The sequence below is a fragment of the Zingiber officinale genome, chromosome 8B, assembly GCF_018446385.1.
Source record: "Zingiber officinale cultivar Zhangliang chromosome 8B, Zo_v1.1, whole genome shotgun sequence".
NCBI classification, from domain to species: Eukaryota; Viridiplantae; Streptophyta; class Magnoliopsida; order Zingiberales; family Zingiberaceae; genus Zingiber; species Zingiber officinale.
In genome coordinates this window covers 113,105,484-113,177,572 of record NC_056001.1, presented here as the reverse complement: position 1 = coordinate 113,177,572, position 72,089 = coordinate 113,105,484, and the positions used below count along the sequence as shown (strand labels likewise).

Here is a 72,089-nt window from a genome sequence, read left to right as displayed (position 1 = left end):
AAGGGGTGTGTACAACAAAGCGGGATTAGGGTTTAAATCACAACATAAGGAAATCAAATTTATGTCTCTAATTAGTAGAAATCATGCTTCAAGGGTTAAGGTTGTTCAAGCTTTGTACCAAGCAATTTATTGTTAATGCTATCGGACCCAAAGTTTATGTACCAAAATATTTGGTTTATCGTGTTTAAACAGGCATGCGCCAAGGGGGAGCATCCAACCACATGGTTCGTAGATAGTGGATGCTCTAGGCACATGACGGGAGACTCTTCAAAATTCTCATCATTAAGACACAAAAGTAAAGGTACTGTTTCTTTTGGTAATAGTGGTGAATTAAAAGTTATGGGAATAGGAGATATTAGAATTTATGATAAAAAAATATGTTATTAGTGAAAGGCATGGTCTTTAATCTTTTAAGTGTTAGTCAACTATGTGATTCGGGTTATGGAGTTGAGTTTAACTCATCTCAATGTCTAATTAAGCATAGTGAACTAAACACCATTATCCTCTTAGGCCATAGAAGAGAAAATATTTATCAAATTGAGTTATTTGGTACTACTAGTATATTTGCTAAGTGCCTCATGTCTAAAGAAGAGGAGACTTGGCTTTGGCACCGGAGACTTACTCACACCAACATGAGGAATATCAAAAGACTTTCGAAGAAAGAGTTGGTGCAAGGATTTCCAAAGTTGAAGTTTCAAAAAGACAAAATGTGTGATGCATGTCAAATGGATAAGCAAACCAAAGCTACCTATAAAGGTAAAAACGTTGTAAGTACCTCAAATGCTTTGGATCTCATTCACATGGATTTGTTTGATAGTAGTAGACATATATTCTTTAAATGGTAGTAGGTATTGTTTTGTGATTGTGGATGATTACACTAGATACATGGGTATTCTTCTTGAAACATAAGGATCAAATTCTAGATACCTTTATTGCTTTTTGTAAAAGGGTAGAAAATGAAAAGAATTATAAGATAAACAAAATAAGAAGTGATCATGGAGATGAATTTGAAAATGATAGATTAACAAGTTTTTGTATGGAAAAAGGTTATAAACATGAATTTTCCACCCCTAGGTAGCGTTCATTTTTGTATGGAAAATGATAGATTAACAAGTTTTTGTATGGAATGATAGATTATAAATATCAGTTTCTGTACAACCTACCCATTCAAGGTCTCCATACTCTATCTCTAATAAACGTATTTGTTGACAAGTTGGTACATTGGCCTCTGAAACTGTTTTGTTAATGCTTTTTTAGTTGCCGAAACACTACAATGTGAGCGTAGCAAATGCACCTTTGATGGAGTCGAGAGTGGATTATTATGGGCTTCTATGAAGTTACAAACAATCCAATCCAGTCCCGTCTGTTTCTTGACAAATGCAATATTTGTCTTACAACCCGTTCTAACTATGTCACGTGTTCTTTCCCTTGTTTGTTGATCAGGGTTTGGATGTTTATTGTATCACATTAGATCTGTATGTCATTCTTTAAAGCATACAATTTGTTTCCATGTCACTTCATTTGTCATTTTATTTTTTCTGCTCGTGCTATTCCTTGAACTAAATCCGGCTTCTTGTGCATATTGGTTATAGAATAAATATGCATCCTCTAGAGATGAGAATTTCATTCCAATTTTTGGCTTTCAATCATTTGCAACTTGGGGAATGAATTCTTGATCATCAACTCTATTTTCTTCCATTTCTAGGCACCCTCGCATTATATTTGACAATAGATAAATAAATAAAAGCTATTCCAATTAACAGAATAAAATAGAAGTGATTCTAATATAGATACAGCATCAAGTCATAGACATGATATAGATACATTAGTATATACCAATTACCATTTTTGGATGTTGGGCACACATATATCTTGTCCTAACAGAACATTAGCTAAGTTAAACATGGACTTGAATGTAAAGAATACAACTATAAGCTAAATGTAGCACTATTCAGGTTTCTATTACTTGAATCTCAAGTTATACACCTTGCATTGTTTCTATAGGACTTTTAACTTAAAATTTTCTTATTATTTCATTTTCCAGAGCGCATTCTCATATAAACAAGGATATATCAATATTGGAACAGAAAAAATGTAGCACTGTTCAGGAAAAAAAGCTAGCCATAAAGTTCGACAATTTAGTAAGAGAAACCATGAATTAATGTATAGCTTAATTTTCATATCGATGAACATAGAATCAGAGCAAACAAAGTACCGGCACAGAAACTTTTACAGGAGAAGGATTTTCCAAGCGTGAGAAAATCTAGCAGTGCAGTTTGGTGTGGGCGGCTAATCGTGGCGTAGGGAAGATTTGTCGTGGCTTGCATCGAGAAGGTAGCTGGTCGCCGCAGAGAGAGCTCGCGTCTGAGCTTCGGTGAGAGAGGCAATTCGGTTCCCGGGTTCGGAGAGGGAGGCGCCAGCGCTTCTGTTAGGGAGTTAGCACAAGTCGGCACTTCTGCTAAGGTTCGCGGAGAGGAAGGATCGCGAAGAGAGGGAGAGCTTGCGGCTGGAGACGGTTGAGCGGCGCCGCTTCTGCTAGGGTTCATGGAGAGGAAGGTGTGCAAAGCCTGTCGAGAGCTCTCCAACGCCGCTTCTGCTAGGGTTCGCGGAGAGGAATGTGTGCGAAGAGTGGGTGAGCTCGCCGCCGCTTGTGATAGGGTTCGCAGAGAGGAGAAACTACACGTTAGGAGATGGCTCGTGGCAGTAGATGACTCGCGATGGCTCGCGCGGATCATTTTTTTATCCTCGCCCTTTACTCATCTTCTCACGCGAATGACATAGACGAAATCGCATAAAACCGCAACATAAGCACCGCAACCTACAGTTTCTGTATATATATATATATATATATATATATATATATTTTTATTTTTATTAAATTGTTATAATTTTAATTTATTTATTTAATATTAAATCTATTTATTTTATTTAATATATTACTCCTTTTTTAATATTATAAAAATATATTTTATAGATATATTTCATTTCATTATATTGATTTTTTTAAATCTATATAATCTACTTTTTTCTATTTTGTTTTTCTTTAATTTTATTTGTAATATATATATATATATATATATATATATATATATATATATATATATATATTAATTTTTAAAATTTTTACTTTATTTATTTTCTATTTTATCTATTTATTTTATTCTATATATTACCTTTTTTTTAGAGTATTTGGATTTCTTCAAATTCACATTCCCTAAGAAGGTTTAAGAGAGAAGAAAATAGATATGATGTCAAAACTTAGTTTTAACTATCAATATGAAGTTCTTATGTCGTACCAGTTGGCACAGAATAGTACACCTGATTAATATTCAATAAACAGCAACTGCTGTCCTATTTTATTTTTCAAGCACAACAACACTCACTTTGTTTAAGACATAACTTCATTTTAGTTCAAATCAAATTACAAGACTATTTAATATTTTCAAACGCACCCTATAGACTTGAATTCAATGGTTGGTGCTAGCCTATTTGAATTTTTGAAAAATATCTTAACTGCTAGCAAGTTTTTTTTACAGACATGAGATATGGTGTGAAATTTTAGATATCAAGATCAAAATATTGGTTGTGATCAATGAACAAAGTGACCAAGAACAAATCATATAAGGCCCACACTGGGCCTGATATTATCCCATATCAGGCCCAACGTGGGCCTGATATTATTAATATCAGGTCTAAATCAGACCTAATATAAGATCATATCAAGTCCACGTTGGGCCTGATATTAAGGGTGTCAATTCGGGTGGATCGGGTCGAGTTGAGTTTTTTTAAAAAAAACAAACCCGAACCCGACCCCAACTGAGTTCAACCCAAAATCCCTAAACCTGAACCCAAACCTGACCAACCCGACCAATCCGAACCCGACCCGGATAACCCAAAAATCCAACTCAAAACGACTTTTTTTTTTATTATTTTCTCTATAATTCTTCGCTTTTATCTCAATACTCCATCATTATCATACAAACATGATATTAATATACATAAAAACATCTTAATTTTCAAAATAAAATTTGATTTAACCCCAAAAAAACCCCACTAAACACTATATTTAGGTCAATCCGGGTCAATCCAAACCCGACCTGACCCAACCCAAACTCGGTATTCTCCATTTAATGGCCCACCTTTGGTGGATCCTAGTTAATACTGAACTATTCTTGGGAGCTTGATTTATCTCACCATGACTCATCTAGATATTGTGTATGTTGTTCATGTGGTTAGTCAATTTGTCATTACATCAACTACAGTTCATTGGACTATTGTTCTTTGTATTCTCAGGTATCTTCAGGGCACTCAATTTTAAAACTTTTTATTTCCTTCTAGTTCATCTCTGGAGCTGTGTGCATACTAATGCTGATTAGACTGGTGATCTTATGGATCACAAATCTACCACTGGTTTCTGTATTTTCTTTGGTGATTACCTCATTTCTTGGAAGAATAACAAAAAAGATGGTATTTCTAGATCTTCCACAGAAGTCGAGTATCGTACCATAGCCTCAACTACTTGTAAGATAGTTTGATTATGTAGGTTGCTTGCAAATATAGGTATGTCTTTTCATCAACCTACTCTGTTATATTATGATAATCAGAGTACTATTCAAATTGCATGCAATTCAGTTTTTCATGAGCGAACAAAATATGTTGAAATTAATTGTCATATTACTCGTCATCATCTTCAGATTGGCACCATCATATTGTCATTCGTTCCTTCTAATCACTACTAGAATTTCCTTGATTTACTTCGCATATTCACTGAAATCGTATATAAATAATTACCGAAGTAGATGCACATGAAGTAAAAGGATATTATTTTACTTCGTCTTATCTGAAGTTGTATCCAAGAAAAAGTGAAGTCTTTGATCGGTTCAAGGAGGCAAAACTGATTTAGAGTTGGACCAATGCTGAAGTAAAAAAATATCTTTTACTTCATTGATTTTGTAAAGTGTCGAAGTAATCGATAATATGTAACTTTACAGTTTACATTAATTACTGAAGTAAAAAAAAATATCTTTTACTTTCTTTATTTTATAATATCAAAGTAATAAATAATATGTAACTTCACAGTTTATATTAATTACCAAAGTAAATATATTTTATAACTTCGTCATAATTTGTACTTGACAAAGTATTTGATATTATGTTACTTCACAATTTATATTTATTAACAAAATAATTGATTTAAAAGATTTCATTATTTTGTATTATATTAAAGCAATTAATAAGAAACGACTTCGTTATCATTAAATTATGGTGAAATAAATGTTTTCTTTAACTTTGACTCAATTTTAATGTGTTAAGGTATTTTGTTTTTTATTACTTCACCATCTAATTTTAGTATTGAAGTAATATTGAAGTAAATAACCATAATGTATTGCAACACAATTTTAATTTGATGAAGTAATTGCTTATTACTACTAAGTGATAACATGTGATAATATGATCGGTTGAAACGGGATGATAAGATACTACAATATCTTAAACAACAAGGTCCCACAGCTAACAAGCTACATACCAAGCTTAATCGAAAACATCACTTCAAGTACCATAACTTTACATTTTAACAATAAATACAGAACCCAATATGTGCGTCATTTAATCAATCATAAAAAACTAATCAAAATAAACAATTGAATAACCCTCTTATACAGCAAAATCTTACTATCTTGTCAAAAAATACTAGAAACCATAGTCCAATAAATCTCATGCTAAATTAGTAAGCTCTTTGACTTTTTACTTCAAATCACATAAATTTTATCCTAAATAATCTCATGCTAAATTAGCAATTGAACTTCCAGCAAATATAATGGTGGTACAGAAATGGAGACCTCTGTAAGAAATCATATAGTGATACATCTGACCAAGTCTCAATAATCCACAATATCATAGGCAATGTTTCCTTGCACATCAATTTGTTCTTTCTCGATTGGTCCCTAAAATTAATAAACCAGAAGTTAGTATTTAGACAACGCAAAAGCATTTCCTCCATCAACTAAACAATGCTAGGCAGTAGGCTCACCTTGACAACATAAGCTCCTCTAGCAAACTTTTTACCCAGCCTCTTTGATGCATCACTCAGTTTTACACCAAAAAATCTCATAAATTATAAACAATAGAGCAAATAGTTATATCTGTCATGTGTTCAGATTTTTCATTTCTCAAATTTAGTTGTAAATAATATTGTTTGGCTATCACTCACCAAATAATTCAAGGCCTTTCACAATAGTAACACTTTTGCACTTATTGCAAACACTATTTTGCATAATAAGTTCATGTTTCTCCTAGATCAAAATAAGCTAATCCTAATTAGCATATTATTACTAAAATCATTAAGAATACAACATTAACTAAAACATGTGAAGATTTAGAATTAGGAAACCTAATTACATTGATTATCCTTCTGATCTAAGGTTTCACATCGCTTAAGCTTCAAATTTTACCATACCACAATTTAAATCTTCTATAAAATCATGATCACAACGAACCTGACCCCACGGGTCATCCGACTTGGTAAGTAGTGGATCGTTTGCCACTTGAGAACGCGGAGTCGAACCGTGAGGCTGTTGGGGCATAAATCCCCGGACCCCTGTGCATCTCACCCAACCACTACTTACCCGCTCGACTACCGTGATTTACCTTTCTCATGATGGCCTGGAGTCGGGTGCGACCGGGGTGCTGGGGCAAGCGATTTACCACATGATCACAGCGAACCTATCAATTTTAATCATTAGAACATAGAAATGTTGCACAAATTGAAGTTTGTCCTAACTCTACTTGATAAACCATTTTGAATAAAACTACGGGGATCGCATGAATTCGATACCATGAAAAGAAATCAGGTCAATAACTTAGTGGATAATACGATGGAAGTAAAATATAAATTTTTAGCCAATTCAAGCTTATTACTACATTATTTAAAAATATAAATTTTATTTTGAAATTTATTACTTCATTGAATAGAGATTAAGAAGTAAATTGTCACTTAAAATTAGAAGTGAAGCCCGCTTTTTTTAATCGATGAAGTTTTAAATGATATTTACTATGTCAATTTTATTGCCGAAGTTTATTATGACATATTACTAGGTAATTGATAATCGCAAAGTAACTATTAGCGAAGTTTATCATCAAAATTCTACTAATGAATCTATAGATTGCTAATATGTTTACTAAGGCGCATTTAATTTTACATTTTTATTCTTGTCTGACAAACTCTCAATACTTCTAATTGTAGCATTATAAGTTTGAATGGACATGTTAGATTATTATTATTATTATTATTATTAAGTTTTTCTATTTATTAGCTATTCAGAATATATTAGTTTCTTTCTTGGTATTTAATCTTAAAAACATTTTATTACGTAAATTTTCATTAAGTTCGACGATAATAATAAAGCAACCTCTAGTTTTCTCTATTTCCACCATTACTATCAGTAGTATTTTATTAGCTTATTACAAATTGTCAATTAAGTTCATTTAAAAGCATGAATTATAAAAAAACAATCCCTTCAAAGATGTCAACCATATACAAAGAAGACCTTGGGAATGCAATGTATCCTCAACTTGATTGTTCTGTATAAGTACCCATGACAAACTTGATAAATCTGTATCCTCAAAGGTCAATAGGTTGGGAACTGGATCGATTATAGAAGTCCAGTTTTTAAACAAAAGTAGGTATAGAATTACAAATTAAAACCCATCAACTGCTCTCCCAGTTGCCATTAATTAATACATAATCAGGATTACATTGTTTGACTAGATCCATTATTTTTTTCTCCACTTTTGGAAGAAATTACCCGCTATAAGACCTTTAAAACTATTTTTCTCATCTACAGTACTACTTTAAAAGGAAATTATATTTCAAAGAATGCAGAAAAAACATTCATTAAGATTACTTCAAAAAATTCATTAAGTCCTTTTCCTATTTTTTTTTTTTTTTACATAGCAATCTTGCTAGAATTATGAACGGTGTTCTTCTACATTTCCAAATTCATCTAATATTGAGTAAACCGTGTTTGGCTAAATGTCCAAAACAATCCTCAACAAAACTCCGAAAATAGATCTTCTGTCTCAAAATTCTCGTGTCCTCTCACCGATCGAACGGTCATGATATCTTCATGATGTACACTGCATCATTGAGATATGATGTAATCCGTTCTTAAAATATAATAACCTTTGCTATAATTTAAATTATCAATGTTTTATAATATAGTCGGACACTCATTAATATAATTAATTTCAAATCAAAATATTAATAGGCCGTCTGTCTGACACTCAATATTAGCTTTCGACAGTATTATTTTTTATAAAAAAAATATGGGATGATTTAAAAAAAAATAGTTTAATTTTTTTTTCATTCAACTAAAAGAAAACTTCTAGTTCAATAGTATTTTTTAACATTTTATAATGAATGGTTCATTTTGTTTATCTCATTTAGCTCACTTAAAAATTGGTCTTATTTTATTCTTTTTATCCATCAAACATATAACTATTTAACTCTATAATATATTCAATAATAATTTATCAAAAAATATAATTTATTTAATAATAAAATTATATATGTGATAAAGATTATCATGGAACATATAAATTTGATCAAAACAATTATAATTTATGTGATATATATAATTTATCATATTAAAATATAACAATGTTAATATTAAATAAAAAATCATTAATAACAAGTTTAATAAAAAAGTGACTTTGATACATCGTTATAAGTAAGAATTGTTAAAGTCATTCAAAACAAATATAACCGATATTAAAAAAGATAAAATGGTAACATCATTAATATATGTAGTATATAATTTGCTACTTTTAAGGAACCGGTGGATCAAATCGATGGCCAAAATTCACCCCTACCCACCTTTCACCAAATCCATGGTAAGATAAAAATTGAGTGAAAAAATCACAGTTTAGGATTTAGGTTTCACAATTAAGTGTGACAAGGCAAGGACAGGTGGTAGTAAGCAATTGGCTATCTTGATCGATGAAGTCCGACCGTCACATTGGACGCATTGGGCGCTATCTTAAGCAAGGCCACTACGCCAAGTGAATTGCTACCCTTCTCGAGTACCTTCATACATTGGAGATTGTTTTCTCTATCTTCATGTGAGTTAGTTATACGGTCATCTTGTTGTTAAGATTGTTGAATTGTTCCCCTCAAAACGAAGGAAGGATGAGAGTAAGTGTCACGATCCGCAATTGGGGTCAGACATCGTCGTTACTTTCAAATGAAAAATTCGAAAACAACCAACCTCGGTAGTATAGTAATTGCAAAACAAACCAGTTTTTTCATTCCAAAATAAATGGTAAATTGTTATACTATTTGAATTAATTAAATTACATCTACTTAAATTTGAAAATCTCATATCGCAGTGGAATTCTAGTCTTCCCGTCAGAAATTGTAGTGAATTTATCTCCAGAACTCGATTTTCTCCCTATCCTCGATTTCATTTTCAGTTCCAATTTTGTCTCTAACTGAAATGGATTGTATAGGATGAGTGACTTGGAGTCACCCAGTAAGCGGGGAATAAAATACAAACACAACAATTTTTGAAAATAGTAATTTTTTAGTAGTAAAAATGATAGTCAACTTAAAATAGAAATATACATAGACACTGAAATTAGATCATGTTCCTCATGGATTAAGCTAATATCGGCCCTCTAAAATTATTCCTCCTAGAGGGGAGGTCGGAAATCAAAAATAGTTCAGAAATTAAAAGTATTCAGAATACGTATCCCTACCATTTAGTTCATAAACAATTCAGTATCCCAAAATACATTAATAACAGTAATAAGTAATCTCCAGTAATGGATAATAACAGTGGTGAAACAAAATAATTTTTAGAAAATAAAAATATCACTTTTGGAACTCAGAATTTGCATAATAAGCCCACTTACAGAAATCATTGGAAATTGATACAACGATGGGGAAGATGGGATTCTTGAAGTACACTTCTCCTTCCTTGCCAAAACGAAGCCCAATTACATAAATCCTTGGAAGTTATACAACGATGGGGAAGATGGGATTCTTGAAGTACACTTCTCCTTCCTTGACAAAATGATTATGCCGAGGATATGTCTTCTCTTCCTATCAAGTTTTTCCGTAACTTTCTCATGATTATTTATAGGGGTCAAGTTTTGATTTTCACCAACCTCACTATCTCCACTAATCCCACTATCTCCACTATCTTATTTGAATCGTGGTCTTTATAGAATTATAGTAAGAATAGGGGTGGTATACCAAAATATCTATTTTTTATATACTATATACCATACCGAAATATTCAGTATATACAAAAATCATTCCGATATTGTACCAAATTTTTAGTATGATTAAATTTCATATCGTTTAGTGTAAAATTTCAACATCAGTATGGTATATTAAAAATTTTGATATAAATATTATACCGATACTGATACCGAAAACATAATTCGATATATTTTAATACAATATATACAATATATTAAAATTTTAATATTTTTCTCTATCCCTAAGTAAGAAGATTTGATGATCACTTCATATGAATTAATCTCCAATATTCAAATTGATTTGATTACTCAATCCTATTATTTTTCTTTAAATATTATATAATATTTCTTTAATTATATAGACACTTAAGAATATCTTTTTATAGAAAATTACTAATAAATCTAACCAGTATTATAACAATAATAATTTATTTTAAAATAAAAATTAAATATAAATTTATTCTTTAAAAAAAAGAGAAGAAATAAATATAACTTATTTGAATATATTTATCGAGAACGACACCGGACTATCACACTTCTTTTTGCCACTGTAAATATAAACGGTGCGAGCTTAAAATCAAGTGAATTAACAACCTATCATGAGATAGCCACTTTGTATTTGGGATTATAAAGATCCTCTTTTAATTTGTTACGTGAATTGTGTTTTTTTATAATCCAAGTGTTCGAATTCAAGTGGAATTTTTTTTGAAGTTATTTACACTTAAATATTAATTTTGTTAACTAAACATCAAAATTCAAATTGTTTCAGATAATTCATAATCATAATGTTTTATTCATCAAATGATGGTTAAATATTTTTTACATTAATAATATAAAATATATGAAAGATTTATTCACACAATCCCCTGTTGTTTGATGCCCGCTCGCCAATTTTTGTCCCGGCAATGTATCCACCACTCCAGGCATTCTGCAGAAATTAATAAAATAAAAATAAAATATTTATACTAAAAAAACTGGATTTAATTTATACCAATCAAACAAACAATATTTTTACCGAAAATTTATGTGCAAAAGAACTTTTGTATCAAAGGTTACTCAGAACAAGATTTCGCCTAAACCAATTCGGTCCAGTTAGAGTAGTAGCACTTCAATTGGACGATTTCGATTGGTTCAGCTCTCAGACGATTGTTCATCATCAAGGTAACATTTTTAATTATCTTTCTTTTTTGTCGATCAGTCAAAGTAAACATAAGGTTACATACGCAATTAGCAACGCCATCATGTTGCTAGCTAAATCGATATGTTCTTCAATAGAATACTTCCATGTACATAAAAATTACCTGAAAATTGAATCCGCCAGTAATCCCATCTACATTTAGTACCTGCAAAAACAGATGATTTCTAATTATGTTATCCAACCAATAAACTACAAAGTAATAGGAAAACAACAGGTTACCTCGCCCGCAAAAAATAGATTCCGTGTTACTTTGCTTTCCATAGTGTTTAGTGATATCTACATTGCAATATAAGAAGAGAAAGTGACGAGTTAAAGATAAAGAGAATTTACTCTCCTTTTGATTGTCCGTGGAGCAGAGCACAAACCTCAGAGAGTGGGATGCCTCCGGCCGTGACAAATTCGTCTTTGAATTGACCCTTAAGGTGCAAGAGACAGAATAAACAAGGTAAATTTAACCGAATTTTAGACAAGTTCAAGAAACGATACTCAAACTGGGAACCCAAAGTTGCATACTTTTCCTGCTATTTTAAACGGGCATTGCTTTAAAAGTAGAGCTAAGGAAGTCAAATGGTTGTTTGAAATTGAAGCCCATAATATGTCTGCTTCCAAACCCTGAAAAGAGATAACTAAATTGGTTCAGAAGTCTTAGAGCTGCAAAATTTAAGTGAAACAAACAAAGTAAATGTAACCTCGCGTTCCAATAAATATCTCCAAAATCGTTTTACCAAATTGAACTGTGAAGGAAATGAGTTGGACGCCTTAGTTTTCTGTGATAAACAAGCATGATCAGAAGCTCAACAAGGGAAACATTGATAATGTATTCACATGTTGAAGAACAAAATCACACTTTCAATCCTAATTCAGACAGTTTAGAAGTAAACAAAGATATCATTGTAGATTCAAAATGTTGACAGAAGTTTAGAAATTCCAAATACTTAAGCTCAAGAACACTCATAACACAATTTTCTAACATTCTTTTCATTCCAACCCATCATTGCAACTCTTCATTGTTAACCAAGTTTCAGCAATCATAAACACTCACCAAAAACGCAATATGTAAGGTTCTTCAAAAACACTCAAATTTGCAATTTGCTAAACACAAAAAAAGAATTTTTTCCTAGAGACAGATAATAGTAAGAAAACAAGCAATTACTAGCCAAATAATAGCGGATTTAGAACCGAAATACAAGAGTTGAGGAAAGAAACTAAACTGCAAGCTGGTCTTTATGCTGGAGAAGGATGTGTTTCACATCTTCTAAATGGATGTCAGGTATAAAGTCTACCATAAGCATTCCTGTGCATAATCAACAAAAGAAATTGCTCAGTATAAGGTCAGTTTATCCATTGAGATAATGTATACTGCAGTTAGTCAGTGCATCCATTGTCTGATAATGTACCAAAGAAATGCAGTATAAGGTCTGCGGAAGGTATTTGTCCATTGATACTGCAAAAATAAAAAAATAAAAAAAATACAACATATGTGGATTACTTTGTAAATGTACTAGAAATTACTCAGTATATCCATTATCTATGATACATGCACAAAATCTTAGTACATCGTATGCACTCCACATTCATTCATTCATTATTTCAGTAGTTACTATCATTTGTACTTTGCTGGTTATTATAAATTGTCAAGTCAATTTAAAAGCATGAATTATAAAAAATAAAAAAATAAAAATCCCTTTAAAGCTGTCAAACATATACAAAGAAGACACTGAATTTTCCAGGAATTGTTGCCCAAGAATAAATTAAGCATTATTCATTATGAGATTTAAGATAATTGTTACCTGAATATTCAGAGAGAAAAAGTTCATGAGCTCCCCAGGCAGATAAGCGAAGAATCGCAGGCCCACTAAGGCCCCAATGGGTAACTAGCATAGGTCCAACCTACATAAGTCATATATTATTTCAGAATATAGTAAAAAAATTAATATGTAAAATAACCATACAACATGCCTGTGTATATTCCGGCAAGTTCTTTTGGATATTTTTCAGTTTCAACTTTGCTTTAACTTTAGGAAATGTGACCTAGTAACAGAATATAAAAAATGTGAAGTCCTTGAAGAGCTAATAAAAATAACCACCATGTCACACAATGCATAAGTTTTGAACACAATGGTTTTGTATTGTAAATGAATATTATTATAGGATATTTGTAAAATTTTGAACTGTGCATGATGAAATCATCGTGCAACCATGAGACAGGATGGATAGAATGGATGATTTCTTAGTCAAGGATATTTTGTAGATGTTTGAATAGTTCATGATGAAATCTGGCATGAGACAATGAGATAGGATGGATAGGATGGAGGATTCCTATCTTCCGTCTCCTGTTAAACCAAAGAGAATAGAGGATTATTTGATTGCTTTTCTGACAGTCGACAAAAAGGACCATGAAACTAGATCAACAACCTCATTGGTACACTATTAAAGAAATAATACTCACTGAAAGAAAAAATCATAAAATTTACAGAATGGGCAATGAACTAAAGCTCAGAAACTTGCAACAACATGGAAGATTTTTACTGAAGTATTTGAGATATGTTTTGAGAAAAACAATGGAAATATGAGATGTCTCATCATCTGAGTCCTTCAAACTATGTGTATAGACTAATGATCAATATAAAAATTGTCAAATATTTTGAAATTCAAGTCCATTGTGTAGTCAATACTTCATATTATCAGAATAACTAAGACAATGATGAAATAATGGTATATTAAATTGAAAATAAATAGAACTACCTTTGCCTACAAAATAAACTTCCTATCCTTTACAAAAAAAAAAAAAAAAATACCACTAAAAGGCTCCATGTATAAGTACCCCTGACAAACTTGATAGTTCTGTATCCTCAACTTTAAAGGTGAATAGACTGGGAACTGGGTCGATTATAGAATGACCAAGTTGGACGGCAATTTTGTAGCCCTGTTAAAGAACTACTAATATCATGTATCATAGTGATTTAATTTTTACATACAAAGGAAAAAAAAAGTATGTATAGAATTACAAATTACAAACCTGTCGACTGCTCCCAGTGGCCATTAATACATAATCAGCCTTAAAGTGTTCGACTAGATCCATTGTTCTTTTCTCCACCTTTAGAAGAAATTGGCCATTATCACTTAAAGACACCTCCGAAACTGTTTTTCCCATCTGCATTACAACTTCAAAAAGAAAAAATCTATTTTAAAGAATGCAGAAAAAAATTCATTAAGATGCATTCACAAAAAGTGAGAAACGCAATTATGTGCAAGTTAAATTAATAAATAATGGTTTGGCAAATTTGACTTGTAAGATTAGTGAAGGATTAAAGCAAATAATTTGTCAAAATCCATTGAACAATTTTATTTGTTTACATATGTGCAAATAATTCTGGCCTTGAACATGATTTTCAAAATATTACAAATATCCAATTAATAATTAGATTAAAAAAGGATTGTTTCTTTGTAGGGATAGAAAAGTCTCCAGCATGTTAGGACATTCTCATACATGTTTCCCATTGCCTTAAACCCCCTCCCCTCTATACAAGATCTATTCATTTCCAAATGAGAAGAGCAAAACAACGGGCAACCAAAAAGATACAGCAAGGTGTGATACAAGGAGCCACAGCATGAGAAGGATTAGGTTGTCTGAGAAGATGAGGAGAAGAGAATAATGAGGAAAATCTTAATCTAGTTTCTTCAAAATAACAGAACAGAAAGAGAAAGAGAAGATAATAAGAGGTAGGGAGAAAGAATGACAAAACATAAATGATAAATAGTCTACCATGTGAGGTGCTTATCCATTTGTCCTACTTCTAAACTCTAATATGAACTACTACTCACACAAGAGATACCTATCAACCTTCACTACGACAAAATTTAGATGATGGCATTTAAAATTTCCACTTAAAATCTTTTTTAGAAAGAAAAAAAAAATTGCATTATGTATCACATGTTGGCATAGCCTATTTTAGAGTTGAAAATAGTGATTAGAATAAATTGGCAGCATTTGAAATTGTTGTTAATATTAGCACTTAAACCTAATTTGTTGTATTGCTAGCCATGGGCCCATGGGTCTCCCTAATTCCCAAGTTAGTGCTGGAATTCTCAGAAGCTAGCTTGAATAGCATTAGACGACAACCAAAGAAGCATATCATATGTATCCCAATCTACGACAAGTTTAGGTTATTAACCTCGATATTTATCAACTCATGAAGAATGATGAGCAACATCTTTCAATTTTTTATGTAATGACAAAGATGCTCATACTAAGAGATTGAGTAAATCAGCACGAACACCAATGTTTTTGTTTTCCTGGATTTACATTTTGCAAACTCATTAGTTAATATCAACTAAAAAATACATAGCTATGCACATCCTTCAACATTTAATTTAATATTTTGAATCTCAGTTGACTATTATTTCCTTCAACGTCTTGAAGATCTCATCAATTTGTTGCATACGTAAAAGCAAGGAATGACTAAAATGATCCGAGTTAGTTGAGTATGAAAACATATTACCCAGAAAAAAGTAACTGTATAAGTGCATGCAATCATTTTAGAAAAGGTATCAGACGCCACATCTTCATTGGTAAAGAAAAGAATACCTCCATGCCTCTTTGCTTCATTGAGAAGACAATCTACAATAGATGATGAGTTGTTGCTAACGGGGAAAACTCTTCCATCATCTTCTGTCTGAATATCATTGTAGTAAAAAGAATAGAACTGTCTTAAAAATGGCAATCATACACCAAATATGGAGAAGAATAGAGTAGATATTTCTAAATAAAACCTTAAGCTTAATCCCATGATCAGAAAACCAGCATATTGTGTCCTTTGGTCCATGAATGTTGAAAAAAGAGCCTCTCAGTTCTCTATTTCCTCGAGGATAATTATCCACTAGTCTCTGTAATTGAAGCAAGCAAGCATGCTCAGAAAAGTAACAGCATGGCACTGCACGATAAAAACACTAAGTTGCATGCTAATTTGCCAATAGATAAAGGGAGAGAAAACAATCAATATATTCTTGTGATGTATGAAATTTTGTCTCTGCGACTAATATGGGGCAGTATACAATTCAATAGAAGTGATCGGAAGGTCAATATCAGTAAAACAATGATTGATATGGGTTATACATAGCTTGCCATGGGGATGTTAGATATAATTTTTAAAAAAATCAGTGAAACAGTAATATAATCATAATATCATGCCTAACATGGCAAGTGCTCCCTTTTGCTAACTTACCCACCACCAGAATGCACACAGATTGCACCCTTTTTGCCCCGCTACTACATCCATATTTGAAGATTTGCTACTGGAATATGGCATAAATTATATATAGTGAGAGTAAATTAAGACAATGCTGATGCATTAACAACCAAATGCACAAGGCATGAATGCAACATTTCAAGAACTTAAAATGGCAACCAAGATGGGAAAAGTAATAGCTCTTCTTCATTTTATTATTCCAAAACTGTGATTTTGTGACATGTGAAAAAGTTTTTCCCTCACCGCTGCATCAAAGAAATGTCCATTTGTCACATTGCATCGACCTCCCCCGGAAATTTTAACCTTCGCTAATGGTTTCCCTTTTTCAATAACCAGCACATTTAGGTGCGGAGCTAGAGACTTTGCTCTAATTGAAGCATAGACTCCAGCAGCACCACCACCCACCACAACCAACGATTGCTCTTCTGCCTATAGAAGCAGATAAACTATCAGTCCACTGATTTAAAAAAACGAAGGCATGAGCAATTAGTACAAGTACAATCAACCGAACAACAAAGAGGTTAACAAAGTTCCCATGTTTTTTCCATAAAGAGGTGAAGGCTAGGGTTTTACCTGTTGGGCGAACGCTATGAGTGGCGAAGAACAGCAACGCCTCCTGTGACGGGGGACCAAAGCGTGACTCTTCCTACGGAACGAGGCGAGTCTGACGGAATTCCAAAAGTACGATAGGTTCGCCGGACTCAAGATCATCCTTAATTCCTTATGGCATTTCCTGGCGCAATCTCCGAGCAGCCGCCAGTTCCAACCAGGGAGAAGAGAACTACTCACTTCGAATAGTATTGCACTTGATGGAGCCCATGGGCCACGTTTCAAGGCCCAATTCCCAGAAAGTCCTTCGAACTTGATCTATAGGCTGGCCCAAGGGACGCGGTTCAATGTACCATCGGTCCCGTCCACCTGAGCCGATGGGCCATATTTCAAGGCCCAATTCCCATAAAGACCTTGCAATTTGATGCGGTTCATTGGAGCATCGGTCCGGTTCACCTGAACATTCTCTTCAAATTATCTGCTCCATTTGCCCGCCCTCGCACAACTTAAAAAGATTTACGAGTTTGTTTGTGTCAAGAACATTTTGTGAATAGAAATCATGATTGCCAAATATTTTGTTTATCTCAAATTTTTAAGTAAGAGAGAGTATATATATGACGGTAAATTTTTTGAATAAATTTAATATTTGCTTTGATAAAATTCATTTATATACATCATTTATCAAAATGTGACACACTTTTTTCAAAAAATGTCAAATGAGCACCCCATTTAAAATAAAGTATCTAAAATACCCTCAGATTAGATTTTTAATATTTAAGTTATAGCAATTACTAGATAGCTGTTATAATCTATAGCAACTGGTTGTTAGCTTCTTCAACATATAACATGTTACTAGTTTCTAGAGTGACATAATCTTATATTGATTTTACTTATTGGAGAGTAATAATCTGTTAAAATAATATTTTAATGAACAAAATAAATTAAGATAACTCCATAACATTCACTAGAGGTTGCTAGCTCTTTCAACATATAACAGTTGGTTACTAGTTTCTACGAGTGTCATTATCTTATATTGATTTTATTTATTGGAGAATAATAACCTATTAAAATAATATTTTGATGAGCAAAACAAATTAAGAGGACTTCATGATATCAACTATATTTCAAATGAATATTATTTGATCATGATCGATTGTGTAAAAGCTAGCAGCAATTGTTATAACATGTATCAGTTAATTACTAGCTTCTACAATAGTATCATTATATTATGTTGATTTTGTTTATTGGAAAGTCATAACTTGTTAAAATAACATTTCAATGAGTAAAACGAATATAGGAGACTTTATGACATCAACTGCATTTCAAATAAACATTATCTAATCACGATCGACCATATATAAGTTAGCAAGCAGTTTCTACAACGTATAACGGCTAGTTACTAACTTCTATAACAATATCATTATCTTATGTTGACTTTGATTATTGGAGAGTAATAACATAGTTAAAACAATATTTCAATGAACAAAACAAACTAAGAAGACTTTATGATACCCACTATATTTCAAATAAACATTATCTGATGACGATCAAGTGTGTAGAAACTAGTAGGCAGCTGAAACATAATAGCGAATTGCTAGCTTCTATGACAATATCATTACTTTATGTTGATTTTATTTATTTGAGAGTAATAGTAGGGTTAAAATAATATTTCAATGAACAAAACAAACTAAGAGGACTCTATGACACTCACTATATTTTAAATGAACATTATTTGAATACAATCGACTATATACAGGCTAGCAAATAATTGTTACAACATATGGCAAGTAGCTACTAAAACATATAGCAACTAGTTGTTAGCGTCTACATATTATAACAGCTACCTATTACAATTATTATCTTAAAATTTGACCCGGAAATATTTTGGGTGGTTGATTTTAAATGAGATGTCCATCTGACTTGAATGAGAAAAGGAGCGTTATTTGATGATTTGTCAAATGATAGGCCACTTTTTAATTTGTACCTAATTAATAATTCAACTATTTATTTATTTATTTATTTGGTGGGGTATATATCAAAGAGTAACATAAGCAAGCAAATGCATGTTCATCAGCTGATTATGGATCCAGGTCCAACAATCTTCAAATTCCTAAGACATTTGCAAGTGGTTGATTCAAAATCCTTCAATAAACCTGAGGGTTTGTCTCCAACTTATCAAGCAAAACGAAATGGAAGCGTGGAATCGATGGACATGGGTGAAAATCAGTTCTCAGGGACTGAATGTTTATCGTTATGATTTCATGGTTTTATAAGTCGAACAGAGATGGATTGGAAGCGAAAGAAAACTCCATGTTTATGAGGTCGTGGATAATAATGGTTGCTGTTGGAACCACATTCTCCCTCCTTTTTTTAATCTATGCATTGTGCCATTAAAAAGAAGTAGCAATTTTGTTACTCGACTCGAAGAAAATGCTATGGAGAGCAATGATGATCTAAGATTGCTTTCGAGTGTGAGTCAACTAGAAGAGACAGGTATCAATTTGTAGGGTATCACCTTCAACGAAGACACAAACATTCTCTTAAGGAATCTCATCGCGTTCAAGCAATCCTACATTAGGGACTCCCTCATTATCAACAATGAACAAGTCGCCAATTTCTTCAACAAGCTTTGCAAGGAGTCTGTATAACTTGTTCTGAAATAGTTCTCTTCCAACAGAGATGGAGATGGTGTTCTCTGTAAGTGCATGCTGGCACAACTCACACAGCAATCATCATGCTCAGCAGCAATCAAGTTATTCTATAAACTCTTAGAGGGGAAAAAAGTAATAATATCCTTAAAATATACCAAAAAAGACACATGGACAACCTCAAATAGTCAAGAAGAACAAAATGATGAAGACTACAATAATCTTTTAGATAATCAACATACTCTAGATCATGCAAAATCATTTTACAGGTACATTTTATGAACAAGCAGGCAAGGAATTCATGGTACAAGTGCACTTTATGAACACGTATTACAGCATAGGAGTACTTGCAACATAACTAAACTTATCTGGTATAATCTTCAAGGACAAACTGCTCAAAGCTTGCGAAGCATTGGAGGTTTTGATGAGCCTTGTGGACTACTTCAGTAGGCCAGTTAGATCACTTTTACTCCATTCATATTATAAAGAGGAAACTTCAATGGATCAGATGAACATTAAGGTCTGCCGGAATAGTTCACTATTGTTCAGCATCATTGCTCAGAGATGGAAAGGAAGGGATCGACTTCAGTATCAGTTTCCTGCAACCTTTGCGGTTCGGTGGTGTCAATCCAGCTACATTGTGGGGAGGGGAGACCCTCTTCCCATTGGGGGAAACCTTAAGACCTGTGGAGGTAGTTGCTGTGGATCTTAGAATAGCAGGAGTGTCGTCATCCTCTAGGATTGTGGTGACATTATCCAGCTTCGATTGAAGGATAACAAATTCTGATTTTCGAATGATGTGAGTGCCATAGAGTGCAGGAGTGCGTCCGATTGAAAGCCTGATTGGCTGCGGAGGTTTGGAACTTGAATAAAATGGCATTTCAACCGATAACCTGAGAAAGAAATCTTTACTCATCAGATGAGAAACATGAGTGCAGAAATAAGCTACCGAAACATGTACAGAAATGCTTCCTTCACCTGCTACTTTGTAAAGGTGTGGCGGGCAAAATTTTTCCAGGAGCTTGATGCTCAATCTGAATGCTTGTGTTTTGTTGCCCTTCTTCTGCCTTATCGTCTTCCTTCTCACACGCATCAGATTCCTTATCCACTTGATCAATTCCTTCAACACTTGGTAGAGTACCTATCAAAAGACCGAAATAAACCAAATTGTGCTTAAGATGTCTTGATCTTTTGTGTGATTTAATTCAAAACAAACAAATGGGCATTAGTCATCAGCAAGAACAAGTAGAAAGCTTTGAATAACTCTTGATGCTACTAACTTTGTTAAGCTTTGCCCCTAAAACATTGTCTGTGAAATGAGATTTTTGAATCCTAGCTCGCAAAGCAGGAATGCATTATCCAGTGTTCAAAATTAGCTAGTAAAATCAAACCCAAACCGAAAGTCAACCCAAATCTAACTGAAACGAAAACAGTTTGGGTTGAAATCAAACTAAAAAGTTTGATTTGCATCAGTTTAAACCAAAATTTTAATTGATAAAGAAAACAAACCAAATGCATACTAATTACTAAACTACTAAATAATACATTGTTTAATTAGAAGCTGTCATAATATCTACTAATCATCCTAGACCATAATTTTTTTAATAATAATCACTTACATACTAATTATTTGAGTTAATTAAGATTGATATTGGTTAAAGTATATATTTATTAATTTCACTAGAACATAAACCCAAAATCAAACTGAACCCAAAAAGATTGAGAATTTTCAGTCCAAAATCAAACCGATAAATCAAAAACCAAATTTTTTGATTTGATTCAATTTAATAGAAAGCACCCTACTTCAACAGCGATCTCAACTAGGTTTAAAATCACCTCACCTCTTGGAGATTATCTCTTCTTCCCCCTATTCTTCTATTTGTGCCGTTTGGATCCAACCCAACATGTTGTTGGTGTCACCGATCCATCTCGTTCTTGCTAGAAATTGGCCCCCAACTTGGACTAAAGTTTTGAACTTTAGTTATATCTTCCTATTTTTCGCTCATTTGAGCTCACTAATATGAACCACATGGTGAATATGAAAATGGCATCATATTCCACATTCACTTATCATTTGTGTGAAGAAACAATTCAGCAGTTTAAAAGTGAAGATTCATCCTATTATCAACAAAGAAAATAATCAATTTTCCATCTGCAAATGCTTTGCTATAATTTTCTCCCAGAAAAGTGATCAAGTCCAAGGAAAATATGTTGAGAATTGAGGCATATGTTTTGTTTTGTTGTTATGTAAGAAAATAAATAGTACAAATTGATACTCACCATCTTTTCTTCCAAATAGATTCTTACATCCTTCGCATCTGCAGCCAATTGAACATCCAACTCCACCCTAAAGAAAACAAATAAGCTCAAATCAGAAAACATATAAGAAAAACAAGTGATTCCTAAAGTTACAACACCTGATAACATTCACAATATTTCTTCAGGCAATTTGATTTTTTACAATTGCATCCTCTCTTATGTCGCGCTGAAGCAGGTGTCTTATTATCATCATCCTAGAGGTATTAAAAAGTTGATCTCATTAAAATCATGTGAAACTACATAATAATAAAATTCATAGAAAAACAAGTGAAATGTTTACCACTACTTCCAAGCAAGATTCAGATGTTCGAATAACTTTTGGAGCAAATGCAAGTGGATTACGAGATTCTATCTGCTTGCGAGTAGCCAGGACAGTCTCCTCGTGGATGGGTTTATTAAAACACCCTTGGCATGAACAAGGCTCAGAACAATAAACTCCAGCAGCAAAACACTCACAGTAGCTGCATGAGACATTTCCATGTCAGTACAAAGATTCAAGTCAAGTATTCCATGCCGATCACAGAAGACATTGAGTAAACTTTCTTGTGAAAGTATTTAAAGAAGTTTGAAATAATTTCCACAGCTCTAAGAAAGCAAGGTGAAAATAAAGGGTCTTCTACTATCTTAAAATTCAATGATAAATCTTAAAATCAGTATGAAGAGGCCTCACAGTTTCAGACATTTTGACTTCTTACAGTTGCAACGCTTGCATCCTTCACTATCGCCTCCATTTTGTGATTTGCGTCTGGATCATGAGTTTCTGTTACTATTAATATAGTTACAAGCAGGAAGGCATAGTGGAGTTTATAAAGCATACCTCTTCTTCTTTGGACTACCTTGAGCTAACTCCTCGCAGTTGTTAATTGTGACATCCTTTGAATCATCATAAGGAACAATCTGGAGATGGCCTTCATTATCCTCGGTGACAGAATCCTTTCCAACAGACAAGGAATTTGTTGTATTATCCTTCTCACTTATTGTTGATGTAAAAGGATCAATTGGGATGCTGATTATTTGTTTTCCACATGCAGATGTGTCTTTTTTGACCACTTTATCCTTTGATGTTGTAGCAAGAGCATTCAAATGTAACCCAATCCCGGGCAAGGCACACAATGATGGACTAGTTTTAGGCTTCAAATTGTTGGCTCCACAGATGCTTTTACCTTTGGAGGAAGAAGTTGATGGTGTGAGATTCCTTTTAGATACACAGGCAACATCAAAAACCAAACAGCGTCTAAGCATTCCCCGTTGTTGGTGGATGCCAACCTTCAAGACAAATGGCAACAATTATTTAACGTACATATTGATTAAAACTTATTACATGAAATAAAATACCCTAAATGTGGTATGATATTGTAATTAATAAACTTCAACTCCTATAAAGCAAGGAACATCTTTACACATCCAAGCTTCCCCATGGAAGGGTGTGATTGAAGATTAGTATCAAACTCCTTTGTCCCTAAAAGAAGACTGGTACACAATTCCATTCAAAATTCCCCCAACCTCATTTGGTAGGAGCTCACTGATATTCATATTAGATACAACATTTCAAACATGTAAATTAACAAATCCCAATTGTTTTAAAAATCAACTACGTAGATATTAAAGAAGACATGATTTGTATCTCGGGCTAAAAGGAGTACAGATCGAGTATTACAACATGTGACTATCTTGTCAGTTACTTGATGCCTCATGAAAAGAATGGAAAGTAATATGAGATGAAATTTCACTTTTCCCTTTTTATTCTTTCATTTTACTCTCCAAACTTTTGAAAATTGTTTAACCTGAACCTCCCCAAAACTTTTTAAAACCATTTCACTTTGCCATCGACCATTTTCTTGCATAGACAATGTTAAGCTGAGGGAGCAAAGTGAAACATTTTTCAAAGTCTCAATGGTAAAATATAATTTCTAAATTCTAGAGTATACAATGGAAATTTTGAAAACTTTGAGGGATAAAGTGATATTTGACAATTAAAAACTAAAGGACAAGTAAACAATCTGGTTAGAAACCGCAAACAAAAAATCTTAACAAGATACGAGGGGAAGCGGAGGGAGGAGGAAATAGATATATCAACTTAGATAAGAAAAGATCTCAAGTATCTAGTAGGTTATTCAGAAATCCATGAGGAATCAACATCCTTGATTGTTCAGTTGATTCTTCCTCTATGAAAAACATAAATGATAACTAAATAGGAAAAACCATAAATCTTAGAGATCATAGCAAAAAATATACACAATCAGACAATAAAGAAACTAAAATTAGAATGAACAGTGGGTATATAAATACAATTAGAAAGAAGGAAAATGATGACACAAGAACAATTATACTTGAATAACTTACAATGAAAAATGACCAAAATGTTTCCAATATGGTGCAAATACAAAAATATCATTTTCTTTTAAAAAAACAATCACTCAGTATTACCTGATCTTGGCAAATACCAGAAGTCACATTTTTGGGGCCATCTGCTTCATGATCGATATTGCAACCTTCAGTACAACTAGGAGAAGGGTCATTGTTGACATTATGGACACAAGAACCGTGGGAACTATCAGGTTGTGTTTTCTGTAGACAATCAACATTCTCTGTGCAATTTGTCATTAGAGGAACAAAGATACTACCATCGTTGTCCATGGCTTTCTCAGCCTCTACGATTTGAGCCTCCAATTCTGTGGAGGAATCAAAGATAAACAATCCTTCACCATCATCAGAGATTAAGCTTTCCCAGTCACAGCCTAATTCTTCATTTTTAGTCAGCTCAAGTGGATGAGTTTCCTGAACCCCAATTTCTGTAGCAAACAAAATTTTGCGCCGCTCTACACCAGTTTGAATAAAATGAAGATCTATTGAAGTATTATCAATGAATAGCTTATCATCCATTTGAATACCATAGGAAGGTGTCGTGTTATGATCAGGACTACAAGAGTGATATTGGTTTGACTGAGGAAATGTACCAGCAAGACTTGGGCACTGATCAGGAGGATCAACAGTAGCTTCATTGAGTGAACATGTTATTACATAATTTTCCTGTACACTTGTAGTGAATCTGGATGGCCTAACAACATCAGAAACCTCTGAGGATAAGTTACTCTCACTGACATTATCTGATGAATTTTCTTCTTTCAAAGAGTTTGTGGAAGGAACCCTGCGTACAGTAATAAAAACAACCATGAAATATGGACATATTAAAAAAATATGTTAACTCAAAGTACAAACTTGATTATTACCTTCCAAGGAATCTAGCTTCCCTTGAAGGATTGATATGTGGTGAACTAAATATTGAGGATAGAGAAGCAAAGTTTAGTGATTGATAAGTTTGTGCAATGTGTAGCGAATCTTGTGGTTTCACAGGTTGTATTGGAGACAAATTATTGATGAAGTTAAAAACCGGTGAATCCTGCAAAAAGAGAAGAAAAAAAAAAAGTAAGTCAGGTGAAACCAAAACGAGAACAAAACATTGAAAAGGGTGTGGAGTGTGTGAAACAACAAATGAATTTGGCATATCAATCGCTATGGACACCTTATTAGTTACTGAGACAAATGGAAGACATTTCTAGTTAGAACAGATACAATGAGCTTTGAGGTCAACTATCCATCGTGTAAAGGACAGTAGAGTTATGGTAGTCAACCCAAGGAAAAGCATCAAAGACAAAGATTTTCCGAAGGACTCCAGTGCAAACCATAGAACATTATAGACTGTTCAAAATAGCATGAGATTATTGATCAAACGAAAATACTGAAAACAAAAATGAAGTGACAACTCAGCTTATTCACCACAGGAACCAAAATCTCCAACCAAACGCAGTAGAAAAGAACACAATTTTAAACTCCCGAATAATAGCTAAACAATCGCTCTACTCAGGAGCCAAAATTGAACAAAGAAAAACAAATAAAGAGAAAAGCCAACGCCTTTTTGGCAAGAAAGCGAAGCGATACAGAACAAATAAGAACTTGACCAATTGGACCGTGTTAGAACATCAACGGGATCAATCTTCGACCAGGATAACTGAGAATAGATCCAAAACGATCTCACTTCCGTCACAAAAGCAGATTCCCTAATTAAATGAAAGTAAAATAATAATTTTGAGTGCGTATTCCCATGTCATAATACCTTCAGGATGGATTGATTGCCTTGTGGACACCATAGAATTAGAGGGAAAAAAGGATTAATGCACAAAACCAAAGTTTTCTCCCATCAAGATCGCGTGAATTGAAGACCGAATAAAGCGCTAAACCCATATTAGTGTTGTAGCATACCATAAATAATTGAAGAAAGAGACTGAGAAGCAAAAGAAAAAAAATACAAAATGTTACACAATGACCAACACAGAACTCAATTTTTTACATCCATATAGTGAGGACCGAAGGAAGAAACAACAGCGCTTAACGAACAACTACAATTTTTCGCATAAATAACACTTGAATCAGTCCTCAACGTAACAAGAAAAGTTGAATACACAGAGTAAGCAGCTTGAAGTCCAATTTTACGCATACATGAATCGCTAAGTTAAAGTTTCCTTCACAATGCAACCAATTACTAAGCCAATGCCGAATCCAAAAACAAAAAATGAGTAAAAATCAAACTTTCCCCTTCGAGAAACCAAAATCAAGCAGACTCGGTGGAACCAATAATAACGCAAGAACATAGAAACTCAAACCCACAAATCCACCCTCAGGCCCAAGCAAAACGCTCCCAAACAAAGAAAATCATTCAAGCGAATAACAATTGAAACCACATGAGGCGCAAATCACCTCGAACTTGGAGATCGGCGTCCCGGCGACCTTGCTCCGCTCGGGCGTATCCATCTCGTCAACGGACACCTCTCCCCTGCGCGTGCTCCAAGCTCACTTCCACATCATCTGTTCTCTCCCTCCCCTTCTTCTCTCTCTCTCTCTCTCTCTCTCTCTCTCTCTCTCTCTCTCTCTCTCCTCGTGCTTGGCCGCCTGCCTGCCTCCACTCCTGTGCTGCTCTGATCTACTAGATTTCAAGAGAGCCGATGGGCGGGAACTTTCATTTTTTTCGCCCCCCTTGGGCCCTCTTCCTCGACCTCGATCTAACCCAATCTAATCTATCTATTACATCAATCTCGCTCTTCCAACACCGATCCATCATCATCGCCATCTACCGCTCTCCACTTCGCCATCGATCGTCGACTTTTTGGTAAAAATTAAAACTTTATCAATGACCAAGAATCCAAGTCGCGTGGAAAAGGACGAGGGGTGGAAGAGTTAAATAGTAGTTAATATCAGAGACTGAGAGGAGGTAAGAACACCGTCGGCTTTTTATCGCTTTATTTTTCGCCCCGTACTTTGGCGCTCGATCTCACTGATCGCTTGGCCCTCGCCGAGTTCGACAGCACGCGGTATTCTCACCGTAAGTAACCAGATTCGCTTTTTTCCATTATTGCACCGTCTGATCTGGCATTGGAGTTTAATTTTATTTTAGCCCCTACATTTCTATTTTTTGTTAAATTAGTCCCGTACTTATTCCCCTTCTTTCAGTATTTTATCAAATGGACGCCCGTGCTTTTAACATTATCAAAGAGAGGTCTCATTAAGAGCCAATTTGTGCGAATCAGGGACGATAAATGAACCGTCTCATAAATGTCCGTTTGATGTCATAAACGTTCTTTAAAGTCCTACGCGGTGAGAATAAGATTGGGATCCGATGCTATAACTGCCGCTCCGCCCTGCTTTTGCCTTCGGCGCCAACGCCGTTATTACCGCGAAAGAAGCAACGGGGAACGTTTTATTGTTTTCTGTAGCGACTCACAAACGTACCGACAGAGTGTACCCGACGTCCTGAATGGACGGTCTGACGGGACCCTCTGACACGGCCTTTTGACGTCGGAACGGGTTTACCGACAGCCGTGGGAGTGTGATTTGATGGACTGATACCGTGGTAGTTACGATGATTACGAGTAGCACATGGACACGGATTTTGGCGCGTGCAGTTTGCAGCCTTCGTTACCGCATAGCCCAAGGATCCATAGCCAATTTAAGAAATAGCACGTCCGACTTTATTTTTTTTTTAAACGCCTTTTTTTTCTATTGGTTGCTTTTCTTATCAGGCGTTGTATTTTAAAAAAAAACTAAAAAAAAAATATTTGATGGATAAAATATGGATTTGCATCAGAATTAAAGTAATTTATAATAATTATTTAATTTTGACTATAATTAGTTGAACTACATGTGAAGATGAGAAGTGGAGTCATTATTTTTTAAAAAAAATTATCAATATTTGATGAATAAAATATGGGTAAGATCATCTATTCTCAATCAGTGGGATGGTAAAATATAGATATAAAAAAAAAATTGATCAATATTAGCCCATATGCACGGTGCAATTGTAAGAGACAAGAATAATTCTCATGTAATTATAATTCAAATCTCATTTTATAACATCCGTGAAATTTGAACTAACATTGGGTGCATGTAATGTCATGATCTATCAGTGCTTCCAAAATTTACACAATGAATAATTTATGAGGTTGGATTGTTCATCTCTAAGATTAGTTGAATCAAAAGATAAAATACTAAAATTAAACAAAGGGCAAAAATCAAAATGACATTTTCTTTTAACGAACCGTCAAAGATGTTAGATCTCGTGCAAGTTAGAAGGAAGGGTAAATAGTATATACAAACATGTGGAACCATTACATCAGTGGCCTCCCTAGATGCAGGTCTCACGGATATAGAGGGAGGTAAATGTAGGTATACAGGTGGAAAGTATATGGCGGAGACGTTAACCCCAGGCAGTGACACTCCGAGGATCGAACCCTGGACTTTTCGACTATAGAACCATGCACTCCCCATCTGTGCTACGCCCTGGGGATAGGGTAAATAGCATATACGATTGTAGTAGATGTGGTTATAGTAGATACGATTACGTATTTACTATAACTATTATAGATGTAACAGTTATGATTTTGTAATTGTTACCACTACAATAATTAAAGCAGCTACGTAACCATATCTGTTATAACTATATACCAACTATGAAACCGTAACTATTACAATTGTACAACAACTATAGTAACATAATTAATATAATGCGACCTCGAATCAATAGAAGATAGAAGAATAATTATACAAAGGGATGTCCTTGTGACAATAAATCCACATATCCCTTTAGGATTTGTTGAAACAGACATCTTTCTGCTTTTGCTAAAAGAAATAATTAATATTAGACTAATTTTGACTATTAGAATAATTTTAATTTTAATTTTAATTATGATTAATTTGAAAAGAAGAACTATTTTTAAAAATAAAAATTAAAATGAAATGTTTTTTTTTATATATCACAACACCATTTGACAGTTCGAGAGTATTCAAATTTATAAAACTAATGAGTCACAATTAATTAAAATAATAGTAAAATGATTAATTGCGAGTAGCACATGCCACGCATAAAATCTTACTCACATACTACAAATCAACTACCGTAACAATAAGATGTACCAATGTATTAACAATAAATGCATGTAGTGTTTGTTACTGTAACAATTAAACTTTTAAAAAGGTAAAAAAAACTAAAATAAAATGCAATTATTTAGGCTATAAAATGCTGAAATAATTAAGTGATCACGTGACATTATTTCATTGCCTTCTCATAACCTGATTAGACTTGACTTGAGGCGGAAAAATAAAATAAAATCACAAGTTCCAAAACAAACTGCAGCATGTATGTATATATATCTACACAAACGTACACTTGTATTTTAGGTGTCAGTGAGTGATAATTTTACTGAGTGGGAAGGAATGGAAGCTGGCAAGAGGCAGTATTAAAGGCTACTCTTGGCCAAACTTAATGAATGAAGGTGGTAAATTTTTAAATTGAATTAACTGATCGAAAATGTAGATTCATATAGTCACGGGAGTTCGATAAGACCTATTAGATTTTTGTATGATATGTGGTTTTGGTATTTTTCTTTGGCATTTTGCATTGGTTTAGATTCGTCTTGTATGGAGTTGGCTTAAAACGGATTCAGAGGTTAGATGGTAATTAACGAATTAAAGGCATGGCAATAAAGGCGTTAATTCTGTGATTTTAAAATTAGTCGCTACTGTCAACCGTCATTGTCGGTCACTGCATCTTTTGTTGGAACAAAAAATAATATCATTCACTTTAGATAGTTAAATATCATTGATCCCATGATAAAATACAAATAAGTAAATTACGAGAGATATTTTGACAATCCATTATATAGGGAGATAAGATATCCAATGAAATATTTTATACTCATGTTATCCCGTGAATATTGATCACTTTAACTTTGATGATGGCTTAGTTAGGATTTATATAGTAAAAAGTGATTTACTCGTCCTAGCACTTCAATTTATCATTAGGCTAACATGGAAAAAATAAATTACGGATGACCACTAGTCATTAATTTAAGTGGTCAAGACACGACAAAAGACATATTCGGACGTGTCCAATTTCAATCTTAAAATTTTATATAATAATATCTCATGTCTTAATCATTACATTGTCCAAAAAGGACGGTTTAACTAGGATTTATGATCAAGATTGAAGAGGTCACAATAAATTGAGGTCGCAGCTCGTAAAAGTATAATTTGGCGGTGATTGATGATCGTAATTGTTAGTTGCACTGATTCAGTAAAATTGTACTAGGAAGGGTTTTAATTTTTTTTAAAAAATTGTAAGAAATGTATCTTATTTTAATATAAAATATAAAAATTAGGTGCATCTTTTTTTAAATTGAGTACAACTTTTTTAAATAGCTGAAGGGATTATATGGTTGGCACTAAACAATCAATTATTCTCTTTTTTGTAGAGTTTAAAAAAAATTATTATTCTATATTTTTAATCTAATTATCTCATTTTTAAACTAATTAATTCTAGAGATGATTGGTTAAACTTTATAAAAAAAAATTATCAACTATCAAGATAAATTCAATAAGTATAAATAAATTTTGATGGACAACTAACGTCATGAGTTATTTTAACAATACGGACATATGAAATGCCCTAAATGAGTTTTGAATCCTAGTTATATGGAAGCTCCTTCTACCTAATAGCCGACCCGAATTAGAATCTATCCGGACTAAATATGACCTTAACGGGGTAAAATCTTTTTTATTTATTATTATTATTATTATTATTATTATTTTACCACACAAGTACGTATATACCTAGCTTCACCTCTAGTCCCATCTCTTATCATCCCATTACACACCGGAGCAATAATCAATCTCTCTAGACAAAGCATTGGGTCGAGGCTTACATGGAATTAGATCCAGTAAAATTCAAAATTTATTTGATTTTCTATGAATTATAACTCAAAGGAAATTCCTTAATTAAATTTATAAAAAACATATTTTATTTTAAGATTATTGTTTTCGATAAAAAATTAGACTTTTCTAAAATAATAATAATATAATTAATCTATTGAGTGCTGTGTTCAGAAGTTGTTGCTCCTTGTGCAGAGGGTTGGTACAGGGTGTGTCCAAAAGAGACCAGCGCGGGTCCCAGGGCCCATCTGCATTGATGATGGCGCCTTGTTGCTCGGGCCCCACCTTGTTTTTATTTTAGAGGGACGAAAAGCGTGAATAATAATAATTATAACAGACACAAACCATCAGTAACACAAGTACACAACTCATCACGTGAAGCGAGACCAACTATATAAATATTCAATACCGTCATTTCACTCTTTCTCTTATCTGTTTTTATTTATTGGAGAAGATAAAAGAATTTAAAAATCGAATGTTGAAAAATATTCTTTGAAAAAGAAATTAAGAGTGAAAGATCAAAGAGTCTTCAATTGTCATTACGAATGCAGCGCATGCATTAACAATTAAGTTCCTTAATGCTTAACACTTGGAAAAGATTAATTGTCACTCTTCTACCAGCTTAATCTCATGTGGTTGAAAGTAGTTTCATAGATAACCTTATTGAATAGAAAAGGGTTCTTAGTATGATTCACGGATTAATGAGCTAGTGTGGGGTTGTCAAAGTTTAAAGTGTTGAAAAATGTTTGATATGGTGTGTACTAAAATATGTTTCGTAAATATGTGTAATAGAAAATAGAATAATAATAATAATTTTTAAATTATTAATCACACGCATCATACGCATACAATAATACAATATGTCAAACATGATCGTATAATTAAATTTTTACGTAAAGTAAATTTACGCTAGATGTACCTTACGGATGACCTGTAACGAGAAGGACATCAATTGTAACAACATTATCGAACCTCGCCTCTATTCGTATTCACGTCGAGCTCCTCAAAATAACTCCTTAAGTACAAATCTCTAGTCATGCGCCTATGGCCTGTGTACATGCATGAACCTCCCTCCATATCCGTGGGGCCGGCACTAGGGGGGCCGCTAAGGTAACGGATCTACCTTTTTTTTTAGTACAAATCTCTCATTTTAACCAAGTGAAAATTGTTATCTTCTGATAGTTAGTAAGTAACAAATGGTTAGACAGTTAAGGACATTTTTTAGTTGTTTATTTTGAAATAATGTCAAGTTCAGGGGAAGTATTAATAATTTTAAATATTTTTTAAGAGTTTTTAAAGTTATAAACTTTTAGCCTTACAAATTTCAAAAGTGTTTTAAAAGATAACTTTTAAAAATCAGTTTGACAACTATTTAAATTTTGAAATATTGCTTTAAAAGATTTTAAAAAAAAACTTGATAAGTTTTGAATTATTACTTTAAAAGATATTTTTGAAAAATAACATGGCACAGTTTCAAGGAGTTTCAAAATCTTACTTTCAGTTTTACCATTTTATCATCCCTTATATCTTTTTCAAAATTTCATTTCTTAAAAAAGGAAAAAGTTATCTTCAAAATCTAGTTATTTTCAAAATATTCTTTTTTGTTGTTTTGCTAAATACTTTTTGAATTCTCTAACTTTAATGTTATTTTCTTGCAAAACTCTAGAATTATTAAATTTTGAAAATCTTATGTTTTGAAATATTAGTATATTTTAAAAATTTTTGAAAATCCTGATATAAAAATCATTAGTTTTTGAAATTCAAGATTTCTTTAAAAAGTTTTGACAAAATTTGAGTTTGGCTACCCTCATATTCAAACCTTCTTAAATTACTCTCTAAATTGTTTTTAACTCCCTAAGTAATCCTGGAAATTGTTACTTTTAAAACTTTACTTAGCCAATTTTTTTTCTTAAATTCTCTATTTTTTTTTTTTTGATGAATGTCAAAAGGGGAGGGTTAGGTGGGATTAAGTTAACAAAATATCAAGCATAAACCAAAATATGACTAACTTAAGCCATGCCATTTAACCATGTCATTTATTTTTGCATATGTTTCATAACTTAACCCAGGTTGTCATTACATCAAAAAAGGGGAGATTGTTGGTGCAGGTTACACTAATAGTCTAACTCAGATTTTGATGAATGACAAAGTAAGTTGCCTTATGTTTGTTATGATCTAACGATGTAACTAAGTGTGCAGGAGAAGTCCAGATAGGTCGATGGGCTGATCGGATAATTGGTAAGAATCTAGTTAGATCGACGAGCTAACCGGATAGCTGGTACGAAGTCTAGATAGGTCGACGGTGTTGGTGTAATATCCCCTAGGTCATCCGGTCAGGGGTTGACCAGGTTGACTAAGCTTGAGTTGGCTTAAGCTTGAGTTTTGATGTTTGAGTTTCGATGTTTGACAATATGTGGAGATTGCAGATGCTATCGTTCGATTTAGGAGTTTGTTGGTGCAATTTCTCTCTGGTCAAGAGATGACCAGTTTGATATGAAGAAGATTCAAGTAGGTCAAGGTTGACTGGATACTTGACTGAGAAATTCCTAACTGGAGGTTAGACAGTTGAAAGTCCTAGTGAGTGAAGCTAGACAGTTGAAATCCTAGTGAGTGAAGTCAGGTGAATGACTTAATGAGTGAAGCTAGGCGGTTGGGAAATTCTGGTGAGTGAAGTCATGTGAAAGACCTACTGAGTGAAGCTAGGCAGTTGGAAAATTCTGGTGAATGAAGCTAGGTGAAAGACCTAGTGAGTGAAGCTAGGCAGGTGAAAGTCTTAGTGAGTAAAGTCAGGCAAATGGAAAGTCCTTGTGAGTGAAGCCAAGTAGATGGAAAGTTCTAGTGAGTGAAGCTAGGCAGAAGGAAAGACCTGGTGAGTGAAACCAGACACATGAAAATCCAGGTGGGTCAAAGTTGATCGGACACCTGGTGTTGGAAAGTTCAAGTAGGTCAAAGGAGTGATCGAATATTTCGCGCAAGGAAATCCAGATGGGTCAAGGGTGACCAGACATCTGGTGAAAGGAAGTCCAAGTGGGTCATGGAGGACCGGACACTTAGCATGAGATGGTAAGTTCATGTGGATCAAGGATGACCAGACACTTGGCACGAGGAGTAAAGTCCAAGTGGATCAAAAGATTGACCGGACACTTGGTGAAGAAATCCTAGCAGGTCAACATTGACCGGATGCTAGGCATAAGGAGCTTCAACAGGTCACGATTAACCGGATATTGGATTTGGGGACATTAGACTTGGTTTAAGCAAGTCAAAGGGAAGTCAATCGATCAACCAATTGATTGAACTATGGTTCAATAGATCAATCGATCAATTGAAGGTGTGTCGTGAGTAAAGGCTAGCTCAATCGATCAGCCGATCAATTGAGATCCTGAATCGAGGGGTACAGAAGCTTCCCCAATCGATCAGTCGATCGATTGGGCACCGACAATCGATCGACCGATTGATTGGGGGCTGGAAATCGCGCGCATCGTGATAAAGGCTAAATCGATCAGCTGATCGATTCAAGCCTTCTCCATCAGAACACAGAGACATTCTGAATTGATCATCTGATCGATTCAAGCCTTTCCAATCGATTGGTCAATCGATTGGGATATGACCGTTGCGAAGGAAACACTCAAAAGCTTTCTTCCTCGTAGCAATTCGACAACCCTTTCTCTCCACTTCTTCCTGTGATTGTTCTCATAGGTTCACGCCAGCTCTTGAAGTTTTCTTGGAGCAAAGTGTTACTGTACATTCAAGGTCAAGAGGCATTCCATACAAGAAAGAGAAGCAAGCTAGGGTTTTGCAGATCTTGGAAGATTGGATATTATATTAGCTGCATTTCGTTCCTCTTGTATATCTGTGTGTGTGAGCTTGTACGAGACTTCTCCGCCTCCGGTAGTTACCAAGAATGAGTTATTTTATAATAGATGAGTGAGTGAGAGTTGGATCCTTCGATTAGTCACCTCTTTTTAAGGTGGATACCAAGTAAATCCCTTGTGTTAGCATTGTGAGAGTTGCTTGAGTGTTTTACGCTATAACAACATCATCAAAGTAAGCAACCAAAGCGCGACGAACTATTCACCCCCTCGTCTAACTACAAATCGACCCTAACAGATGGGATGACTGTATATCTGGCACGAAGTCCAGCTAGGTCAACAGGCCGATCGGATAGCTGGCACGAAGTCCAGACAGGTCGACGAACTGATCGGATGTCTGGCAAAGTGGTAAGTTAAGGCAAGTCACTGGAGGGGAGTGACTTGGTGAGGACGCGTTCCCCGTTTGAGGGAACAATAGACGTTGATCTAATTTTGATCCATTTTGAAACTATAAGTTGAGATCTTGACTAGGTTCTGGTCTCGAGAAGATAAGATCTAATTACGACTCTACTTGTTGTTGTACTAACTTTGTTTTGTAGGGTACTATAATTTTTATTTACCTCGGACTAACCTTTTTTTTACAGGAAAATAATTTGCTGGAAAAGGAGGTCCGGGTGCCCAAAAGGGATTCGGCCGCCCAGAATTGGTCTGGCCCCCAGAATGGCCGAAGCTTATCTTGTCACCTGCTTGGAGCGCGCTGATTGGTTGGCTGACATCACGGTTCAGGCGGCCGGGGGGGATCCAGGTGCTCGAAACCGCCTATATAAGCAGCCTTCTACCAGGAGTACAAAACACAAGTTTCTTTTGCGATTACTTTCTTGTACGCTGCTCCAAAGACGCTCTTGTGACTCCACGACGGGACTCCGATGGTCAAGTGATGCCGCTTCGACGACCGAGCAAGACAACTCCAACGACAGAGTGATGTGACTCCAACAACTGAAAGCACACTCTTCCAGATCTCTGAGAAGTTATTGGTATACTTGTTTACTTCTGCACTTAAGATTATACATTCATTATATTACTTTTGTAAAAGATTTGTGAACTATTAGTGAATTGCCCATCGAAAGCACTCTCACGTACGGGTCTTGGAGTAGGAGTCGACGAAGGCTTTGAACCAAGTAAAATTTGGTTTGTTAGCGTTATTTTCATTATTATCTTTCTATTGCGTACTCAATTTAATTCTCAATTTTCAATGATCACTATTCATCCCTTCTCTCTCTCTCTCTCTCTCTCTCTCTCTCTCTCTATATATATATATATATATATATATATATAATCATATGAAATCTTATAATGAGTCACTCCAATGAACTAGCTGCCATAACCAACATCCACGTTTAACTTTCAATATCTTAATGTTTACAGCCAATGAGAAAATAGCTGCTTGGCCGAACCAAGGAGTATAACCCGTACTAGTCTCACAGAATTCATGATGTCCGAATGTATTAATTCGACGACTAGAGAAATTTTAATATATTCATAATCTCACATGTAGAGATAATCACTAGTTGCGATCTAATCACAAATTTTCTCATGCTATGAATTATTTTATGGACATTTAGTAAATGAGTTTAAGACAATCAAATATATAATATGCACTCAAATAGTGAATCTATACTTATCAAATAAATAGAAAAATCGTAAGATGATTACCTTAGGATATCCCTCAAATTCTAACACAAAATAGGTCAAAAGTCAAGTAATTGGCCTAGCAGGACCATCATCACCCGATCGGCTAAAACCGATCGGACAGACCCTTAAGGGCCTAGCTCCCCGATTATGCTGTACACTTATAGAACTCTACTCCCTACCTTCTCTCGATCGGCTAAGGTCGATCGGACAGGCCCTTAGGGCCCAACTCCTCAACTCTGTAGACACATATAGGGCTCTGCCCCCCCCCCCCCCTAATCATCTCCCGATTGGCTAATACCGATCGGACAAACCCTCATGGGCCAACTCCCTGACTATGTCAAATACCAATGGGGCCCTACTCCCCACCTTCTCCTGATCAGCTAATACTAATCGGGCAGCCTCTCAGGGGCCTAGCTCCTCTGCTCTACTGGACACCTATGGGGCCTAGTTCCCCGACTCTATCAGACACCTATGGGGTCCTGCTCCCCACCTTCTCCCTACGACTAAGGCCGATCGGACAAGCCCTTAGGGGCACAACTCCCCACCTCTGTCAAACATATATAGGGCATTGTTCCCCATCTTCTCCAGATCAGTTAAGGCCGATCAGACAAGCTCTCAGGGGCTCAACTTCCTGGCTTTGTCCGACACCTATGGGGCCTTACTGCCCACCTTCTCCCGATCAGCTAAGGTCGATCGGACAAACCCTCAAGGGCCCAACGCCTCAGCTCTATTGAACACCAATAGGGCCCCAGTCCTCATCTTCTCCTGATTGGCTAAGGCCAATCGGATAGGCCCTCAGGGGCCCAGCTCCTCGGCTATGCCAAACACCTATGAGGCCTTACTCCCCACCTTCTCCCAATCAACTAATTAAGGCTGATTAAATAGACTCTCAAGAGCCCAACACTTTAGTATGCCAGTTGTGTATAAGGCTCAACTCCTCCTTTTGAGTACTATTGTAGCACATTCACTTTCCTTGAGAAATTGGGCTCCTTATGCATGACTCATCTTTTGACCTTTTGACTAGCAGCCCAATATGTCTCTTGGCCCATGAACTCATCTCACCATTAATATAACACATGGGTTTGTCAGAAGATTATATCCTTACATAGATACGCAATACTCCCCATACACTACAACAAAATTCCTCATAGACATCAGTGGAACAATAACAGTTTTAAGCAAAAACCGATGTCTTTGAGTATTTTACACCAGTTTTTCCAAAAATCGATGTCTATGAGCGCCTTTTTTTTCGATAATAGACACCGATTTTAACAGCGGTTTTTAAAACCCGGTGTCTATGATAAATAAAATAATTTAATTTTTCCACCCATACTTAGCCAAAATTTACAACACTTCCCTCCAAACCTAAACCTATATCGCGCCGTCCTTCCCCTTTGACATGCTACCTTGAACAGGCAGCGTTATTGATGGACCTGAGATATATGAGATATACAAGCTGATTACCTTCTCTGCCTATATAAGGCAAATGCTACTTGAATTTAAGAATGAAGGCAAAGGACCTCGACAGCACTAATAGCAATATTGTGAATCATTCTACTCTGCAGTTCGTGTTTGCCGCTTCATCAGCATCAAAATGTGCACTCATCAATTGCTGTTTTCGATAGTAAACGTGAGCAAATATCTCCAAGGTGCAAGTTGCAAATTCATTTCTGTTTGTAAAGTGATTCTGACCTATTTAGTAGAAGATCTCTCAGTGTTCACTCGAAGAGATTTTGCAATTTTTCACAGCAGAACCGCAATGAACAATACAAGCATGACCCTCGTCAACATTGCTATTGTTGTATATTCATTTCAGTTAGGCATTATAACTGAATACATTATGGCTTCTCAGACATCAGTTAGGAAAGTAAGCATCCATTCCAGTCAGATATGCGTGTGACCAGTCAGATTCTTCAGCACCTTTGTCAATAGAATCAAATAAACTATACTCAAGTTGGCCATCAATGGAGAAATTGAACTTCATAATTTGCAGGTACACGTGACACCAAACTTATGTAAAACTAGTTTTTTCTAGTTTCCTCCATGTAATTCTGATTTGTGACTTCTTCTTGTCGATTGTTAAGTGTAGATTTTTTCTAGTTGTGGATTCTTTCCGACGATGGTTTGCTTCTCATCCTCAGCAGAGGAGAAAAATTACATTCTTGGATTGATTACGATGGAGAATCGAAGAGAATAGAGGTCAGGCTTTGCCAGGATAAGGATCCGAAGGAAGCAGCCCCTTCGATCTCTCACTCTATCGATTTGTCTTACATGTTGTGGAGGGAGGCGTCCTGGGTGGGTTTATCTTCCTGGAGTGGCAATTCTAGTCATGGCAGTAGCATATACTCGTGGAATTTTACAGAGAAGAGTAAGCTCTGTACTTGCACAATTCCAGTTTATTCTGCATTAATGCTTAGCAGCTTCAGGCATTCATATGACTGATGATGAAAGCAAATTAATTGTTCTATGATATAAGTATAGGATTGTTATATCAAAAAATTCATGCTAAAAAAATTTAGTAAAAAATATTTATGGACTCAGTGCATCTTTTTTTAACTAATAAATTGTAAAATAGTTTCCTTGTTTCCCATTCTTTAGGTTATCCTTTGATTGTTACTGCTTCATGGCATCATGAATGTTTTGTTTGGTCTATTAAGTTGTTTGGCTGTGGTTAATTTCAGCTCCCGTTTGAAACAAGAAAATGATTTTGGTGCTGAGTGAATAGGAGAAATACTAATATACATGTATCCTGATTATATTTGCCCCTTTCATGGAAATTACTATATATTTCTTGTTCCTATTTAACTTTTACAATTCATTTCTGATTATTTTTCATTGTGCGTTGTATTTGTTTGCCTAGTTCCTGTTTGCTACTTTGTAGACAAGTCTCAATTCTTAATCAGGATCGGACAGGATGTGCTACATGATGTATTTAAAAGGATACTTCTTTCATAACTAGCATTTGGTTTCTAATTGAGTTTGGTTAGTTTTATTATATTTAGTATATCCCAACTAAGTTGCATTTAAATTATTTATATAAAAGTTGATTTCCATTGATAATTAGCTAAAACATTTAAATAGTTTTTAAAATTATAATTAAAATAAATAATAATAATAATAATAAATTAAATTGAACTAAATTTTAATTTGTCGTAAAAAATACAATAGCCTGGCTTCGTCACTGTTACATAATTGCTTCCTATTATGTACTTTTTATTACCATTCATATTCTTAGGACGGATTAACAGGAACGCTGAGAATGAACATATTCATCTTTTACCATAATCATTTTCATTACCATTCATATTCCTTTCCAGAAAACAAGCGCACCCTTACCCTTCTCACAAATCATGGAAGCAACGTGATGTCAAATGGCATGGTTCAAATCCATTATTTAAAAGGCTCTCCATTGACTTGTTAAGGATCTGGTAAGTATTTTATCGCCAATGGCATGTTGAGACCAGCTCGTCAAAATTGATGTCTAAGTTATTTACATCTCAATTCTATGCTTTTAATCTAAATGAAGAATTACGACAACATTTGGAGGTCAGTTAATAGTTATGGTATTTGGCAACCATATTTATGATGATGATGATAGCATCTTGTTCTGCAGATTGATGCTCATATAGGCAGTGTTAATGACATTGCCTTTTCCTATCCCAAGAAGACTCTCTCGATCATCACTTGCGGCTTTGACAAGGCAATTAAAGTGAGTAAAATCATGTGGTTGATCAGTCAGAAGATTATACAAGAAGAATTGTATGTTCTTAACAGGTTCCGTTGCATGATGAATTGGTGTGGGATGCTTCAACTGGACAAAAACAGTATACTGGACAGAAACAGAATTATATATTTCTAGTGTTTCATTATTTCTATCTGTGAAGTTTTTCTTCTCAACTTCAACTGATGGTAAAATCAAAGCACTTGGTTCCAATGCAGTTTTTCTTCTGGATGCAGTTTACTAGCACTTGGTTCCAATGCAGTGCATAAACTCTGGCAGTGGCCGTGCGATGAACGAAATCCATCGGGCAAAGTCAGAAAGAAACAGTTGTAAGAAATTATCTATTTGCTATAAGCCTAGTGCTGATTGTTTGCTTTGCTTGTTTAGTCAGCTGCATCTGTTGCTCCTCAGCTCCGTCAGCCACCAAATGGTATTCTTATGACCAATGAAAGGAGTGATAACAATCCAGAAGAAGCAACTGCTTGTATTGCTTTATCTAAGAATGACTCTTATGCAACGTCTGCATCAGGTGGAAAAGTCTCTCTGTTAAATATGAGGACTTTTAAGGTGCGTAGCCATGAATTGATTTTACTCTTGCTACCAAAAATGAAGAAACCAAACCGACTAAATCGACTAAATCGAAACATATCTTTCAGGTTATAACCACTTTTATGCCAACCCCACCGGCAACCACGTCTTTAGCATTTCATCCTGAAGATAATAACATGATTGCTGCTGGAATGGAAGATTTAGTATTTTGATCTATAATATTCAGATTGATGAGGTTCATAATCTCGTGCTTTCTATTTGTCAAACTATGTCGATTCTTGATGCCTTCTATAGTTTGTATTGCTTTTGAAATTCAATAGGTAACTTCCTCTTTTGCATTACTTTGAAATCATTGTCTATCATGTCACTTTCTTTCAGATATTTTGAAGGTAAATGGATTTTGAAGGTAAATGGATGTATTCAGGAACTCCAACTAAACAGTTCAGGTATTGGAGATGAGGTTGTTTAATTTTACTTGTTGCAAGTTCCGGTTGTTTGTTTCTTGAGGAAGAAAATGATTCTTGATTCTGGTAAAGTCTGAATGCTAAATATGTTATGTAGGGTGCAAGGGTTATTGCAGATATGCTGAAAGAAAATCAAACTTTACGTGTACTGGAACTTAACAATAATATGATTGAATATTCTGTATGACCTTATTCTTAGGCAATCTTTCATGTTTTTTTATGAAATTCCTAGATCTTTTACACTTTGTTTCTGGTGTCCTTACTCCTTACACCTTATTTCCATGTGAAATTTTATAGGGTTTTGCAAGTCTTGCTGGAGCACTAGTTGAGAATAAGGCAATTCAATCTATACATCTCAAGCTAATAAGACTTACACACACTTAGATTTTCTATTCATGCAGTTCTTTCTTGCAGATTTAATTTCTTCATCAGATCTGTTGACTTTCCAGTATTTATTGATTGTACTACTTCTCAGCAATTATGTAAAACTATATTTCTTCTTGTTTAGGAAAAATAACACTTCTAGATATTGGCAACAATGAGATTGGTCCCAAAGGCGCCTTTAGCATCGCTGAGTTTGTTAAGAAAACTAAGTCCTTGCTACGGCTGAATCTTTACATGAATGACATTGGCGATGCGGTGTGGTTATTGACTATTGTTGCTTTATGCTCTATTGCTTCACTTCTGAAGCATAGATTATCATCTAAGGTGCATATATATATCTCATTGAAAATCATATAAATGAATTGATTTTACTCATCTTTATTGCTGCTGAGGAATTTATTTACTTTCCATGTACTCTTAGTGATAAAAGTGAATTTATTATTTGCAAACTAAAAGTGAATTTATTTACTTTTCATGTATTCTTAGTGGTAAACAGTTATGCCATTTGGGCCGACTACTAATGAATTGAATTTGAAAGATTAAATTGTTGTTTATGTAGTTAGATTAAAATTTTTGGTTTTGATTATATTAAGTTCCCAGGAATGATAGATCTATCACTATATGATGTGGTTGAGATAAATGATGAATGTTTTTCTTTTTAAGCATTCCAATTAGTCATCTTGTTACCTGGTGCTTTTACTACTTTTTCAACTATGATTTTTAGTCTTGGTTTATTAATATATTATTTATGTGTTTTAACAGTTTACAAATCTCAAGTACTCCAGAGTTGAAATTGATGAAGTGCGGTTCGAGTGGGCTGAATGCATGCTAGATTACATTTGAAGTGCAGTTCTACCTTGATGTGTTATTAAAAGAATGTTCTACCTTGATTTTGATATCTATTAGCTAGCTTTTGATGTAAAAAGAATGTTTGGGTATTTTATGGATATTGTTGTAAGAAGATTATTTATATAATTTGTGAATATTTGTGTATCTTATGGATATTGTTGAATGAAGAATATTTGTATAATTTATGAATATTTGTATTTTTTTTTATTATTGTCGGTTTTTCATTGTTTTGGAAATCAAATTTGTGCTGTTAAAAAATATACATATTACATCGATTTTCCACCGCTGCAAAACCGGTGTTATTAACTAATATTACATCGATCATTTACCGCTGCCAAAACTGGTGTTATTAACATACAATATTACATCGGTTTTACACCGTTGATGAAACAGTGTCGTTAAGTGATACTACACCGGTTAATAACCGATTCGAAGACCGGTGTCATTAAGTGATACTACACCGGTTTTAACCCGATGTCTAAAATGACAGACTTTTAACATCGGCTTCATAGACATCGGTCGAAAATGAAATAGACACCGGTGGGAAACCGATGTCTATGAAGATTTTTGTTGTAGTGATACCTACGATGAGACTACCAGATACGATGGAAGCGTGGTAATTAGATAGGATATCAAGCAATGATATGATGCACCATTAAATAAGGGGATTACAGGAGACATTATAAAAGAGACAATGATATGATGCCTCACTATACGAGGCTTCTCCACATCTGAAAAAATTCTGAGAATGAGGCATTCATAGTAGAGCTGTGAGTGTGAGGAGTAGACCTTTGGATTAGTTATCTCAAGGAGGTGAATATCAAATAAAATTAAAGTGTTAGCATTGAGGAGTTTTTGTTTCAAGTTTTTTGTTGCAGCATCACATTTGAAGAAGCGAACAAAGGTATTCACCCCTCTTTAGTTCATACATGTCCTAATAGATCAAACTTGCAAAATGACTCTATTTTGCAAGACCAATCGATTGGTGAGTCACACCAGTTATTTGCTTGCCTCTAATATAACTCACTACATGATTCTATACCCGTTTGTCTGCTGGCCACAGTTGAGCAATCAATTGCATTACTGCCAATCAATTGCACCAATCGATTCAGGAGCGTTTTGTTTATCTAAAATAAGTTGTCAATCAATTGCTCCAATTAATTAACTCAATCGATACCAATCTATTGCTCAATCATCAAACCCGAAAGTTTGGGTTTGGGTTTTACCAATCTTGGCAATCGATTGCTAATCCTGATTTTAGCCCTTTTAAGGTTGAATTCACATCTTTCTTGGTATTCAGTTAACCTCACCTTACCATGATTTTTTTTGCTCAACATCTGGCCACCCTTGACCAATTGAGACTTTTCATTGTCCAATATCCGATCAATTTTGACCTATAAGAACTTCATCATTTTCTAATATCTTATTGACCAACACCTATCAGAACTTTGTTGTTACGTAGCATCTAGTCACCCTTGATCTGCTAGGAATTTCTCACTCATCGCAAGTGTTTGATCCTTCATGGCTCAATTGAACTTTTCTCTTGCCAACTTCTTATTAAACTTTCAATCACCAAGTGTTCTATTAACTTTGACTTATTTTAGCTTTTCTCTTGCCAATTTTCTTGTTAAAGTTCCAATCACCAAGTATCCAGACAACCTTGGTACGCTTGGACTTTCCTCTTATAAACTTTTCGTTGGATTTCGATTACCAAGTGTCCGATCAAACTTGACCCCTTGGATTTTTCTCTTGCCAACTTCCCTATTGGAATTCCCACTTCTAGTAACGTATCCGGTCAACCTTGACTTACTTAACTTCTTACTAACATATTGATCAAATAGTAAAACTCAAACTCCAGTTAACCCAAGTTTGATTAGTCTTAATCTAAGGTTGATTGCACCAATAATACATAGCCTTGTGCACAGTGAGGAAAAGTCAACATGGGATCCATAATAGAATGTGCCCTCGGTACAGGGTCATGCGTATGATAGAAGACAATGACTGATAGGAGATAATGGTAGCTTTATATCAACCCATGTTGGTGTAATATTCCTTGGGCTAGGTTGACCAAGTTGACTAAGTTTGAGTTGCCTCAAGCTTGAGTCTTGATATTTGGATTTTGATATTTGACAATATATGGAGATTGCAGGAGAAATCATCCGATTGAGGAGATTGTTGGAGCAACTCCTATCTAGTCAAGGTTTGACCAGTCTGATATGAAGAAGAGTCTAATAGGTCAAAGGGTTGACTGGATACTTGACTGGGAAAGTCCTAACTGTAGGTTAGGCAAGGGGAAGTCCTGGTGAGTGAAGCCAAGCTGTTAAAAATCTTGGTGAGTGAAGTCAGGTGAAATACCTAGTAAGTGAAGCTAGGCAGCTGGAAAATCCTGGTGAGTGAAGCCAGGTGAAAGACCTAGTGAGTGAAGCTTGGCAGTTGGAAAGTCCTGGTAAGTGAAGCCAGGCAGATGGAAAGTCCTGGTGAGTGAAGCCAGACAGATGAAAAGTCATAACGAGTGAAGCTAGGCAGATGGAAAGACCTGGTGAGTGAAGTCAAACACGTGGAGATCCAGGTGGGTCAAGGTTGATCGGACACATGATGTTGGGAAGCCCAAGTAGGTCAAAGGATTGATGAGATACTTGGCACGAGGAGATCCATGTGGGTCAAGGTTGACTGAACACCTGATGTTGGGAAGCCCAAGTAAGTCAAAGGATTGACCGGATACTTAGCACGAGGAAATCCAGATGAGTCAAGGGTGACCAGACATCTGGTGGAAGTTTAAGTGGGTCATGGAGGATCGGACACTCGGCATAAGACGGTAAGTCCAAGAGGGTCAAGGTTGACCAGACACTTGGCACGAGGAGAAAAGTTCAAGTGGGTCAAAGTATTGACGGAACACTTGGTGAAGAAGTCCCAGCAGATCAAGGTTGACCGGATGCTAGACATGAGGAGTTCCAACAGGTTATGGTTGACCGGATGTTGGATTTGCGAACCCTTGAGCTTGAGTTAACTAAGTCAAGGGTGGTCATTCGATCAGCCGATCGATTGGACCAAAGTCCAATCGATCGGTTGATTAATTGAGGGTGTTTATCGCGCAAACAGAAGCCTCCCCAATCAATCAGCCGATCGATTGGGCACCGTCAATCGATCGACCGATCGATTGGTAGCCGAAAATAGCTCGTGATGCGATAAAAGCTAAATCGATCGAACGATCGATTCAAGCCTTTTTCAGTGCACAGAGGCTCTCTGAATCGATCGACCGATCAATTCAAGCCTCCCCAATCGATTGGGATGTGACCATTGCGCAGGTTAAAGCCGTTGACGAGCGATTTCTTTGTGACTTCTTCGTGAGCTCCATCCCGATCTTATCACATTCTTCTCCACCGAGTTCACACACACACACACCAGATCTTGGAGGCTTAGAGAGGAGTGTTATTGCACTTCTAAGCAAGTCAAGAGATGTATTCAAGCTAGAAAAAGAGCAAGCTAGGGTTTCTTCGTTGTAAATCTTATAAGATTTGCTATTGTATTAGCTTGTATTTTGTTCTTCTTGTATATCTTGTTGTGTGAGTCTTGTACGATGTTTCTCCACCTCCGGCAGTTACCGAGAATGAGTATTTTTATTAGTGGAGGTTGTGTTATGTATGAATCCTTGGATTAGTCACTTCTTTTTGAGGTGGATACCAAGTAAATCTACGTGTTAGCATTGTGAGTCTTGTTTCAAATTCTTTCTGCTGTATATCAACAACATCGAAGCAAGCAAACAGAGTGCGATGAGCTATTCACCCCCAGCATAAATCAACCCTAACAACCCACACCTCTGATTATTGGCCATCACACGTGGTAACCTGCATGAGAGCTTGTCTCGCTAGTATATAAAGGGCGTCGTGTGCACTGAGGTAAAGGGGAGAGCCAACTAATTGTAAATAGCCCTAACTTAAGAAAGTTGTTCCGATCAACTGGTCTTCTTTTTCCTACCAAAGTCTTTCTCCTTGAAGAATGCAATATCTTTTCTCAACTCTGTGTTGATTTGACTGTGTGACCGGCTACGTCGGCCATGTCCAGTCGTTGACCCTCCCGCTGAACAGTGTTGACTTGCAAGTAGGAAGAAGATCCATTCGAATATAAGGGATCATAGGCTCTATTAGATTCTAACCTGAATAAAGAGATGCAGTCAATCCAGGAGCGAGGTGGAGGTATATACCACATCATAAATTTTTGATGTATCAACTTTACATGGACACATGTGATAATTTAGTTAGTGAAGAACCATAATGCTCATTTGGCCAATGTTAGCCGATATATCCATCTCATTTCAAGTCAATATATGAGGTATATATGTGTAGGATGTTCATGGTCAATGTATGATCTTTTACCAAATATGTGGGGCCTATATGCTTCATTCTATATTAATATTCTATATTAAAGGATGTTCAATTCCTCGCTCATAGCTAGATTGGGTTCTTAAGCTCATTATATAGTTAGATCTTTCAAATTCCTCGTATAATTTGTTTTCTTTGAATTCTCTATATAGTTTAGCCTTTCTAACTCTTCCTATAATTTAATTTTCTAAATTCTCCGTATAATTTAATCTTCCCAAGTTCCATACATAATTTGTTGGTCTTTTGAAATTTATGATTTAGAAATTCGAGCATTTATTTGAAAACATGCTTCTGTCTTCTAAAATTGCATTAACTCTCATTACGCATCTTTTACTTTACGTATCTTTTACTTTGTAAAATTCTTACACAAACAAATCGAGGCTATGGTAAACAAAAAGATGGGTTTTCCAAGTAATGAATATTTGATTTTCGTAAATAAATGTATATGGTACTCAAGTCACTCATCCTGCTGGACTCTCGCTTCCGGCCCCATAGCATTCCTACATACATTTATTCAAATAATCCTTTAAAACATTATAGATTAGAATAAGATATTAAATCTGTTATTAATTTAGATTATGATCCGGGGATGATTCGAGAAGGACTCATGAGGGCCCACCTCCGAGGAAGTTCGGGGTTTCGTTAGGCGCCAAGGTCAGGAGGTCAACTAATTGACCAGTTGATCGGAAAGCTCTCCATCGCCGATCGGCTGATAGAGTTCGGTGAGAGACGACCGAGTTTACAGCGCACAAAGGCAAATGATACTTTAGCCGATTAGCCGCGACACACCGACCGAACCAATTGAGGAGAGCCCGGTCAGACTAGTAGCCGACAAATAGGAACAATAACGGCACGTGCCTACATCCTTTTGGGAGTTAGTGCCGTCGACGATCGGCGCAGATGGGCAGAAAATCAAACGGCAAGACAGAGAATCGTAAGGGAGAAACTTTTGCCGCCTCTGCAGAGATATGCTCGTCCCGTTATGCATATGGTAAGATGTCAGAGACACCTTCTCGATGCTAGCTTTTAGGGAAAGCTTGGGGAAGCGTGTCCACTCAGGAAGCGTGCAATTTACCCATCGAGGCTCTATATAAGAAGAGAGATCGCCCTCCGCGGAGGTACGCAGGATACATCTCTTGAAGCTACTATTCATCACTTTCTTTTTGCTCCTATCTTTACTTGCAGGTGTGTGACTTGGGCGTCAGAGGGCTGTCACCGGAAGCCCCTCCCGGCTTGGCACTGACGACTTGTAGTTGCAGGAGCATAGGATCATCAGCGAAGATGAAGAGCCACCTCAGCGCTACTTCATCATCTCCTCAACTTCGGGGCAGAATCAGATTAGATAGTAGATTTATTATTATTGTTTTTTAATATATCAATTAAGTTGATCCTGTCCGAGCGCTGAGTCGATGGATACTGGGGACGTGACACTCTCCGCTGTCTTCGACTAGTGATGTGGATCTCCGACGGACCTGCAAAGAAGCCGAGCCGGGAGGGGTTTCCTGGCGACGACCCTCCGACGCTCAAGTCAGGCAGCGAAGAAGAAGAAGAACAAGGCAACGTTACTGTAGCTACAGTGATCAGAATTGCATACCTCCGTCGAAATCTAGGGGGTCCTTATATAGGATCCCGGGGAGGCGCGGGCATGCTTCTCGATGTGTGCACGCTTCCCCAAACACATCTCAGCAGGGTTGTGTCAGAAAAACATGCCTGACGTCATTTCGCAATCGTCTGAGCATATCCCTGATGTGATGGTGGAAACTTCCACCGTACGATACTCTGTCCGCTTCGGCCGCCGACCATGCTGCTTGTCGGCGGCAGGTGTCTCGAGGACAAAGTTACCAGCTGTCCTTTTTGTCTCTTTGCGCTCTTACCTGTTCCCGGGCCGAGCAGACCAGCCGCTCGACGCTCATGGCTCCGAGAATGCTCCGGTGCCTTAGACCGGGCGGGGAAGCCCTGCTCATGTGCTCGGATGGGATTGCACTTTATTGTCCTGTGGCTCGGCCGAGCGGCCTGTCCGCTCGGTCCAGAGCATCGGAAACTCAACCCCTAGGCGGGCTATCTTTCGTACGGCCTGGGAGACCCATGGCTGGACGTTCGGTCGACCGGATGCTTGGTCGGCCCGTCAGTCTGCTCGGCATGACCCCTGTCCGCTCGGCACGACCTTGGGGTTGACCCCCTTGACCATTGACCTCCAGGTGTCGTTGACCTCCCACCAACGAGGGTCCTCCGTCCTTACCACCGGCTCACAAGTTATTAGACTTTTCTTTTTGAAAAATATCAATTTGAAAGACATAATTTTTAGTGAAAACAATGAAATTATTTAATTAAATAATTAAATTACTTTGATTATTAGAGGTTGATTATAATGTAGATTTGGGAAGTCTTTTAGGAGGACGACCATCTTAAATGAATAAAAAGTAAAAATACCGTCTCAAAAAAAAATGGTACAATCGTTACGACATTCAATCGATAACTAGGGAATCAAACATTCGTGTCTTTTCTACAGGGTATTATAAGAAATTTTTCTCCAGTAAAAAATAATCAAATAATCTAAGAATGTTAATTATTTAGACGAGCTTTTATTAATATTTTGTATTTGGATGAACATTAGAAAACTCAAATCGATTCCTTAAAATAAATAGATTTGAAAAAATTGAATAGTTGAATTATAAAAAAAAAAACCTAAACACCCAGTAATTCCTGGACACTGAGCTTTACTCACGCAAACAAATCGAGCACTTATTTGCAAAGATATTTTTCAATCTTATCTCATGTGACGTGGCAACTGGCAATGGAAATCCATTGACACGTTTCTTCTCTACGTTGTAACGTCATCTACTTATCTGTCACCTCTAGTGACCGCCCTCGCTCAGCTACCAGACCGACCGAACTTTTTTTTTTATGTGGGGCCCACAAAGTTAGCTAATTGTAAGGTCGGTACGTCGCTTGGTCGCAAACGAAGGTAGCAAAATCTTAGCAAACAAACAAAGCCTAGATCGAGAACCCTTATAATTATTTTTAGTACGTCGACGTCGCCCAGAATTGTACCGTGCATTTCGAGTTGGAAAAGGAATGGGGCCCGAATTTTGCCGAATAGGAAGGATCAATAATGAGTACCCTGTAAGCCACCCATGGCGGCGAGTCGGCGACGCCCTCTGCTCTTGTAGCGCTCGTTCGCCACCTGTTGCTCGCTTGCTTCTTCTCCTCCGCCTTTTTCTTGTTCCTCTGGTTACGTGTGCGATAGAGAGGCGCGATGGGGCTTGTGCTCCGCGACGAATCGCCAGCGCTGATGAGGGACTTCCTCCGGGAGGTCGGGGAATGCGCGGTGATCGACGGCGGACTCGCGACGGAGCTCGAGGCCAACGGAGCGGATCTGAACGATCCGCTCTGGAGCGCCAAGTGCCTCATCAGTTCCCCCCATCTCATCCGGAAGGTAATCGATCATTTCCTTTTCTCTTTCCGCAGCGGCTGCTCGATCGGGTTGTGCCAAAGTTGCGATCATTGGAAAAGATAGATTTTTTTTTTTTTTTGCTTGGATAGCATTGTAGCCACCGTACGCTAAGGAAAGGTGTCAAAAATTGGATTTTTGTTTGGCTTCGATTAACCAACGCATAGTTTAATTTTTATTTTTGAAGAGTAAATTGAATGGATTTGTAATTGAAAAACATTCTAGGGTTTTAAAATTATTTTTATATTGGTTCTCTGTTGTGCTGGTTGAACGAGGAGAAACACTAATAAAAAAACTACACTGATCCTGTGATGTTACAAAGCTCTTGTTGATGTTTCTAATTCATAAAAACTACACTGATCCTGTGATGTTACAAGGCTCTTGTTGATGTTTCTAATTCATAACACATCTGGCATTCATTCAGTTTGAATGGATTGCCTTTCATCCATGGTGAAAAGTAGTTTCTCATGTCTGCTAACTTGATGATTATAGGACTAAAGTAGATTATTTTACTTATTTTTGGAGATCTCATGATATGCATCTACTTAAATACATTGTGTTTGATGTGGATTTAACAAGTATCCGTCAAGCAAACTAATTTTAGGCGAGTTAGAACCTTACCAGGTTTGAGCATCACTTTGCTTCAGTTTTTTTGTTGAAATCCTTGGCACAATGCTAAGGCTGCTGCATTTCCATGTACATGACTTGGCATCAATTAATGGAAATAGCCTTTCAATTATGGAATCCTAAGGCTGCGACAAATTGTTCAGCCAACATGTTGATAGGAAATGCAAACTCAGAAATTTGACTGTTTGGCATACGTCCTAGCAAATTCTGAACCATTGGATCATTTTTGAATTGCAACACATTGAGTCATTTGAGGGCTTACAGGCAGTTATAGCAGAGATTGTAAGCATTTGTAGGTAGGTCAGATAGCATTTCTTCGTTAGCTTGATAATTTTATTATCTGATTACTATCTTACCCATGACTTGAAAATAACTTTTTCCCATCTCTAACAGATGCACTCGATCATAGAAGTCCTTCTCTACCTTTCTATCTTCTGAAGCAAGTGTTGTGCTTCTGTATTTTCACTTATGCTAAATGCTTCCTTTAGATGGTTACATAGGTTTTGTCATATTTTGAAGCGAGCTTATGTAGGACAAAAGCCCTAGAATTTTTGTTGGGAATGTGTATAATATTAAACCACTAGCAACGTTATCAAATTTTACTGGCCTTTTTGCAACGTACTGTAACACATTTGTCATGACAAATATCACAAACTGAACTTGCTTATATTCTTTGGAATTCTATGGATTTTTCTTCTCTCCCTTCAAAATAAACAACAACGAAGTCTAGTATAAGAAAGGCGGTGGGTCAACAATGTGGGAGCTGTTACAAATAACTTGCCATATGATTATTAATAGTATAAAGGGCAGTCCGGGGCACGAAACTCCCATCAGCGTGGGATCTGGGGAAGGGTCTATTGTATGAACCCTATGATTATTAATAGTATGCTATCCATTTTTTGTTTTTGCTTAAAGCAGATTGGTTGCTTATTTATTTGCTTGGCCTTCAAAAATCAGCATTTAATGCATGTGGCATCTTGAAGCATCTTTATCTAATTCTCCTAAAAAAACAGGTTCATCTGGATTATCTTAAAGCTGGTGCAAATGTTATAATTACGTCATCTTATCAGGTTTTTCTTTTTTCCCTTATGATTTCAGCGATCAGTTCTTTCTCGTGCATTTCTGTTTATCCTAACTTCTGTTGAAGCAGGCTACTATTCAGGGTTTTATGTCAAGGGGATTTACTTCAGAAGAAAGTGAAGCCTTATTGCGGAAAAGTGTTGAAATTGCTTGTGAAGCACGTGAATTATTTTACGAGGAATTAAATGAATCTGATAAAAATATTGAAAAGAGGAAACCTTCGATTTTAGTGGCAGCTTCTGTTGGAAGCTATGGCGCATACTTAGCAGATGGTTCTGAGTATAGGTCATTCAACTAAGAAGTGTTATTAAGATTCTTGCCCTTTTCGACTTGTCATTCTGCTGACGAGTAATTGATATCTGCAGTGGAATTTATTGCAAAGAAATGACCCTAGAAAAATTGAAGGAATTTCACAGGAGACGAGTTGAGGTCCTTGCTGAATCAGGTGCTGACTTGATTGCTTTTGAAACAATTCCCAATAAACTGGAAGCTCAGGTACTTATAATTGACAGATATGTGTTAGTTATAATTGTTCTCACTTTCCTTGATTTTAGTAAGTGTTTTCACTCTTTGCACATCAGCTATGAGACCTCTGATGTTGCATTAGGTTCTTCTCCTTGGAACCTCGAACATCATCCGTATAGGCGCTTTAACTGTACTTGGATACAAAAAGAATAACCTTCCTAAGATCCTTGCCATAATTTCTGGTATAAGATACTTTGGTTTAACTTGGACGCTGAAAGATCTTTGTCTAATTCTTTATCAAACATACATAATCAAACTTCCAACACTTGTTTAACATGTAATCACCATTCTGTCGCACTTTGGCTAATTTGTAAACGACCCCAAGACTCAGTGAATCACTGTCGATTTTAGATTGCACATGGATAATGCTATGATAGTCCGCCTCTCACTATCGTGTTCTATGTTCCTTTGAAACCGTTGCATGCTAAGCATTCAGTTATCTTGTGATAGTTTATTTGTTTGTCATGTAAAAAGTCATAGATCACCTGTAGAGTGTAGAGGCAGGGAAAGGTTGGGTTCAAAGGCAGCCACCTCAGGAGGCATTAGGAATTTTTTTTTTTCAGTGAAGTGGTAACTTAATCACCTAAAAAAAAGTTCTATCCGTTAGTTTGCTTGCCTATCTGTCATGAAGTGTTATTTACAGTTTCATTATCTGTCAAGAACACACGGGTCACTACTTTGCTTATCCTGTCCATGAGTCCATTAAACTGAGAATAAAGAAAGAAATGTGGTGTTATGCATCACCAGTGTTGTCCTGGTCATACAATTTACTATGTAAATTAGAACTAAACATATGATCCTGACTTTTTGATATCCTATCTCGACTTTTGCAGCTTACTAGCAACTTAATCATTATCTTTGTAAAATCCTTCTTAACCTCACAGGCATATGCTGAACTTCTTGAGGAAGGTAACATAAATACTCCAGCTTGGTTTTCTTTTAACTCAAAGGATGGTGTTAACGTGGTCAGCGGTGATTCAATGGTCGAGTGTGCTTCTATCGCTGATGCATGTAAGAAGGTCATTGCAGTTGGAATAAACTGTACCCCTCCGAGATTCATCGAGGGGTTAATTCTCTCTATAAAAAAGGTATTTCTACTATATGTCTGGTGGTTACACTTCTTATGGTCACTTGTTATTATGTTCATCTTGCGCGAGTCTTCACAAGTCCTTAAGTGCCTGTTATTTAGCAATGTTTTGTTGTCTTAGCCATTTAAGTCATCATGAAAAATACTGCTGTTGTCATTTATTATCCACAAGTTTACAGATATCAAACTCTAAACATTCCAAACTGCAAAAATTTCTCTTGTTATAACACACTACTTGCTTTAAACTTAAGGATTCATATTCTTGGTTGTAACAATTAAATATCGATTTCTATACCACTAACTTAGTTCAGGAATGACTATTTCTCATCTATTCAGCTCAATTAATTGGTTTGGTCAAGTTAGGATGGTTGATGGGTCAGATGAGTCAATCAAAACGGATGGTTTAGTTGAGCTGGTTAAATTATTCGAACAAAGTGGTCGCATGAATCCATTTGACTGGGTGAGGCGTCTAGACGGTTAGCTGGGTCTTCTAATCAAGTGCAGTGGGAGAGCAAGTTGGTTAAACCAAATGGGCAGAATAGAAAGTTCTGTTAGATCAAGAAGGTTGGACCAATAAAATAGGATAGGTTGAACAAGTCGAATACGGAAGCCGTATTTCAATTCCATACAAATAAACACAGAAAGATGGAAAGACATATTGCAGGGTAACCCTAATTAATATCCTAAATTTAAGGCAAACATGGTAAATGAATGCCTTTCTGTCTATATAGTTAAATCTGCCAAAATGCACCAAGCTAAGTTGCATTCATCTTATTTGTATCTGTTTAGTCACAACCATATCAAATTTGCAATAATGTACTTCTGAAACTTCTGTCTCCTGTGTTTGCAGGTGACCGAGAAGCCCATTTTGATATATCCAAACAGCGGAGAAAGATATGATGCTGACAAAAAGGAATGGGTGGTAAGTCACATCCGACACCCGTAGACAAGTAAAAAGAGATACTTCTTGATGACTTGAATGCTCTAATGGTGTGATCCTTTGATTCACTCAGGTGTGCACCGGCGTCACCGATGAGGATTTTGTTTCTTATGTTAGATCGTGGCATGAGGCCGGGGCTCGTCTGATTGGAGGGTGTTGCAGGACGACTCCACGCACAATTGGAGGCATATCCAAAGCTCTCCGGACTGAATAAGTTGGCCGGTACCTTCTTAAAGCATTAGGATGCCATAAAAGCTTGTGCAGAATTACTCTACATGCAAATAAGTGGCATACTGGTGCTCTTCAGAGTGAGTGTGGCGAACTTTAGCTTCGAGAAAAGATATGGTAATGAATAGAAACTAATATGTTAAGGTGATCTGTTGCAGAGATAGTAATGAGTAGTAAACTAATCTTTTTTCAGTAGTTATATTTTGGTTAATTCTGAAGTTTTTGTTTAACACGTGCTAAACACGGTTTTATCATGAACTTAATATCTTTAGACGAAAAAAAAAAACAGTAAACAAACTATGTTCAGCGTCAATGCAGGTAGGAGATTGGGGTCTCGTCCATCCGTCGGTTATTGTATGACCTTGATAATGCGGTGCGACGGTTTTTAAAGTTGGATCTTATCAATGAAATCCGTGATAGGATGACCGTCTGGTTAACCGCATACCGATAAAGGATGTGGTAAAACTATGATAAGAAGGTGATCTCTCGCTTTTTCGGAGAAGGGAATTTAGTATGGAAAAGGATCAGATCGATAGGAGAAGTAATTAAATTAGCACCTCAGTGGGATGACTCTTGTAAGGTCATTAAAAAATTAGCGTCTGGTGCCTATTACTTACAGGACGTTCAAGGTAGAAGGTTGGATCGTTCATGGAGTGCTAATTACCTTCAGTCTTATCGTGTCTGAAAATTTAATATTAGCGTCTGATGCCTATTACCTACAGGATGCTCAGTGTAGAAGGTTGGACCGTTCATGGAGTGCTAATTACCTTCAGTCTTATCGTGTCTGAAAATATTTTTCTTTGTACTAACATTTGTTTAAGAGAAAGAACCCAGGACGGGAAGAAAGCACTACTGGCATGGACATTAAATGCCTAGTTGGATAACCCGACCTAGATTATGTTCACATCTTTTAAAAAGTCACTAAAACTGAAGCACTCTTGATGAAGTCCTTGAGGGCCTCATCGGGTCCTCGTGCCTCTCTTCTAGTGGAAGCCGCTGGTCGGATTCCTCTAGACCTAGACTGACAGATCGGGCCTAGTCAAGCAGAGATATGAAAATCTCACTCGCGAGGACCCGAGTTAGAAAGCATCCTCACGATGGAAACTTAACATAAGGAAAAGTCATGAAGCATGCACGGAAAGTATGAGCATAAGAAGCAAAACAAGCTTTCGATATGTAATGGATACATTATACAGAGAATCACTTGAATTCTAAAAAAATATCATCAGACATTTTTTTGATGATCCGATGATGGTCCAGAAACTCCTTGGGAGGGTCAGACGACAGGTACGCTCCTTCCTTAAGTTGCTTGACTACCCTTACCGTGCCATACGCAAGTGACCTGACGAAGCGATCTCCTACTTGGGAGCCAAACTCTGAAGAACGCAGGTATTCTTCTCAGTTTGTCTGAAGGCGATCGTTCTCTTCAGCCTTATAAGCTTCTAAGGTGATGACAGAGTCGGACAGGGCAGCTCTGGCTTGAGACAGCTCCCTCGGTAGGAACCCAGTTATGTGGTCTAGGTTTCCAAATCATTTCGGTAATCTATCAGGAGCATGTCTTTGGCATCTAGCTCTTTAGTCCAGTGGTCTATCTCTTGCTTGTGCGTGAGCTTGAGGTTATCCAGATCCTTTGTCTGCTGAGCTAGTTCCGATGATGTCTTCTCCATGAGAGCTAGCTCCTCATGGTACCTGGCGTCGACTGTCTAGTGGAGGGTCTCAAGTTTCTTCTTATCATCACGCAAAAGACTAGACTCCAGTAAGGCTTCATTGAGAGTTTGCTCTTGGACTGCATTTAATTTCTTCAAGGACTCCACTTCCACCTTGAGTTGGCACACTTCTGGAATGGAGTCAGAAGGATGAGATTCCAGGTCTTCAACACGATCTTTCAAGATTTTATTCTGCTGGTACAGGTTCAAGGACGCCTGGCTCAAGTGCAATGCTTCAGCAAAATGCTAGCCAGCCATGGAGAAGGTTAGTCGAAACGAAAGGTAAGAGTAGTAAAGAAAGGTAAGGGTTGACCACAATAGAATATTTACAGAATAGGTCTACTTGGTCGGAAAATGAAAGGGCAGTTTGGATCCGCAAGTTCATTACTGAGCTTGGGGTGGTTCATAGCATAGCAAATTCTATAGAGCTCTATAGTGACAACAATGGAGCAATTGCGCATGCTAAGGAACCTCGCTCACACCAGCGGACCAAATACATACTACGGCGCTTCCATCTCATTCAAGAGATCATCGATAGAGGAGATTTGAAGATTTGCAGAGTACCCACAGAGGCTAACGTCGTTGATCCCTTGACCAAGGCTTTGACACAGAGAAAGCATGATGGTCACACTAGGTCATTGGATGTTAGAGACTACCCTGATTGGCACTAGTGCTAGTGGGAGGTTGTTAGTGAGAGCCCTAGAGCCAATCATATGATGATTGTTGTATGGACTCGATGTATCATATACCTATATATTAATAAAGACATTTCTTTATGGTTATTATACTTACTTGTATTGATGCCAAATAACTATGTATAATAGCATCATTGAGTAGAAGGTTCTTATCTATATCAATCGATTGGTTGAATCGATAGTGAGATGATATAGAGAACACTACTCTTAATCATTCCTAGTCAAGTATTAACATTCAGGGACAATGTTAATGCGATGAAACTAGCATGTAAGTCAACTCGATGACTTAATCTCACAAGTCATAGATATAGAGATAACAAGTTGACACATGGGTATGCATTGGAGAATGTATACTGAATGACCCGCCATGAAAAAGTCTCATGGATCGTTATATGAGTGTCATATACTTTCTCATGTGACTATTAGTATGACTATCAGTGCTTGGACCTGAAGTCACCATGGTTCCCTACATAAGGAGTTGCATACTTTGGCTTCGTCAAACGTCACCCGTAACTGGGTGGACTATAAAGGCGATTACTGGGTATGTAACAAATTATGCGGAGGGATGTGAGTGATGTAGATGGGATCTATCCCTCTTATATGATGGGAGTGACATCATGATTCTTGATAGAGTGAGACCACTAAGTGCATGGTAATGCCCAAATGAGTCAATATGAGATATTGAGCTCATTTGATTGGAGTGAGTCTACTTGGAGTTCAAGATATAGATTGATTAGAGGATGACACGGTCTATGTCTCAATTGATCAATCTAGATGTCAAGGATAGAAGGACATTGTCACATATTGTGAAAGTCACAATTAGTAGTCACAAAGGTTATGTTGGATCTCAACATTCTTGTAACTTGGGTAGCAATGATGTATTGTTAGATGCCGCTCATTGCTTATGTTTCTAAATAGGTTTAGAAATATTGCCAATGTTGCAAGAACCTATTGGGTCACACACAAAGAACAAGTGGATGGAGATTGAGTTCATATGATGAACCAATTGGATTAGGTTCATGTGGTGCACCAAAGATTGGATTAGGATTAATTCAAATTAGACTTATTGAGTTAGACTCAATTAGATTCAATTGTTGAATGAGTCTAATTTAAAGTTGATTCATTGAGTCAATATATATTAATGAATTGAGATTCATTAAATTGAAATTGACTTGAATTAAATGTTGGATTTAACTCAACAAGGAAGAGAAGTGGTCAATTTTAACTTAACCAAATGGGAAGTTGAAACATCAAGTTTGACTTGACCAAATATCACATGATGAAGTTTGACTCATTCTACATGGCATGACTAATTAATACATCCTTTCCACATCATCTCCACATCATCAAGGGAGAGCAAGAGGCATGGAATACCAAGAGCCAAAGACCCTTGGCATTCCATGTGTGGCCGGCCAAAATGAATAAGAGATTCATTGGCATTGATTTGGGGTGATGAATGTCTTCTTCCTCTTTAGCTCTTTCTTGTTCCCCATCTTCTCTTGGCCGAGAGTTCCAAGCAAGAAAGGTGAAGGTGAGTGAGTTTAATCCAAGAAGAAAGGGTAAGTGAAAGTCACATAGAGGGTTTTAGAGAAGTGTATGAGATTTATTCTCTCTTCTTCTTTTCTCCTTTCTTCTTCCAATCCCATCCGAGAGCCCTTGGGAGTGCTAGCACACTTGTGGTGCTCTTTTCTCCATCTAAAGTGGTTTGAGAATCACTTCTTGTTCGTGTGGATACTACTAGAGGTGTGTACGCTTGAACACACTTGAGATCCGAAGGACCTTGGACGAGCGGGATTTGCGAAGGGCTTCGCTTCAAAGGTATACTCCTTATCATGTAGATCTAAAGTAGATCTAGAGTAGAAAACTATGTACATGAAAATTTTGTCTTCGCACGGATCCAGTGGCTAAGAACTTCGGGGTTTCCGCAACGCAAAAAATAATTTTTGCGGCTCGAAAGTTCCAACACCTGATTATTTGTCTGAAAATAATCATTATCAGAGTGAACCTGAGACAGTTGTGTTGACAAAAGTGGTGAAAATTGAGTTTCGGCTATACTCAAACCTTCAACACAGCTATAATTTGTAGGCTAAAATAATAAAATATAGTTTTAGATAGTGATAACATAATTATTTTAGTTTAACATACTAAAACAATCCTTAACTTAATTGATCATCCGTTGACATTCTATACTTGGCATGCTCGATATACTTTGATAATGCTCTTCTACATCCTGTTATACAAAAAAAATAGAATGATTTAATTCTATATACTTTCTCAAATGTAACGACAAAAAATAAACAAAACTTTAGTAAGAATGGGGATGAAACCTTAACAATTGTTGAAGTTTGGTTGGTTCTTCTTGTTGCTTTTTTTTTTTTTTTGAAATCTTATCTAAGCCACCTTTCAACCTCTTACCTGAAACTGTTTTCTTCTTTGTTTTAATTCCTTTGACTCCAAGAGAATTTCCTTCACCAATTTCGAACTCTCTTTCAATTGAGTGTTGGACAGTTGGTTCATTAATTTGTAACCTCTCATCCACCATCTTAAACATACTCAAAAACCATCTTTAACAACCTTTTAAGTGTCTTCCCTCTCCGCTGCCTTGGTAACCAATTGAACATACAACCCACTTAATTCTTTATATCGCAAATTGGTGCAAGATTTTGGATCCAAACTACCTTTGTTCGCAATTAAATCAATAACTCCAATGTATCCATCTTTTACTTTTCGTGTCCACCTTTTCAATATATACTCACTTGGGATCTTCATGATATTTTTTATTGTAAATATTTTCAAAATATGAGAACAAAAAATCCCAGCAAAATCATATTTTCTACATCTACACTCAATTTTTTGACCCGGTGAATCAAGTGTAACTATATGATGGTAACTCTTTCTGTAAGAAGTAACTTTATATTTTGTATGTGAACCAACATCTTCACAAATTTCTACACTAGAATCATGAGATTTGTACCACTCTTGTTCAAAAAAACTTGTATACCTCAGGAGTATAAATACAACTTGCATGCTTTAAAATTTGAATTGGATACAATAAACATGGAACACTTGTATTTGATTTAAAATCAGTTTTTAACTCCTCATATCGACAATCATCAAGCAGTCTTTGGAAGTGATTGAAAAATTCTAAAAACTTGTGTTGATAAGTGACGTATCTTTTCACAATAGTATTCATGCCCTCACTTCTTTGGGTTGTAGTCATATCCGCACAAAACATTTGTTGCCCATAAACTAAAGCTCATTTTTCTTTTATACGAAATAGACGTCTCAACCAATCATTGTCTTCAAGTGCATACATAGTGAACATTATGTTCCAAGCTGAAATAAAATCTTCCTCTTTATCAAAATCATATATACATGAGGCAAAATCTTTAGTAAACTCTTTGAACTGAGAAAAAACTCTACTCAAATGTATTGCGACATTTTGATAAATGTGCCAAATACACAAACGATGATGTGTTTTAGGCCATCTGGAAGCTAAAGCCTTTATCATTGCTGCATCTTGATATGTAAGAATAGTTATTGGTTTTTTCTCACACATAGCCTTGGTAAATGTATCAAACAACCATTCAAACGTCAAAGATGTTTCATCATATAATAAAGCTGCACTAAAAATTATGGATTGCTTATGATGATTAACACCTACAAACAACGTAATTGGGTGACCTTCATTATTCTTCCTGTAGGTTGTGTCAAAACAAACAACATCTCTAAAATTTTCATAAGCAGCTCTCATCTTAGCATCACACCAAAAAATATTAGTTATCAAATCATCTTTATCAACTTGAATAGCATAAAAAAAATTGGGATCATCGAACTGCATTTTCTGCAAAAACTCAAATACACCTCCTGTATCACCAACTCTCATATTTCTTGTTCTTTTGGATCACAAGTAGTTTTTGTAATCTTCAGGAATAAAACCTAAATTCTCTCTCCCACCTACTTGTCTCACCATAAGATCATGAGATGCTTTTGGGGGGATTCCCACATCACTTGCCATCTCAATCTGTATCGCCGTAGAAGAAGATATATTCCTATGACATCTGTAGAGTTGAGTTTTATTTAGACTTGAAAGATAATGATTATGCTCTTTAACAAATTGCTCCACAGTCAAGTTGCCATTATTTCGACAACTAATCTTCACTTTAGCCTCACAACCAAATCTTATTTCAGGATGACTTGATTTCACATAAACATCTCGTTTGTCTTTCCCCTTTTACTTTGTGCACTACAACAAAAAATTCTGTCAACTCATTTACCCGATTTATCATTGTGGCTTTTGCTCATTCTTATGCCAAATCTAACTTGTTTAGCATATTTCAAATAAAATTCATAGGCTTCCTCTTCTGTCTTAAATTCCATACCCATTTTTGGTATCAATTCTTCTGTGATAGATTGGTCAGAATTCATCAATAACATGGTAGAGTTCATATCCTCATTAATAACATCAAACTCATCATCCTGACAGTCTTTGTTTACATCAAAACTTAACCTACGACAACTTGTAGATTCAACCAACGACAACTCCATGATAATTACAATTAGGCCTGAAAAAAAACAACCAAGAAATGTATATTCATAATATTAGGTGCAAAAAGAACTTATGTAGTACCAAGAAAATGAATTGGAGCAATCACCAAAGGTTATTAGGTGTTGTGTTTGGCTGAAATGATCTAATTTCAGTCCATTAAGCCATGTTTAATCAATTTAACAATCCCTAAATCTCTAAAGCGCTTGGGTAGCATTTAAGGATAAAGGAATGCAGTAGCAACGCAACAACAGCATATTAAAATTTCCCACAACAAACTATCTAACCAGAAGTAAGATAAACATACCACAAATATATAGATCAAAATTTGAGGACTGCATGTTCCAATTTCTTATGTTTTATTTTCACCCAAATCAAACTACAGAAACATAGATATTGGCTGGAGAAGGGGAGGAAGAATGGTAAAGGGGAGGAAGAAAAGTATACCAAGCTATACGAAGATGAAGCTGTCGGGGACCGTCAAGTTCAGGAGGAGACGGAGATGGCTGCCGTCGAGTTCGGGAGATCAAGTTGTCGGCGACCGTCTGGTTTGAAACACCAATTTACGACTTAATTAAAGTTATAATAGCTTGAACATTAGAGGATAACTTGAAACACCAAATGTCTGGCAGAAAGAATGGAGCTGTGGAAATTTTGGAGGACCACGATGGAGATACAGACCTGCTGGAGAAGACGAAGGGAGGGGAAGTCGGAGTTGCTGGACCAACAAAGGGAGGGGAAGCCGGAGCTGCTGGAGTCGTCGAGATGGCTGCTGGAGTCGCCGAGATGGCGGAGATGTAAGGGGCGTCGCGGGCTGCTGGAGTCGCCGAGATGGCTGCTGAAGTTGACGACGTCGAAGGTTTGGGGAGGAAAGGTTTTAGGGCAAAGCACAGTAAAAGCAAGGGGCGTCGCGGGTTTTGGGAGAGTAAAGCACAGAGATGGCGTCGACGGCGCCGACAAGAGCAGCGGGGTTCGACGGGAGGGCTGTCGTCGAGTTCGGTAGGGGACGGAGATGGTTGTCGTCGAGTTCGACGGCGACGGCGGAAACAGCGGGCTCGACTGGAGTTTGGGTTAAGGCACAGAGAATGAGTTGCTTTCAGGAGAAAAGGGTCTTCTGCGAGTGTTTACATGGCACAGAGAGCGCTCCAAAGAGCACGTGTTTTGCACATTTTTTTTGTCGTTTTCTGAATGAGACACGGGGACAGATGCTCCTTCGGGATCATCCGATAACCTTGGTTATCTATTCAAGGTTATCAATGATAACCGTATTTGGTTTAGGTAATCAACTATTCTAGAGTAATTATACATGTCCACCAACATCAGCAAACATCGTCAATTGAGGAATTCAACCCAGAATGAGATTACCTCTTATTTTTGTGGTTTTTCTCGATTCTGAGGTTATCGAGAATCTTGTGCAACCGTTCATTCGTACCGAAGACTCACCGAGGCCGGAAGACTCATCGGGGCCACATGAAAGACTCGTCGGAGCTAGGGACACGCTAGGGATGGAGGTGGCAACAGGCGGCTCATCAATCCTATGAACAATTCGTTCGACAAGCTATGCTCGTTGTCGTCGTTCCAGTGAGAAGCTCATACACGTCGCTCGCCGAACATAGTCACCGGAGGTCGGAGGTGGCATCGATTCACTGGAGGCTCGTCGAGTCAGAGGTGGCAAGCATCTCATTGGGTCGGAGGTGGTAGAGTTTCGACGAGCGATGATTCGTTCGGCGGCGTGCATGAGAGAAGATCACACTACCTTTTTTTAATTAGATAATTTTGAAACTTAGATTTTTAATTAAAACTTTAGTTAATTAAATCAATAACTCCTAACTATAGTTGAGATCTATCTAAAACTCAACAAAATTATCCTTAAAAAATTTCTATAATAATAAAAAAATTCTAAAATATTATATAAATTTATTTATTTATATATATCACCATTAATAGTAGTAATATTATTATTATTTTTTAATGTACTAAATTATACACTATAATCTCCCAACAAATTTTTATAAAAATATAAACAAACAACTTTAAATTATAGTTTATTTCCCTTATAATTTTCTAACTCTTTCTTTATTTTTAGTATACTTACTTCGTACAAAAGCAATAGCCCTAGTCAATCAGCAGCGCGATAAGTCAAAACTTCTCGCCTTCTGCGCCAATAAATAGCCGAACCACCGTCGGCGATGTACTCAGCCATCATTCGCCAACACCGGGATCAATTTGCACTCCCATGGCCGTAGCTGCAGTGGAGGACGTGAAGGTTTTGAGTGACCCGCTGAACCCCTTCGTCATCAGGGTTCTCATCGCCCTCCGCCTCAAGAGAGTCGAGTACGAGCTCGTGGAGGTGCAGTTAGCGGAGCCGAAGAGCGAGATCCTGGTGAAGTCCAACCCGGTGTACAAGATGGTCCCTGTGCTGCTCCACCGCGGAAAATCTATCTGCGAGTCCGCCGTCATCGTCCAGTACATCGACGAGGAGTGGTCCGACGGCGGCGGATCCTCCTCCATCCTCCCCGCCGACCCCTTCAATCGCGCCACCGCTCGGTTCTGGGCCGCCTACATCGACGACAAGGTAAAGGCCCCTGTTTTCGAAATCCATCGAATAAAAACCAAACATTTGACTCCAATTTCTTCGATTTGTACCAGTTGACTGCTTTAATTAGGGCTTTGAGGGTAGAGACGGAGGCGGAGAAGGCGACAGAGTTGGCCGGGCAAATCCGGCAGGTGCTGGGGCTGCTGGAAGAGGCCTTCGCGGAGTGCGGCAAAGGGAAAGGCTTCTTCGGCGGGGACGCCGTCGGCTACCTGGACATCGCGCTGGGGAGCTGCCTGGGGTGGATCATGGCGCTGGAGAAGGGTAAAAGTGTCAAACTTTTGGATGCGGAGGAGCTTCCTCGGCTGGCGGGATGGGCGGAGCGGTTCTTGGCGGAGGAGTCAGTGAAGGGGCTGGTGCCGGACGCCGACGAGCATCTGAAGATTGACGAAGTCGCGGCGGCGAGGACGAGCGCTACTCCTGCTGCATAAGATCTAGGGGCCGGCACAAGGGGCCCGATCAACATTGTTTTTTTGTTGTTGTTGTTTGAGATCATAAATGGTGTGAAATTAGGGTTTGAGTCAAGAATTCTCTTGAAAACAATAAATAAATGGGAGTTAAATACAGTTGTAAACGTGCATGAGCAAATTATTAATGCTATTATAAATATTATTTTTTAATATTGACTTTAATTGAATAAATTTTTATTGGTATGAGTTGAATAATATCTAGTCCATTTGTACTAATAACTATAGTTATTCATAATTTATTTTCTTTGGGTTGACTTAAAGACAAATTGACCTAGAGGATTTGAGTTGAACAAAATCTTCCCTATATCATATGTCGATGTGTCATAATAATTATCATCCATAATTAATTACTAAATTGATAATTTAATTTCCTTTATTTATACCGGTCGAGTAAGAAGGAGTAATTCAGTAATAAAAATTAGGTAGGATAGATAGGGTGTTATTTTTATAATAAATAAAAAAGTGGACGGTTTTTTTAACCATCCTAATAAAAAAATATCCTTCCGATTTATATTCATAACATCTTCGTCAATAATTATGATCAATTTGAACTATAATATTAAAATATAATTTTATTAATTTAATAAAAAATATTCAAATCTATTACTTCAGATAATATATAACAATTATCGTCGACTGTTCTATTATCGTGACCTGACCTGTGCTCTCAATTCTTGATTTTTTTTTCAACCCTTATCGCTTGCACTTCAGCAGATAAAGAACTCGGACGGCTCTGAGCCTAGGAGTATACATGAGATTATAGATAATAAAAAAAATCAAGATGATTATTTTGTTAATAAAAAAGTAAATTGTTAGGAATCTTAATGAAGAAAATAAATAGTTGGAACAGTAGAGGAACTAACAATATTAAGGAAACCCATTAAATATATGATATCGAATAGAGTACAGTTATATCTCTTGTATCTACCTTTAGAAGAGAATATGGGGTTGAGCATGTCTCTTCTCTTGCAGAATGACGACAATCAAGTGCAAGTATATTGGCCAGCGATCTATTTATTTGCGCTGGGATAAATGGATCTAGGACAGACTTAGTAGAGCTGATCCACTGTTCATGGCTATTCCTGAACTCGTGGCTGTGAATAAAGGACAACTGTTATTCAGCGATCCACCTACATGATATAACAGTTTTTAACCAGACAGAAATATGATACTTTCTCATATGAAAGAAAATAAAGTAAAGCATCTCTTAAGTCTATCTTTGAGCAAGGACTGAGATTACGAACAAGATTAGAAATTGAAATACATTGTCTACGATTCTAAACGACTAAGAAATGATAATTAGATAAAATACCTAGATTACAACTTCAGGCAAGATATTAACAAGTTCAATGTGTTGTAAAGGAATGAATTTGCTTTTCGCCTAAAAACAATCATAGAATAACTATATTCTTAACTATCTTGTAAGGATGTTACAAAGAATTTACCAGGAACTTTTGAAGTTGTTGGCATAACTAAAAATGTTGGCCATGGCTGTGAAAATCTACCCTTTCATAGCAATTACAAGATTGTTACAAAGAATTTACCAGGAACTTTTGAAGTTGTTGGCATAACTAAAAATGTTGGCCATGGCTGTGAAAATCTACCCTTTAATAGCAATGACGATTCGATTGAACTCTCCAATATCTGGCAAAATGGTATCTGAGGCTATATATTTGCAGAAATTATGCCGTGGAGAGAAAAAATCATGCTTCCGTCAATTCAACTAATTCATCCAAGATCTCATAAATCTGCCCCACTTCAGGATGAATTGTATCACCGGAATAAAACTGGCGAACCCTTTTTTCCACCTCAATCCAACTACATCCTGGCAACTTCTTTCCACCCAGTTGATTCAGTCTCTTTCTAACCTTCCCAACATCTCCACATTTGCTGCACTCGCTGTATAAATTTGTGAGCATGAAGCCATAATCCACACTCTTAGGTTTGAGCTCAAGTAGATTCCTCAGTGCCAATTCAGCCAAGTCCTTGGTACCATGAACCCTGGCACCATTGAGCAAAGAACCCCCACACAACCTCATCAGGCTCAATTCTCACATCCCTTACGATAACCATTGCAACATCAAACCTACTAGCCCGGCTAAGAAGGTCTATGACACAACCATAATGCTCAATCTCGGGATCAATTGTATAGTCTCGAGTCATAGAATTGAAGTAACTAAGCCCTTCATCCACCAATCCTGCATGAGTACAAGCATTCAGAAGCCCCATCAAAGTGACTTGATCAGGTTGAGGACCCTCTTGTTCCATCTCACGAAAGGTTTCTATCGCCAAACTGCTATGTCCCTGGAGAGCCAAGCAATTGATCATGGAATTCCAAGATTTAATGTTCTTCTCAGACATTGTAGAAAAAATCCACCTTACTTTCTTCACGTTGCCACATTTGTCATACATATCAATGAGTGCATTGCAAACAAGGGACTACCTCCCATGCTGTTTTTGAAGACATACCCATGGACGGATTTCCCAAGCCGGAGCATACCAAGGTGTGCACAAGCGGAGAACAGGCATGATGCAGTCGTCTTTTTTGGCAGTGTGCGATCGACAACCATCCTGGAGAAGAATGAGAGCGCCTCCAAGAAAAGACCATTCCGGGTGCACCCAGAAATCACTGCATTCCAGGCAGGGGCATCCCTCTCGGCCATTTCTTCAAACAAGAAGAGGGCTTTCCCCATCTACCCTGTTCGCATGTACCCGGTGAGAAGAGCCGTCCAAGACACCACATTTCTCTGAGGCATTTCGTCAAACAGACACCGGGCAGCGTTGGTGTCAGAGAACCTGGAGTAGGAATCAAGGGGCGCACAGCGCACGACGGCGAAGTCGTGGAATCCGTACTTGGAGAGGGAGTGGAGAGAGCGGGCGAGGCGGGGGTCGGAGCAGGATTTGAGGGAGGGATAGATGAACTCGTTGGGGCGAGGGGCACCACGGAGCATGGCGGCGAAGAGGCGAAGGACGGCGGGGGAGTCGGGATCAGTGCGGGAGGCGTAGGCGGAGATGAGGGCGGAGTAGAGGAAGACGTTTGGAGATGATGGGGCAATCCTCGAGTAGTAAAGCCGGGAGGACTTCATCACCGTTTTGGTACGGACGCGGCCCATCTCGGCGTAGGCGATGAACTCTACTTCTCTGGCGGCGCCGCCGCTTCCGCTCGTGGAGAAGGTGGGATTTGTATGAGATGGGGCAATAAATCGGATCGGACCAACGTTAGGGCTATCCACGTCAAACGGGCCTCACACTATCTAAGTCGTGTTGGGCGAGCCGAGTCACAGGCGGCTCAGCCCATTTTACATCTCTAGTTTGGGTGTAATTCTAACTCAACTAACTTGAGTTCGTATTAAATCGTCTCGTCCAAATTGAACCAGATGTAAATTAATTTTAATCCATCCATAAGCTGTTGACTTAACATATGTCACTTTATCACAGGACAATGATGCAATGATTAGATTATCTAAATAATCAAGATCTAAAATTTTAATCAGAAGATTTTTCCCAGCAGGAAGCCAGACGGATGATACTTGAATTAAAAAAAAAACATAGGTCAATATTGCCGATGTTTTTCTCTAATGAAGACAAATTTAAGAACACTGGTGGGTCCGGATGGATTGACAACGACGAACACTTTCTTTTATTTCCATGGGTAGAAACGGTCAGAGATCAATATTTTTATTATATTAGTAAATTTTATTGGTAAAAATTTGGCCGGCTAAAAATATATAATTAATATATATATAAATATAATATTATTAAAATGTCTTTGATAATTGATCTCTCCAAAAACCGAAGAGATGAATATTGAATACGTGACATTTCTGTTGATTTTCTATAGAGTTCGCTCCCGTGTAAAACATAAGTAGTGTCAGTGTCGAGTTAGGGAAGGAGTTCTTGGCGATATAGTCCTCCGACGCTCAAGTCAGTCTCTGACGAAGCAAGAAGAAAAAGCAAGAAATGAGAACTGTAGCGCAACAGTAGAAATCGCGTGTAAAGTATACCTCCGTCGATTCCTGAACCCCCTTTATATAGAGCTTTGAAAGTGCACATGCCCACTTCCTAAGGCGAGCAAGCATTTCAAAGTTTTCCCTAAAAACACATATCAGTAAAGTGTCCCTGACACAGTACCTTAATGGGCCGAGCATATCTCTGAAGTGACAGTGGAAGCTTCCATTGTACGATCTTCTGTCTGATCATGCCGCTTGTCAGCAGCACTAACTCCCAAAAGGATGTCGAAAGGTATCCTGCTGTGTATGTTGCTTGGCCGAGTGGAATGGCCGCTCAGTCGGAATTCTGCTATCCCTGTATTGTATGTTGTCTCGCCAAATTGGATAGCCGCTCGATTGAAAGTCCGTTGTCGCGTCGAGCGGAATAGCCACTAGGCTGAAAGTTCAGTATTCAAGTGTCGTCCGTTGCCACGCCGAGCAGGATAGCCGCTCGGCCGGAAGCCCACTGTCCACATGCTCGATTGTTGAACCGAGCGAGATAGCCACTCGGCGGATAATTCACTATTAGCGTGCTCAGCTGGTGTCGAGTTTGATGCTAGACCAAGCAGAGGAGTCGATCGGCCCGGCTTATGCATGTTCCTTAAGTGTCGATTTGATTAATCCCTGTGCCGAAGACGGTGGGTGGGTGCTTAATCTCCAACCGACGTATGACTCGCCCGACCGTCCAACACCGTTCACCCATTGACCCTCTAAATTTTAACCTCCTTTGTGATAGTAGGATGAGGTTCCTCATTATTATCGCATTAGTAATAATTTACAAAAATGTATTCTGCACTACCCTTATTATATTTGAGCAAAAATTAATCATCAAAACAACATGCGCATTTATCGTGACGTAATTAAATATATTTAATTACTGTCATAATTAAATATACTTAAGTTTGATTAGTCTAAACTGAACCATTATCGTGACGTAAGCAGTCACGTCATCACACTTACTATAAAATTATTCAAAATAGTAAATAAGCAGTGATATTGATCAAACCTTCTCACCTGCTGCGCCTATAAATAGCCGAACCACGGCGATGTACTCAGCCATCATTCACCTGCATCGACATCAATTTGCACTCCAATGGCCAGAGCTGCGGCAGAGGACGTGAAGGTTTTGGGTGACCCGCTGAGCCCCTTCGTCATCAGGGTTCTCATCGCCCTCCGCCTCAAGAGAGTCGAGTACGAGTTCGTGGAGGTGCAGTTAACGGAGCCGAAGAGCGAGATCCTGGTGAAGTCCAACCCGGTGTACAAGATGGTCCCCGTGCTGCTCCACCGCGGAAAACCTATCTGCGAGTCCGCCGTCATCGTCCAGTACATCGACGAGGAGTGGTCTGACGACGGCGGATCCTCCTCCATCCTCCCCGCCGACCCCTTCGATCGCGCCATTGCTCGGTTCTGGGCCGTCTACATCGACGACAAGGTAAAGATCCCTGTTTTCGAAATCCATCGACAAAAAACAAATCATTTGACTCCGATTTCTTCGATTCGTACCAGTTGACTTATTTAATTAGGGCTTTGATTGGGGAGAAGGAGGCGGCCAAGGTGACGGAGTTGGCCGGTCAAATTCGGCAGGTGCTGGGTCTGCTGGAACAGGCCTTCACGGAGTGCGGCAAAGGGAAGGGCTTCTTCGGCGGGGACGACGTCGGCTACCTGGACATCGCGCTGGGGAGCTTCCTGGGGTGGATCATGGCGCTGGAGAAGGGTAAAAGCGTCAAACTTTTGGATGCGGAGGAGCTTCCTCCGCTGGCGGGATGGGCGGAGCGGTTCCTAGCGGAGGAATCAGTGAAGGGGCTGGTGCCGGACGCCGACGAGCATCTGAAGAATTACGAAGTCGCGACGGTGAGGACGAGCGCTACTCCTGCTGCATAAGTTCTTGTGAGATCATAAATGATGTGAAATTAGGATTTGTGAGTCGAGAATTCTCTTGAAAACAATAAATAAATGGGTTTTAAATACAGTTTATAAATTTCAGTGATAAATAATGGATTTAGAGTTTGATATTTAGGTACGATGTATTATTAGATTTTTTTTTAAAAAAAATAATAGATAGTAAGTAAATCTGAGAATACTGCGAGTAGAATGCTTCTTCATATATCTGATGATTAGTCGAAAACTTCAATAAAATCAAACTGATTATCCCAATGATAAATGACCTGCATAAATTTTTTTATTAATGCTGTTATAAATATTATTTATCAATATTGACTTTAATTGAATATCAGTCCATCAACTTTTACTCTAAACCAAGGTTTATGTGAATTTAGATAATCATGCCTAACCTTGTATGTGAATTTAGATAATCCAATAAAATTTTATTTATTCGAAGATTTTAATATATATAATCTAGTGTAATATTTTATCAAATTATTATTAATTTAATAATGATATTATTATTATTATTATTATATATAAATAAATAAAATGGGAGGATATTTTATTTTTTAAAAAAAATATTTTAGATAATTTTATTAGATTTAGATTAAGTATATTTAATTTACCTCAAATATAACTAGAGTTAATTAATTTAATTTAATAAAATTTTAATCAAATATCAAAGCTAAAAAAAAAAAATCATTCGTCATCTTTCTCCCTACTTCTATCACTTACTATGACCGCCCACTGTCCACTGTTGCCACCTTCGGCCACCTTGACTCGCCTTATTATTAGCTAATGCGCACGCACGAAGCTTGGGCAGCGATCTGCACGCGTGAAGGAATATAGTGCCTATTGTCGCCGCCTGTTGCTACCTCTCCGGCACCGCCCCACTATCGATCCAGCACTGCCCCGATCGCGCTTGACGACTCCGATG

General features: G+C 36.9%; 5 protein-coding genes, 1 long non-coding RNA gene and 1 pseudogene across 7 annotated transcripts; 4 read left to right on the top strand and 3 right to left on the bottom strand.

The window, feature by feature from the left end:
* Nucleotides 1–11,014: 11,014 nt before the first annotated feature.
* LOC122017280 (uncharacterized protein YtfP-like) lies at nt 11,015–17,483 on the bottom strand. The gene is made up of 15 exons (XM_042574849.1): nt 17,284–17,483; nt 16,954–17,139; nt 16,235–16,348; nt 16,050–16,137; nt 14,481–14,626; nt 14,286–14,387; nt 13,421–13,492; nt 13,252–13,351; nt 12,673–12,755; nt 12,151–12,228; nt 11,975–12,073; nt 11,827–11,877; nt 11,681–11,737; nt 11,565–11,606; nt 11,015–11,191 (listed from the first exon to the last, which is right to left on the bottom strand). The coding sequence occupies exons 1-15, from the start codon at nt 17,419–17,421 to the stop codon at nt 11,114–11,116; spliced, it is 1,434 nt and encodes a 477-aa protein (XP_042430783.1). The 5' UTR covers nt 17,422–17,483; the 3' UTR covers nt 11,015–11,113.
* A 2,647-nt stretch (nt 17,484–20,130) lies between these two features.
* On the bottom strand, nt 20,131–27,475 carry LOC122017000 (protein tesmin/TSO1-like CXC 2). Its single transcript, XM_042574452.1, has 10 exons — nt 26,982–27,475; nt 25,457–25,626; nt 24,654–25,374; nt 23,044–23,492; nt 22,897–22,971; nt 22,507–22,687; nt 22,325–22,420; nt 22,188–22,254; nt 20,886–21,048; nt 20,131–20,800 (listed from the first exon to the last, which is right to left on the bottom strand). The coding sequence occupies exons 1-10, from the start codon at nt 27,033–27,035 to the stop codon at nt 20,446–20,448; spliced, it is 2,331 nt and encodes a 776-aa protein (XP_042430386.1). The 5' UTR covers nt 27,036–27,475; the 3' UTR covers nt 20,131–20,445.
* A 14,195-nt stretch (nt 27,476–41,670) lies between these two features.
* On the top strand, nt 41,671–42,061 carry LOC122014585. Its single transcript, XR_006120708.1, has 3 exons — nt 41,671–41,715; nt 41,817–41,900; nt 42,017–42,061. It is a non-coding gene; the product is annotated as an uncharacterized LOC122014585 (long non-coding RNA).
* An 8,404-nt stretch (nt 42,062–50,465) lies between these two features.
* Nucleotides 50,466–55,480, top strand: LOC122016989 (homocysteine S-methyltransferase 2-like). Its single transcript, XM_042574442.1, has 7 exons — nt 50,466–50,767; nt 52,423–52,479; nt 52,560–52,774; nt 52,855–52,984; nt 53,899–54,102; nt 54,952–55,023; nt 55,115–55,480. Exons 1-7 carry the CDS (start codon nt 50,588–50,590, stop codon nt 55,253–55,255), a joined length of 999 nt encoding a protein of 332 aa, XP_042430376.1. The 5' UTR covers nt 50,466–50,587; the 3' UTR covers nt 55,256–55,480.
* Nucleotides 55,481–64,452: 8,972 nt separating this feature from the next.
* LOC122015584 (probable glutathione S-transferase GSTU6) lies at nt 64,453–65,375 on the top strand. Its single transcript, XM_042572559.1, has 2 exons — nt 64,453–64,791; nt 64,866–65,375. The coding sequence occupies exons 1-2, from the start codon at nt 64,453–64,455 to the stop codon at nt 65,238–65,240; spliced, it is 714 nt and encodes a 237-aa protein (XP_042428493.1). The 3' UTR covers nt 65,241–65,375.
* A 521-nt stretch (nt 65,376–65,896) lies between these two features.
* On the bottom strand, nt 65,897–68,470 carry LOC122016983 (annotated as a pseudogene).
* Nucleotides 68,471–70,324: 1,854 nt separating this feature from the next.
* On the top strand, nt 70,325–71,286 carry LOC122016984 (probable glutathione S-transferase GSTU6). Of its 2 annotated transcripts, none has more exons than XM_042574436.1 (2): nt 70,325–70,700; nt 70,811–71,286. In XM_042574436.1, the coding sequence occupies exons 1-2, from the start codon at nt 70,362–70,364 to the stop codon at nt 71,147–71,149; spliced, it is 678 nt and encodes a 225-aa protein (XP_042430370.1). In that variant the 5' UTR covers nt 70,325–70,361; the 3' UTR covers nt 71,150–71,286. The 2 variants fall into 2 exon arrangements, with proteins under 2 accessions (XP_042430370.1, XP_042430369.1); XM_042574435.1 differs by having other exon boundaries at nt 70,775–71,286.
* Nucleotides 71,287–72,089: the final 803 nt, after the last annotated feature.

Excerpts from the sequence above, each read along its gene's own strand:
- LOC122017280 (XM_042574849.1), bottom strand. The coding sequence starts at position 17,421 with ATGATCTTGAGTCCGGCGAACCTATCGTACTTTTGGAATTCCGTCAGA. Across the intron at positions 14,627-16,049 it reads TGAAGCAAAGAGGCATGGAG|TTGTAATGCAGATGGGAAAA; the intron begins GTATTCTTTTCT and ends TTCTTTTTGAAG. Across the intron at positions 11,738-11,826 it reads GAGGCATCCCACTCTCTGAG|ATATCACTAAACACTATGGA; the intron begins GTTTGTGCTCTG and ends ATTGCAATGTAG.
- LOC122017000 (XM_042574452.1), bottom strand. The coding sequence starts at position 27,035 with ATGGATACGCCCGAGCGGAGCAAGGTCGCCGGGACGCCGATCTCCAAG. Across the intron at positions 25,375-25,456 it reads GAAGCTAGATTCCTTGGAAG|GGTTCCTTCCACAAACTCTT; the intron begins GTAATAATCAAG and ends TACTGTACGCAG. Across the intron at positions 23,493-24,653 it reads CTGGTATTTGCCAAGATCAG|GTTGGCATCCACCAACAACG; the intron begins GTAATACTGAGT and ends TTTGTCTTGAAG.
- LOC122016989 (XM_042574442.1), top strand. The coding sequence starts at position 50,588 with ATGGGGCTTGTGCTCCGCGACGAATCGCCAGCGCTGATGAGGGACTTC. Across the intron at positions 52,775-52,854 it reads GCAGATGGTTCTGAGTATAG|TGGAATTTATTGCAAAGAAA; the intron begins GTCATTCAACTA and ends TGATATCTGCAG. Across the intron at positions 55,024-55,114 it reads CTGACAAAAAGGAATGGGTG|GTGTGCACCGGCGTCACCGA; the intron begins GTAAGTCACATC and ends TGATTCACTCAG.
- LOC122015584 (XM_042572559.1), top strand. The coding sequence starts at position 64,453 with ATGGCCGTAGCTGCAGTGGAGGACGTGAAGGTTTTGAGTGACCCGCTG. Across the intron at positions 64,792-64,865 it reads CCGCCTACATCGACGACAAG|TTGACTGCTTTAATTAGGGC; the intron begins GTAAAGGCCCCT and ends GATTTGTACCAG.
- LOC122016984 (XM_042574435.1), top strand. The coding sequence starts at position 70,362 with ATGGCCAGAGCTGCGGCAGAGGACGTGAAGGTTTTGGGTGACCCGCTG. Across the intron at positions 70,701-70,774 it reads CCGTCTACATCGACGACAAG|TTGACTTATTTAATTAGGGC; the intron begins GTAAAGATCCCT and ends GATTCGTACCAG.